The following is a 64,100-nucleotide window of genomic DNA, read 5'->3' as shown; positions in this document are numbered from 1 at the left end:
CACCACAACCCCACTTTTTCTTCTCTCCTCTTGCCTCCTCCTCCTCCTTATCGGCCCCAGTGTAAGCAGCATGTGGTTTCCTGCCAACTCCTGGGAGCTGTGAGCAGCCTCTCCAAACAGGAACACGCATGAAGACATTCCACCGCTGAAGGAAACAGTGTCCTCAACCGCCCTCCCCCTCTTTTACAATCCCCCATAGACACTTCCACACATCCCACACAGCTCCGCCAGGGCTTGACCACTGGACAATCACCACACATAAACATGCACAGACACACAAGAGCGGGCACAGACTGCAGAGAGAGAGAGAGAGTCCACAAAGAGGATTGGAAATGAATTCTGTAAAGAAATGTCATCAGCTTATCCCACGCTGTTTATCATTGTTCAAAATGCCGTTCAAAGTGTTGGTTTTGGGAGAGGGCGTCTGACTCTATATTGCGCCGATTCACCGCATTTGAGTTGCTTGAGTGAATCTTCTACTGTTCTTTTTTAAAAATTGGAAATCCATGGAAGCTTTAGCTGAAAAGCAAACATCATTGTGAGGAGAGAGTCGTTGGAGGGCTGTTATGTGCCTGTTAGAAGAGTACATTTGTTTAACATTGCAGAAGGGCACTTTGAAACCAGACAGCAGGTCTGGTTAAGAACAATGAATATACAAAAAAGAAGAAGGAGGCAAAACTGCTCTGCTTTGATAAATGTGGTGAGATACAGAAAGACAAAGCAAAACGGCAGACTCATATGGACATCATCTGCAGCTGAAAGGTCAAGTAAGTCTAAAGTTACATGTTCCTCATTTCCACTGCATGGTACGGCACGGCTCTCCTCAAATGGACTCACTCTTCTTTGGTTTGTGGACAGTACCTGGCACCTGCTACTTTTTTGGTACCACCTCAGTTGAGGTTTCAAGCAAGCTGAGACGGTACTAGAAGGTGGAGTTTAAACTGACTGGTTGTCGTCTAGAATCCTCAGTGGGGATGGGAATTGAGAACCGATTCAAGTTGAGATCTGGTAACAAATTGAAATCATATGCCTCTGAGTTTATCAATTCCTTTCATCAATGCTGGCATTTTTTATGACAGTTGCACATTGCAAAACAATGACATCAAACTCATAACTTGCCATTTATTTGACTCTGCACACGAGTGCCACTGCTTCCAAATCAAGCAGCACGTCTGTTAACAAGGATAAATTCGGTATACTGTTAATAACATTAGCGGCAAGCAGACAGGCTTAGAGGATGCTTTCTTTGTCTAAAAAAACCTAATGAAAATAAATGCTGCACATATATTCTTTCATTTTATCTACGCTGTCCTCATACTCAGATAATTAAACAGTTGACACTGAAAACCTGATCAGGAATCAATAAGGGAATCGATAAATAATCGGGACAATAAGCAGAATCAATACCCGCATTGGTATCAATAAAATCTTATCAATTTCTATCCCTACTTATCAATTACGCAACATAGGATATCCTGAACGGGAGTCAAGCTACCATCAATAGCGACCACAATTTTATTTTATTTAGGACAGGATTAGTATAGGATTCAGTGAGTGTCACATTGAGGAAGATGTCATGGCATTATCACACTGTGTTGCTATGGCGATCATCTGAAAAATCCCACTTACACTAAGGTAGCAGCAGCATACTTTCCACAGTGGAAAACAAAATAGAGAAAAGAACCTGGTACCAAAGTGAGCTGAGTCAAGTCGAGCCGAACCATGCAATGGAAATGATGCAATAATGGAGCTGGGACAGATGCAACAGCAGCCTCGTTGTCATAAAGACAACGCTGAAAAATAAATTGTCCTTTTAATGACAAAGGCAACATCACTGTGTGGAAAAAATAAACTGCGTAATTAGTAGGCATATGAGGAAAGAAACATAGGAGACTTTATTCTGAACGAGAGTCAAACAAAAATTGGGATTCAGACAGGCAAAAGAGGGCTTTAAGATAAATCATTCAAAATCATTTTCATAAGTGCAGTGTTTTCTCTCCTGGCATGCGAGGCGTATTGATCAGGGAATGTTATTGGGGGAATTCTGCGAGACATGATTAATCATAATAAGTCACTTTTTTCCTCTGTGCGTATGGATCAGTGCCAGAGAGAGAGAGAGAGAGAGGGAGAGAGAGTTCTCAATCTACTGTCCCGCTGCCTTTTTAGCAGCCAATTCTCCCACTTCTGCCATGCTCTCTCCATCTTATCTCCACTCCTCCGTTTCTAAATGTTTTTTGAGGAACAAGTAAATAGAGCGAAGTGGACTCAGAGATTTTGAGTGAACTGATTTCTTCCCTCCTTGACTGGGTGGTTGTGCTCACCAGGCAGATACGTGGCACAGCATCTTTTTGTATGCCCACATAAATGATTCAGTGGCATATTGAAATTACACAGTGGGCTTTTCTGGTGAAATTGCAGAGGAGGTTTGAGATTCGGGTCAAATGTTGGATGCTCATAAAAAACAGATTTGTTCTTCACAAAGTTTAATTGCAGTATACTCAAGTTTCTCATCTTTTACTGCTCAAGCTTTGAAAATTGTCCTTTTGGAAATGTCATTCGTTTTTGGGCTGCCAGTCTGAGAGTCAATTGGATCCTGCTTATGAACAGTTTAATCACTCAGGGGCTATTATCACTTCACAGAAAATAAATTAAAAAAAGAATAAATAAGTAAATATTTTGTTTTAATTTCTGATATCATATCATATTTCACAAGTAAAAGGAACTTGCCTTTTGTTTCAGTATTTGGAAAAGACTCTGTACAGCCTTTGATTGGCATGACAATCCAGATCAGTAGATACTTTAAAGCCTCAATTATCCTAAAATTACTAATGAGCCACATTTACTTTGATGCCAACAAAAAACTTTTAACATCCAATGCCACATTTTTAAATTCTGTTTTTCTACAAAATCTGCACAAGGCAACTACGGTATGGTTAAAGCTTCAACTGGAGTGTTTGCCGGATGGTTGCACAGCTTCAGATAGTTCCCTCCCCCACACCTTTCCTACATCAGAATTGTTAAGTAAGGGGGATTCAAATTTCTCTCCCAAGCACTCTTTTTTCATTTTTAACACCACTATTTAAATCACTTTTCATAGACTAGAAATGAGTGCAATGCCTTGAACGCCTTTGAGGAAAGACAGTCAAAAGAAGTATGTTATTATCCCTGTTATAACAAGATTCATCACGCATTGCATCATGCCCAAATGGTAACTGCTGGTCTGTGATGATGAGATGCAAACTCTGGTTTTCTGCATCAAAGTCTGACTTGCTATTTGTCCAGTCATACTTCAGCCCTCCACACCCTTGAACTGCCAGTACGCTTCATCAGAACTCAATGTGGGCAGCCCATAATTATGCAGAACTAATTTAAACTGGTGAGTTATATAAAATGTTTCCTTGTACAGTTGTCATTAATGGAGAAATTAGCTATAGAAAGCAAAACTTTTTTGTACCAAGCTGAAAACATGTTTATATCTGCTGTAAAGTTAAACATTTTAACGTGGGGGTTTGTGGGGATTGACTTGCTTTTGGAGCCAACTTCAAGTAGCTGCTAGAGGAACTGAAGCCTCTGGCACAGAAATGTACAGCGTTATTTACATAACCCAACATCTCTTCAACTACAACCTCACATATGGACATACTGTTCCTGCATTTTCATTCAGTGTTGGCACTGGACCTAAATTGGGATGTGCCTATATGGACGTAATTGTGATGAATGATGATGTTTGATGGACATATTGGCTGCTGCAGAGATTGCACCAGTGATTTCTCCAAACACAAGACATTACTCAGTTTTTACACATTCATGCCTAGAAGCAGTACAACCTCCATCTTCTACTGTCAAACACAAAGCAACCCTCTGGTGTTATTGGTATTCAAGGCTGCTGTGCTTCAAACAAAGTGCTGTTTAACACAGTAGATGCAGTCAGGTGCAGTGTGAACATTCTTGTATTGTTGGTAAACCAACAGTCTCACAGTGACTCCCCCTTTCTGTGAGTCTACTGGAATGAAATGTTGCTGTTTTGCACAAACATGATTAACATATTTGTTATCCTCTTTTGGATCACAAGAATTTTTTCTATATTTTCAGTGTATCTCACCTCTGATTTGTTTCACCATCCTAATGTCATGCTGTTCAAACTCAGCTACTCACCTCTCAAATAATAAAGGAGGGCTAACTGTTTATCTTGTGAAATCATCTGCAAGTAATGTAAGCGCCTTGCTCAAGGGTGTAGTTGATGAGGGTGGGAAGAATATGCTCCACAAGTGCATCTATCTCACCTTTAGGACAGTTGTTTGTTAATGCGTCATTTAATCTGTTCGTCCATGTTGTATCAGTCAATTGACTGCACAGATATTGTGGTGTGGGGAAGAACATGTAGCAGCAAGACATCATTTTACCTATGAATACAAATAAACTCCACTTGCTACACGCTATGCAAGTGCGTGCTGTATAACTTGCAAGCTAAAACAGAAAAACAGTTTTTCCCAGGAACTCATTACAGAACCAGCCAGGCAGAGTTTGATATTGTTTTGAGTGAATTGTAGTTATCAGTAGGCCTCTGTGATGAAGCTCAATTAGAGCAGCATGCTATATAAGCAGAACTAATCACTGGGTGGAGGTCAGACTTATGTGGAGGCAGGGATATTCACTCTGAACAGAAAATGCGAGGGATTCACAAGAGGACCTGGAGCCGTGGAGAGCAGCTAATGAGCCTACATGATTTGTTCTTGGTCTCCCCCACCACGAGCCTTGTCGTTGGCAGAGTGGAGTTGTGCATGCTCCAACACATTCCATGACGCAGCCTGTCAGAGCTAGGAGGGTATAAGGGGCATTTAAAAGTTTCTCTTGGAAGAATGAAGGTCCTCTATATCTGATTAGGGTCAGAAATAAATCAAGAGACTGTGGACATATTTATCTCAGTAAGCAATGTGCCAAGTAAGGCTATCTTTCCCATTTAATCTGATGTTCCAGAAAGCTCTTGAGAAAACAGGTGTAAACAGGTGATGCTTTTTTTTAACAACTCTGCAAAGACAAGAGATATTCTGTACATAAATACCTAATCATCCATGCAAGGAAATTACTTTGTAAAAACATCATACAATATAAATGCACATTAACTGTACATAACAAAACAACTTTCTTTTGTGGAGTTTAAGTGTGGAAGACATTGCCTAAATGATCTGCAACATTACTTCACGATAAAAGGAGGATGTCTCATCTCATCTCATCTTCATCCGCTTATCCAGGGTCGGGTCGTGGGGCCAGCAGCTTTAGCAGGGGACCCCAAACTTCCCTTTCCCGGGCCACATTAACCAGCTCTAACTGGGGGATCCTGAGGCGTTCCCAGGCCAGTGTGGAGATATAATCTCTCCACCTAGTCCTGGGTCTTCCCCGAGGCCTCCTCCCAGCTGGACGTGCCTGGAACACCTCCCTAGGGAGGCGCCCAGGGGGCATCCTTACTAGATGCCCGAACCACCTCAACTGGCTCCTTTCAACGCAAAGGAGCAGCGGCTCTACTCTGAGTTCCTCACGGATGGCTGAACTTCTCACCCTAAAAGGAGAATGTGTTTAAATCAAAGTCTAGGTGCTTTGTGTGGAGTTTGCATGCAAGGTTTATTCCAAGTATTCTGGCTTTCTCCCACAGTGAAAAAAACGTGCAGTCCTTGTGAATCCAAAACTCTAAATTGCCCATATCTGTGAAATTGCGTGCAAATGTCTGGTCATGTTTAAACTCTGTCCAGAGGTTTTGTCTGTCTATCATCGAGCGCATGCTGGGAGAGACTCAAGCAAAGTTCGATGCATCCTGTGATGCTGGTGTACAAGTGTAACTCTTGGCATCTTTTTTCTTTTTTTGGCAGTTTTCAAGCCTTTTTCATTCAATAGAACAGACAGGAAATTGGGTGAGAGAAAGGGGGAGACATGCAGCAAAGGGCTACAGGTCAGAGTCAAACCTACGGCCGCTTCCTCTTTATATGGGGTGACTGCTCTAACCACTCAGCCACCGGCCGCCCCAACTCATGGCTTTAATAGTCAGGGAGAGTTGGTCCATCATGGATCCATCTATAACACTATTATTAATAGTAACAGTATTATTATTACATGAAAATGGATGTTGCCTGGAGTAATCAGCAGATCCCCAGTGGAGTTAAACACAAATATGTTTTTCAGACAGGTGAACTCCACATATAAACATATAATATATATATATATATACCGTATATACGTGTGTGTATAATTCCCTATTAGTGGGCTTATTTTGACAAGCTTATAGTAATGAGTTTCTTTCCTTTTACTTTTCTGCGTTACCTTAATTCAGCTGCTTTTACTATTTGCTCTTGTATCCTCTCTCTTCTTCTTACTTGTAAAGCACATTGAATGTGTTTTAAAGGGTCTGCAGCCTAAATTCGTTTATTACAGGCGTTGAATCATATCAAAATAGTACGTAATCTACATGCATGTGTGTGGGTTGAGGTGAGGTCTGTCAAATTTCTCTAGTAGTTATTAAAATAACTACTAAAACGTTCACCCAGACTTTTAAACCAACTCGCGCTCTGATTGGCTGGACGGTGGTCACGTGGGGTAGTGCAGTCAGTCGCTGTGCCGTGCCTCGAGCCAGCGCTGAGTGGAGCCTGTCTGCCAGCAGCTTCAGCAGCGGCTCTATCTGGATCCCACTACACTCACTGACAATTAAAGAAGGCCCTTTTTTCTTCTTATTTCTGAGGACTACTCTTCACCATGGGCGACAAGAAGAGCCCTACCAGGTAAGGAGACAACCCGCTGATGATTTACACCCGTTTTGTGCGTTTTGGGCTCGATATTTGAATGCGTTTCTCTCCCACAGGGATCGTTTCTCCCTTTTTCAGTCGGTATGCCACGGCTAGCTAGAATAGTGCAGTCACTATGGCGGCTTCTCGCTCCCTACAACCCAGTCACTTAACAGACAAAGGGATTTTTTTCAGAGGATACGCCTGGTATTCCCTGAAACGCTCTTCCGTCTCGACGAAGCCTTTCGGAGGGTCAATGTCGAAATTGACATTGTTTGATATTGTTTTTTTTAGCCGACATGCTAAGCTTCGATGCCGAAAATTTTAGCAATGCTTCCCTGCCTGTTAGCCTAGCTGACGATACAATCGGACGGTGTGGAGCTTTGCCACTGTGTGGATTTAATAAGCAACGAGCTCTATTGGCCGAGACTCGAACCCAACATTAATGACAACACCATGATTTGTTCTGCACGTAATAACCTGTGTATTACACTGTGTGTTGTGTTTGTGACAATCTCATTTCTTGGTCAATTCCTGAAATATGTTGGTGGCATTTCAAACTAACTTGACCTTAACATTTGTCAGGCCAAAAAGACAAGCCAAACAGACCGCTGATGACGGCTACTGGGACTGTAGCGTGTGCACCTTCAGGAACACCGCCGAGGCTTTCAAATGCAGCATCTGCGATGTGAGGAAGGGCACATCCACAAGGTAACGTAGAGCTCTCTCTCTCTCCCTCTCCCTCTTTCTCTCTCTCGTCTGATCGTCTCGTTTTCCCCCTGCTTGGCTGGCTGCAGCAGCAGCAGCAGCAGCAGCAGCAATTTATGGGAATGACAACTTTGATCGACAGTCTGTTTGTCTGTTAGCGAATGCGGACTTGTTGATTGGTAATCTTGCAAACATCTCTTGCCCTTATCTGGATTATCAGTAGTTTCTCATTTTATGTGACTATCATTGCATTGCTTTTATGCATTTTCATGCACTTGTCTGGCTGCTTCACTTGGGGGGTGGGGTGGTGGTGGTGGGGTGGGTGGGGGGGGGGGGGGGTACCATACTTCATGATGGCTGTACAGCTACAGTGCATCAAAAGAGAAAGGGTTGTTTTTTCATTGAGTGAAACAAGGCGAATGTGTGTGTGTGCATTGCACCTACCTGTAGGATCGCAGAGGATCCTTAAATTAACGGTCTGTCAAGTCCGATTTATTGTGCGTGAATTGGATGAAAAGTAAGTAGGATTATGTTTCTTGATTTAAGAAATGTTAGTAATCGGGATTAGAGATAAATCCCAGATGTGCATTTTTTTGTGTTTCTTTGTCCATCGGACTTTCCCCTCTTGTTCCATGCATTTAAGACAAAGCCATTTCATGCCCAGCCTGGCAAGTGTTCATCTGTTTATTTGTTTTTCACATTTACAAAAATGTTTTTTTAAATGTCAGTCGACCCATTTGTCTCTGATTAATCATGTTCAAATCTCAATCTTCCACAGACCTGTTCTCAGAAATATTACTCATCAGCATTTCTAGCAACAGACTTTAATGTCGCAGACATTTCCCCTGATCTTCCCTCAGAATAAATTTTGTGACATCAGCACAAGACAGTGTTTTATGGGAAACTGAGAAGAAATCACTGTATAACTTAAATGTCATGATGGGATTCCCTTTCTGTTTTGTGTGTACTGACGCTTCCTCCCCCTGTTCTGGGGAATGTTTTTGATGAGACAGTACGTGTGCCATGGTGTGAGTTTGTTTACACGTGTCATCAGTTGCTTGAGGAGATGGAGAGATAGATGAGTCATTAGTGGGTTTGTTGACAAGTACCTTGCACTCTAACCTTTACAGCTGTGGTTTCACAATGAATGACTTGACCATCACCCCTGGCGCACCGCAAACGGGGATAACACACTGACACTGACACTGGTTTACTGAAAATCCAAAAGTTTGAGCTCAATCGTAATTGCCTGGCTCCCCTCCCCCTATGATCTTTTCCTGGCTGCGTGTAGCTTAAGACCACAGCTGATGATGCAGGCTGAGCCTGCTGCTCGAAAGCAGGAAGCGGAGACAAGCATGTCGTAGCCATGACATCACAGGAGTGGTTGTCACACTTTCCCTGTTTGATGTGAATAGTTAACCCTTGATTAATGCAATTGTATAGCTTAGGGGCTGCCTCTTATTCTAATGAGTACTAATTAGCTGTCTTTCCTTCAGTGTTTGATGTATTCAAGCAAAGCACAGGACAAAGTAACATGCTCTCAGCTAAATGATTCACACTTAAGGCTATGTGTGGATGTTTGTATTGCTTTTATCTGAGGCCCTACTTTCAATGTGCTTTTAAGCATAAGAAACATAAGTGCTCACTAATTAGGGATCCTCACTGCTGGTAAGAGACAAAACACTTATTTTCTCAAAGTTTGATTTGCATCATTAATTTGTTTTCCACAAGATAGGGGAAATTTGCTAGGTATTGATTTGTGCAGTCAGTGTGACATGATTGTATTTAAGCAGTGTTTGAAATTACTTGTTTTGAGTGGTGTGAATGTCTGGAAGCTACCTCTTTCCACACACTCCTTCCACAGTTCCCACATATAGCCTTCTTGTCCTATGTGCTGGGACAAAGGCCCCTCTTTATTGACTGTATTTGAATGTAGTAAGGAGAGGATAGATGCAGCTGAAGTATTAAACATTCCTCCATCCGTTTCTGAAAACCTGTTGGTACAACAGGTAGCAGTCAGCACAGCAGACATTAGTGCAGTGATGCGGTTGATAGCTGCAGGTTGAGTCATACATGGTCTACCTGCCTGTCCTACGTAAAATTCAAGATCAGATGAAGCTCTCCACCCCCTTGAGCTTGATACATCCACCCATCCCTCACAGTGTGCACTGAGTCATTGAAACACCAGCTGTTTCTACAGGTGTTGATGGAGAATACACGACTACAGTTACAGATAGTGGCTTACACTCCGACAAGGCTTGAACTGCACTTTGTCCCCTGCCAGCAGTAGTTAAGCTAGGTAACTGTGGGTCATGCTGCTCTGATTTGTTCAAATGGATGCAAGAATGTGTGTTAATGAGAGCAAAACTCTGGCTGTGGCATCAGCATGCAGGGAGAGGCCCCGTTCTCCCCAGCCCAGCGCAGCCCAACGAACCTGTTGACCCAGTCCAACTCAGTGATGTAACATGATACTGAAGCAGTCTAAATCTAGACTCTTTCACTCTGACTCTTAAACAAGAAAGCACTCTGCTTTTTGCACCTGACCTCGTCGCTAATTTACAAGTCCAAGTAGCCCAAGTGTTCAGCTTCTGCATTCAGCGGCTGCTTTTTTGGTAATTGGAGAAGGGCTCACATTAGCATCCCCTGTGAGGTGCATGCTATCATATTTAAATGTTTCTGGCATCTGAACCTGATCGCAGGGTGGACGTGACACCGTGTTGCTGTACATTAGTTTGCTTTGTGGTGGTGTTTGGTATGCACCTCTGTCAGCCCTGGGGCCCAGGGAGAAACCATTAGAAGTCCTCTAAAGTTGATTGATGATGGGGATCACAGGAAGTCTTGAGGTACCTCAGTCTTTGACTGCTGTGCTGTTGTCTATGCACTGTTACTCTGCTGTCAACCATTTCAAGTAGCTCCATCTGTGCTTTATATAAAACAGAACAAATGGGTGTCTCTGATTAGATTAAATAAACCAACAAATTTGTACCAAAGGGTCCCCAATTTATCTGAAGCTCAGACTTCTGAAAGGACACAGCATTTGAACTGCTGCAACTGTACTATGTATACAGCAGTGTGAGATACAGGGGTTTATTTATAGGTGTCAGATATAAGCACAACAGTAAATAGTCTTAAAAAAAGGTAAATGTAAATGTTGTCCCTCCTCCCTCTCCCCACGCGGCCCAGGCCCATTTGTACTCGCATTCCTTGAATTGATCTGGGCTGCAGCACCAATGCGTCTTGCTTATTCTTCATCACCCCTCAGAGATTTAGTTTTGTCAGACTGTTTTTGAACATTTCATCTGTCCAAATCTGCAGCAAACACTTCACTTCTGCATCAAACCACCGCAAACCGTTCGGTGGCATCTGTTTATCATGAGGAACAGGCGCATATAAACAGACATCAGGACCGCCGTCAATGCTCGTGCTCATGCTTGTACACATGCACATGCATGTGCCCATACATGTGTATCCGTGCTTTTCAAAAGCCCAACTCTCCCAACCGGGCCATGGTCGGCAAGCGTACCAGCCTAGGTCTGGTACGGTTGTACTCACACTAGTCAAACGAGCTAGACTTTAGCCGTGAAGTGTGCTTCATCCCCAAGGGCGCACTGACACTGTCCATTCGTAGCGTGCCCTGTGCTTTAGGGTACGGCATTGTTTTAAGGGCGCACTCACACTGTCCTTCCGCACCGCGCCCCGGGCTTTAGGGTACTTGTCTCCCCCGCGCCCCAGGCCCGTTTCTACTCACACTGCTTGGGCCTCGCGCAAATGCTTGTTGCTGTCCATACCTCATCACGCCGTAACACGTCACACGCATTGATTGACGTCATTGCGATGCGACTCTTTGTTTACAAATCTTTCTATAGACCTCAGAGTTTTTGTGTGTCTTTTCGACTGTTTTTGAATATTTTCATCCGACCAAATCTGCAGTAAACACTCCACCTCCGCATCACACCAACGTGAACCTTTCGCCGCCATTGTGTTGAAATTTGATGTAAATGTGTCACTCTTAAAAATGTAGCTAATTTGAGTAAAATTAAAATGACACCTGACTTTTTTTGACACCTGAAAGTTCTATTTTATCTGTAGGTTTAAACTTTTATTTTACCCATGTACAGTCACCTGTAAATTGTATAGATTGATGTCACAATAATGTCTTGTACAAATATTGTCAAAATTATTAAGGACGACAGTGAGATATTTGTCTGATCACAAACTTACACGACCAGTTACTGTAGCTGTCCATGACTGTAGATAATTACAGATGGTAATGTACTTAAGCAAATGTGTTTTGCACTTAGTCAGTGGATTTTTAATATTACCATATGGGAAACCCATATATCCACAGATTGTGAAAGTTAGAACCAGAATTGCCAAACAAATTCAGAATGGATAAAATCTAAAGGATACCCAAGTATATTATAGTAGGGGGGCTTAAATGGTAAAAGTGCATCTTGCTCTTCGTAAGTGTAGAAGCAGAATAGTAGAATGCACAATTTGTGTGTTTGTGTGTGTGTGTGTGTGTGTGTGTGTGTGTCTTTTACAATGATGGAATAGAGTCATTATAATCCGTAGATTCTACCACTGTCACATTAAGGCAAATTGTCTAGGATAATGGAATTACATAAGAGGGACATGCTGGCGCTAAATTTATATCTGCACTACCCCCTGCCCCCACAGCATGCACCCCCCCCCCCCCCCCCCCCCCCCCGCTCAGAGGAAAATGCTTTTGCTTATCCAGCATTATCAGCATCTGCACTAAAGCCCTTAGCACGAGCGGGTAGCCCTAATCTTTACATGTTAATTGCAGGATTTAAAAGTTCTTAATTACTTTATGGGATTTGGCAGAGTGTGAGTGATTAAATACAGTAGCTAATTTGGCAATCTGACAAAACAGAGAAATGTTGAGAGAGCTGTTGAATCGGGGCTCCTCCCCTCACAGAAAGATGATGCAAATGAGTGTGACGATGAGGAAGGATGGAGTGTGGGGGGAAAAACAGAAAGAGGCATATGAGGACAAGGATAGAGGGAGTGAGGGAGTTGGTAAGTGTCGAGTCACAGCTAGCTGAGGAGTAAAGTGAAGACGAGGGCAAAAGAGGACACAGGAAGAAGGAGCGATGAAGGGACAGAGAATATGGACATTTATGTGTGTGTTGGGGGTGGTGGTGGTGGTTGGGGGGTGTATATGGATCTGCATGGGGGATGTGCTCACTCAGCCAAGAGTCTCCAGGGGCTAAAGCACATCATTACCCGGGGAGGGAGAGAGCTAGACTTGACAACCTCTTCTGTTTCTACCAGCACCATCATCCATGCATGGGTAGAGATCAGTGTCATTTGACATGTCCCTCCCTACAGAGTGTGTAGGGAGTGTGACTGAGGGTGAATCCAGAATTGACCATTTTCTCTTGGTTAAGCCATGGAGTAATTGATAGATTCAAAGGGTTTGATCCTTGTCTGAGCATAAGTCAGTAACAGCTTTGTGTTTGACTTCTCAGGTTCCTCACCTGTGGTTTGTGTTTGCTTGCTTGATGTTGTTCACCTTGTGTAGAGCACGAGAGCCTGCTGTGAATGTGCGATGTCCCTGTTGGCAGTTCTGCACATTCAAAGGCTCTTTTTATACTAAAGCAAATGGGCAAGAAGAAAACAGGATTGCAGCAAGATGGGGTGACTGGATCTACTTGACAGATAACTCACGCACACTAGTGGCAAACAGCAGGATTGGGTGAAGAGAGGTGAACACGACCTACTTTAAGCCACCAGGATTTAGGCTGGGTGGTGGTAGTGTTGTGGATGGGTGACTAATGCACAGGGGAAAAGTAAAACGAGAGCAGGGAAAAAGACAGAGGGAATGATGGAGAGGAGGAAAACAAATAAGTGATACTGGGCAATGTGACACAGTGCTGCTGAAAGGAGCTCATACGTGCTTAGTGCCTTTGCAATGACTTGCTGTCAGTCTGCTCAATGCCAAGCAGTTCGTAGCCTGAAAGGTCAGTCAGGGAAATGAAAGAGTCGTCAGTGTGAAGATAGATTGTCTTTTACAGTTGAACTCCTTTAGCCTGTCAGGAGAAGCAGAAAACCAGACTCCCAGCAGGCAGCCACAGGGCTCCAGACTAACCTTTTTCACTAGGAGCACTGTGGCCCCCAAATGAAATTTTAGGGCGCACTCACACTGTCCTTCCGTACCGGGCCAAAACCGTTTTTTCAGCTAAAGCCTTGTACGTTTGAGCAGTGTGAGTGCACCCGCTCCGCGCATAACTGCTGACAGCGGGCCGTCCACGGCCCGCCTGAGAGAGGTGGGCTTTTGTAGAGCGTGCGCATGTGTACGAGCACGATGCACGATGACTTAATTTATGTGCGCCTGTTCAGACATAGAAATTAGAAGGACGGACCCTGGCGGACATTTAACAACAACAACAATGGCGGCGAAAGGTTCACGTTGGTGTGATGCGGAGGTGGAGTGTTTACTGAAGATTTGGTCGGATGAAAAAATTCAAAAACAGTCGACAAGACGCACAAATACTCCGAGATCTATGGAAAGATTTGTAAACAAAGAGACGCATGGCGATGACGTCAATCAATGCGTGTGACGTGTTACAGCGTGTTTACGTATGGACAGCAAGAAGCATTTGTGCGAGGCCCAGGCAGTGTGAGTACAAACGGGCCTGGGGCGCGGGGGGAGAGGGAGGGGGGACAAGTACCCTAAAGCCCGGGGCGCGGTGCGGAAGGACAGTGTGAGTGCGCCCTTAGGAGCGCAACCAGAAATTTTAGGGGCATACAAGGTAAATTGATAGATGCAGAAATTACAATGGGCTGTTTCAAATTCAGTGTCACATTTTTATTGTGCATTTTTGAAGAGCACCATCGCTGTCATGACAGTGCAATATTAAAAAAAACAACCATACATTTAGAATAAGGGGTGTGAGGAGACGATACATGATATTGAGTCCACGAGAACTGTCAGTATTTTCTATACTTGGGGGTTGATTTTAGCAGAGAGCTGTGGTGGTGATGCAGGTGTCTTGTGTTAGTGGTAAAGTAAATAGAAGTAAAGTATATCCCCCCTCCCCCAACCCGGGCCACTGCGGGGGGGCCTCACCATCTAAAATGCCCCCGAGCCGGACAACATACGGCACCGCTCCACAGAGAGTGAGATAAGAAGCGGTGTGACGACCGTCACTCGCTCATCTCATAGAACAGACACGGTGACATTTTATTAAGTTGATCGACTCACACCCGAGTTTTCTCCCGCTGTAGATGTGTTCTAAACATATGAACCATACCTACATTGACTGATCTGATCAGTCTGTGTATCATCTGCTGCCTCACTCGCTGAGCTGGGCCGAGAAATAAAGTCAATGAATCAGTTAAACATTGTTGATTTCTCCCTATAGAGCAGACATAAAAACTATTTTGGTTTGGTAATTTTTTTGCTGTCACTCAGGTCCCGACATTGTGGTCTGACAGTGTGACTAGCTGCGGGAGTTTACGTGTTTGTGTTACGGTGCTGACGGTACTATATTCTTACAGTGCTTACATATTGTTTATGTATTATCTGTCACTCTGTTGCTGTTTAGCCACTTACATATTGATATGGCGAGACATCTAGTTGCGCATGTGTGACTAGACGTAAAATTCAGTTGCACACTCAAATTTTGGTCGTGACCATTTACTCGCAGTCTGGGGCCCTGAGCCAGGTTTGCAGTTGTTCCAGAAGTTGAGAGATATCTTTGTGAGATTTCTTTGAATGTCTTCTTTTTCTGTCCAATATTGTCAATAATCAGTACCACGGCAAATAGATGACTGACTGTTTAGCTGTTTTGCTCTTTGAGGAAAAGGTGTTCCTCAAGAAGGTGTACCACAGAGCACCTGATGGAAATGTGGTAGGGGATCCACAAGAAATTCTCCCAGTGGTTTAGAACAAGTTGTAACAACACCTGTGTTACCGATTACACCGCAAATGCACCACAGCTGTGCTTGGCCTCTCCGATGGGGCTTTTGCTGTGCAGTCAATTTTTGCAGCCGCTGGGTTCAGATAGGAGGCAGAAGCACTCCGAGGCACTGCCCGCTTCCCCTTCAGCACCCATGTTAACCATCGACTCTAGATATTTTGTAACCAATTGGGCTGCTCAGACCATAGTTTTTGGTCTATTTCCTCCATCAGCCATGAGTGAATTAGGCAAGAAAATACTGATAATCAAATATAAAGGATGTAAATGTTTATGATCAATGATCTGATTCGGCACTTTTGCTGTTCACCACTATGTGCAAGCCGCAACTGTTCAGTGAGGTAGCTGTCATGTACAGGTAGAGGTAGGTGGTGTGGCAAGGGCCTAAGGTGGAGGGGCTAGAGGGGGGAAAGCGACAGTAACATTAAGCTCTCAAAGTCCTGACTAGAGGGGGCTCGTGAAGGGATGAATGCTTAATGCCTCTGGTGGGCAGTGGGAATTAATCGAGAAGCGCTATAGCCCCAGGCTGCTCTTCAGGTGCTGTTCTCATTCAACCTCCGCAACACACTCACTCACACAGATTACTTTACCCATGGATGGCTGGAGGGGACAACACAGTTTCTCGCAGGAAACACAAGTCCCACAGTACAGTGGTATTTGTATTTGTTATTTTCTATCTACCATCCCAATGAGTAAATCAATAGGTTTATCCATGGCCACTGATGTGGGTACATCTACTCTGTTTAAGACTGATGGCTCAATTGTTTGACTCTCATTTAGGGCGCACTCACATTGTCGTTCTGTACCGGGCCAAAACCGTTTTTTCAGCTAAAGCCTAGTACCCATAATTAGTGGTTTGGACTGTTGGTCGGAAAAAACAATTAAAACATATCCACTTGGGCTTGGCATTATCAAAATGATCTGTTAATTATTTTCTCGGTTAACTTATTAGTCCAGAAACAGGAAAACAATGTCAATGAAAATATTGAAAATGTCAATCAAGTTACCAGAGCCACATGTTTTTCCAACCAAGACTGCCAGTCTGAGACAACAATTGGTCTGAAGCCACATAACCATACTCAACCCACTTGGGTCACTGGCTGATATGTGTGGATGTATAAGATTGGTTGTTTTCCAATTATATACATCCACTTTGATTGCTTTCATATTTTTTACCCGCTTGAAAGAGGTGGGCTTTAGCAGAGCCGTTTGCACATGTACGAGCACGAACATGCGCACGTGTACAAGCACGAGCCCTGCGGCAATAGCGGTATGTGCGCCTGTTCGGACATAGAAAATGAACGACGGACCATGCGCGGACATTTAACAACAACAACAATGGCGGTGAAAGGTTCATGTTGGTGTGATGCGGAGGTGGAGTGTTCACTGCAGATTTGGTCGGATGAAAAGATTCATAAACAGTCGACAAGACGCACAAAAACTCCAAGGCCACACAGTGTTACGGCGTGATGTCGTATGGACAGCAAGAAGTATTGGCCGAGGCTCAGGCAGTGTGAGCACAAACGGGGCTGGGGCGCGGGGGGAGAGGGAGGGGGGACAAGTACCCCAAAGCCCGGGGCGCGGTGCGGAAGGACAGTGTGAGTGCGCCCTTAGGAGGCACTCACACTGTCCTTCCGTACTCACACTGCCTGGGCCTCGCACAAATGCTTCTTGCTGTCTTTCCATAGACCTCAGTTTTTGTGTGTCTTGTCGACTGTTTTTGAGTATTTTCATCCGACCAAAATCTGCAGTAAACACTCCACCTCCGCATCACACCAATGTGAACCTTTCGCCACCATTGTTGTTGTTGTTAAATGTCCGCGCATGGTCCGTCCTTCTATTTTCTATGTCCGAACAGGCGCACATAAGTGACGTCAGAACTGCCGTAGGCGTCATGCTCATGCTCGTACACGTGCGCACGCTCGTGCTCGTACATGTGCAAACGCGTTCTACAAAAGCCCACCTCTCTCAGGCGGGCCGTGGACGGCCCGCTGGCCGCAGTTATAGAAGGAGCGGGTGCAATCACACTGCTCAAACACACTAGGTTTGACCCGAAAAAAAACGGTTTTGGCGCGGTGCAGAAGGACGGTGTGAGTGCGCCCTTAGAGATAAACTCCCTATAGAAGTCTGCACCTTGAGATGAGAGTCAGAATCAGTTAATTTCCAAGAATACAGTTTAGTATATGCTGGTTCAAACTTCTTAAATGAAAAGATTTGCTGTTTTATCTTTAAGTAGGTTGAATATCTTTGGACTCTAGGTTGGAAGAGGTCAGAACTCCAGCAACACTTGTGTGTATACCAACTTTATTACAAGACCAACACGTTTCTGCTTGTGGCCTTTATCAGGGTCATATTGAAACACATTACAAACATTGTTTAAATAGGGTTGGTATGAAACAGAAAAAAATACAAAGGGTAAAAAATATGAAAGCAATCCAAGTGGATGTATAATATTGGAAAACAACCAATCTTAGACATCCACACATATCAGCCAGTGACCCAAAACAGTGGGTTGAGTATGGTTATGTGGCTTCAGACCAATTGTTGTCCCAGACTGGCAGTCTTGGTTGGAAAAACATGTGGCTCTGGTAACTTGATTGACATTTTCAATATTTTCATTGACATTGTTTTCCTGTTTCTGGACTAATAAGTTAACCGAGAAAATAATTAACAGATCATTTTGATAATGCCAAGCCCAAGTGGATATGTTTTAATTGTTTTTTCCGACCAACAGTCCAAACCACTAATTATTATAGGAAACCAGGAAAGCCAGCAAATATTCACATTTGTGAAACCAGAAGAATTTTTGGCACTTTCATTTAAACAATGACTTAAATGATTAATAGATTATCAGAAAAGCTGCTGATTAAATGTCTATCAATTGAGTCATTGAATCAGTTTTAGTAATTTTTAAACATTAATAGTAAAGTTACTATAAATAATGCATAACAATCCATGACAACTAGTTTTGTCCCATATCATCAAGTTGTTTGTTTTGCACTGTTTCTGAAAAGATTGTCCAACATTCAACAACAGTTGCGCACACACACACACACACACATATATATACGTATATATATACCTACCGACTGGTTTACAGATTTGACTAAGCACAGGCAGCTTTGTGCTAAAGTTGTCAAAAAAAAATCAATGCTCGGAAAATCATTGATACTTAAAAGTACTAACTAACTAATAGATACTAAATTGCAAAAGTATTGATACTTTTACCGTCAACAGTGCAGCCCCCACCTCGTCCAGTTGACCCGTAACGTCACCCAACAGTGCTGCAGACAAAACAAGAATTATTAGTATTTCTCATTTATATCCACCCTACCTTTTTTTTCTCATTGTCACTACATGAGACAACTTTTTAAAAGCGTGTGTTAATGATGTTTGTATTGTTCTAATCTTTATCTTAGAAATTCTGCCCTAATTTTTTGTACTTTTCTCCCCGTGGTATTAAAAATGGTATCAAGCATCGGATATTTTCCTGGTATGAGCTTTGAAATTCTAGCACTATGAAAACCCTACTCTGTTCTCTGCTCCATCACTTTCCACACTGGTAGGGAGAAGGGGAAAGCGTCACGTGTTTCTACATAATGATCAATGCGTACAGCAAGTGTTGACACAAACGGCTGCATGTAGATCATCATTACATGGTTGCCAGCATGTCATAGGGAGGTGCTGTGATCAAGCTAATGCCCTGTGGCATTGTCACATGTTGGATCTGAGCGAAGTGCTCCAGGCTGAGGCTGTGATGGACTATATGAGGGGAAACCAGGTCACGGCTGAATGCATATGAATGGAGGATTTATTTTTGTGAACAACTTTGTACATTGTTGAGGACAAGGAGCCCACATGTGCACCGTGTATATGCAGTTATTTACAAAGTCTGACTGAGTGAGTGGGTGATGTTAAATAGTCTGAGCTCTTCAGTGGGCTGTCCATGGTGGATACTGTCTCTCTCTCTCTCTCTCTCTCTCTCTCTCTCTCTCTCTCTCTCTCTCTCTCTCTCTCTCTCTCTCTCTCTCTCTCTCTCTCTCTCTCTCTCTCTCGTCTTCGCTCAGCTGTCTGCCATTGCATTCACTCAGCCTGGCAGGAAATAATTGCTTGTCCTCCACACAGCACTTCAAATAAAAGAGCTGTGTTAATGAGGGCTTTCCTGCGCCTCTCTTTCTCTCTATCACACTCTCGATCGTCCACTCGCTCTATTCATTACTCGGCCTTTCATGAAGTGCTCCTGCTCATTGTTTTTTAGTTTCTCTAGAAAGACTTCCCGCTGAAACAGAGGCTTCAGTTTTTGCCTTTGGCTTGCAGTGTTCCTGGCCAGCGAGAGCACAGGCTGGTGGAGGTGTGTCTGTCTCTGGGATGGTTCAAACCGAGTGGAGCAGTCTGACTATGGGTGTCAGTCTAACTGAATTAGGCACTTTTAGGCATGATGATAGTTATTTCAGGGCATCTCGTGGAGGGAGTCTCCACACTCCTACCTCCCCCAGATGGTGGAATTTAGGCCCAAGCATAGGAGGAGCTGTCAATCATGTCCTATTGTTGTGCGAGGGGGAGGTAATAAGCTGTAAGCCCTCACAGTGGGGAATGATTCGACAGCAGGCTTTACACACTTGACACTCACACACTTACACCGAATGCCCAGGAATATATTGGCAGCAATGGGAGGTTGGAGCAATCTCTACAGTTGGACCCTGGAGCTCACTCCTGGTCCTGCTTCCAGGATCATTTCCAGTACCTGTTGTGAAACATATTTGATTTGTATGTTTTCAAAATAATATGGTTCAGTTGTAGAATCATTTTCATCAATGTTGTGGTTTAATTAGTACATTATATTCTCAAAACCTTGGACAGATTATGTCAATATGAAGTGTTATTAAATATGAAAAATGAATCAGATTTTAGTTTAGAAGTTTATTTAAGTTTATTTTAAGCAGAGGGAGACTTTTTCCAGCTGTTCAGGGCCAACACTATTTAAAACGTGCAGAATCTCCATGTTAATGGAACAGAACACATTGCTGTGCAAAGCCATGATGTGAGGGCGCACTCACACTGTCCATCCGTACCATGCCCCAGGACGTTTCACGGGTAAAGTCTAGTTCGTTGGACCAGTGTGAGTGCTGGTACGGTTGCCGTCCACGTCCCGTTTCGGAGATGTGGGCTTTTGTAAAGCACGTTTGCACATGTACGAGCATGAGCGTGCGCACGTGTACGAGCGCGAGGCCTACGGCGATTCTGACGTCATTTTATGGGCGGCTGTTCGGACATAGAAAAAAAGAAAGACGGACCATCCGCGGACATTTAAAACAAAGGCGGCGAAAGGTTCACGTTGGTGTGATGCGGTGGTGGAGTGTTTACTGCAGATTTGGTCAGATGAAAATATTCAAAAACAGTCGAGAAGACGCACAAAAACTCAGTTGTCTATGGAAAGATTTTTAAACAAAGCGACGCATGGCGATGACGTCAATCAATGCGTGTGACGTGTTACGGCCTGATGACGTATAGACAGGAAAGAAGCATTCCACCGAGGCCCAGGCAGTGTGAGTACAAACAGCCTGGCCTGCGGGGGGAGAGGGAGGGGGGGACAAGTTCCCTAAAGCACAGGGCACGGTACGGGCGGACAGTGTGAGTGTGCCCTCAGTAAATAAATAATGGGGCTAAGAGAGCAATGACTCTATCATGCCAGCAGCAACTCATGGTTGACTTACAGCTAGCACTGAATCACTACTTAACTACCGGGCCTGCTTCTGCCACCACTGCTTCTGCTGACACAAATCTCAGGCCCTGACCAGGGTTTAGACTCTGCAACAAGCTCAAGAGGCGTGGAGCTTATCGGTCAATCAATCACACATTCACCACCTCCTTGGCTTCCAGCTCTCACTGCCAAACAAAATTGTTTCTGGTGTTGTTGGAAGCTGTCCGTTTTCACTGTTTACTCATGGCTGAGGGTTAGAGGGACAAATATTTCTTTGTGAGCCGTATATGTCTGTGATAGGGCTGCACAATTATGGCCAACAATTATAATCACAATTATATGGATCAACATGGGCATCACAATTATTTATCAGAATGTTTCATTTATTTTTCAGACAAAATACTTTTTATTGCATCTTCACATTAAAAGAAACAGAGCTCTGCTTTCACTTCCAAGTTGTGCTACATTCCTGCTAATGTACACATGCATCAAAATAAGTAGAGATGCACCAATCCGATACCTGGATCGGATATCTGCTCCGATATTAAATAATCATTCCGGTCATTTTATTTTTTATTAATATCATACACAACAAGTTAAGTAAGCCGTTGTTTGTTGGGTTTCAGGCAGCTGCTATATTTTGTATTACATTTTAAAACACCTGTTTGCAGTGCAGTTTACATGGAAGTGTTATTTATTTATTTTTGCTGCTAATGTACACTTTGTTATTTGTAAATAAATAATATTAAGTATATCTGGGTTAATTTGTTACCTTTTTTTAACAAGGCTAAATGTTTATGTCAAGCCTGATGCCTTCACTCACAGGGCAAGTTATACAGTTCATTCATTTAACAGTAGTATCGGATCGGTATCGGGAATCTGCCAATATGCTCAGCCTAGGTATTGGTATCAGATTGGATCAGAAAATGCGGGATCGGTGCATCTCTAAAAATAAGTAGAACGGGGTCTGAATATTTGACTCTTAAAATATTTGTTTTTTGTTAAGGTATTTAGTTCTGAATTTGGATTCAGATACTCTTTTTTTTCCAATAGTGTCTAATAACAGAATCCTTTAAAATTATGCCTTTAAATTAACCGAAAGACACGGTACAGCACAGCATTTACATTTCAGACATACACACAAATTTGCCCAGTGCGGTTGGCAGTCTTCTAACTTGTTGCTCTCACTGCCAATATGAGCTGCTTCTTTTCAACAATTTTGGGCTGAAAAAAACATATGCATGCAGGCTGAAATTGTGGTGTTTTATATGGATTAAGCTATGAGGAGTGGACATCCGCTAGGTTAATTTATACAGTGTAAACACTGAAAAACACTCACAGAGATGTCTGGATTTACAAATTAGTCACTCGAGTTACATTATAACTGAGAAGTCTGCATGGTTATACGACAGCAGCCTGGTGTTTTCAGGAAATTTAATAAAGGTAAACACAGTGAACAGCTGTGCAGAATGCCACTGCCTGCATGGCACTGGCTGGTTGAGTCCTTCCAGAGTCATGCTATAAGGGCGCACTCACACTGTCCTACGCACCGCGCCCCGGGCTTTAGGGTACTTGTCCCCCCTCCCTTTCCCCCCTGCGCCCCAGGCCCGTTTGTACTCACACTGCCTGGGCCTCGCGCAAATGCTTCTTGCTGTCCATACGACATCACGCCGTAACACGTCACACGCATTGATTGACGTCATCGCGATGCGGTGCTTTGTTAACAAATCTTTCCATAGACCTCAGAGTTTTTGTGCGTCTTGTCAGACCGTTTTTGAATATGTTCATCGACCAAATCTGCAGTAAACACTCCACCTCCACATCACACCAACGTGAACCTTTCGCCGCCATTGTTGTTGTTGTTAAATGTCCACGCAGGGTCGCTTCTATTTTCTATGTCCGAACAGGCGCACATAAATGACGTCAGAACCGCCGTAGGCCTCGTGCTTGTGCTCGTGCTTGTGCTCGTACACGTGCGCACGCTCGTGTTCGTACATGTGCAAACGCGCTCTACAAAAGCTCACCTCTCATGCGGGCCGTGGATTGCACTGGTCAAACGCATTAGGCTTGATCCAAAAAAACGGTTTTGGCGTGGTGCGGAAGGACAGTGTGAGTGCGCCCTTAGTTTAGAAAGTGCTTGATTTGGTCTTCTTTTTTATTTTCTCCCTTTTAAACATCAGCATCGCAGCCAATCATGTTCATTGAACTGTGACACGCAAAAAAATGTGATTGTGATTAATATTTGATTTATTGTGCAGCACATTTTATTATTGTAGCTTCGCTCACTACATTTTTCTCAGGTAGCAAAAGCTGCCTCCTCAACCTAAATTCCTTGTTACACTTTCTCATGTTTAACCCTGGAATCTGGAGGTATTTGAATAACCCACAAGATTCCCATGGGTTAGAAATGAGACGGGAAACTAAGGCTCAGAAGTGTACAGGAATTTATAATTGCAAACTGGTGTTGTGTCAGCACAGACGATCAGGTCAATGTTGTAAACTCAGAATTGTCACTTCCTAACTAATTAATTATCAGCTTAATCACATTGCTGAGAAGTAACTTATTTTGTATTTCTTAATTAGGAGCGCTAATACAAAACACAAAAGTCAGGCTTTTCCCTGGACTATTTTGAAACAACGGTGGCAAAGGCATGGAATAGACAGTGTGTACAAATCTTAAGAGTGGCTGCTTAATAAACTGAACATGATGTGTGTTGTGCAGATATGTTTTATGCAGCGTCTGTCATGGTCAAAGCCACTTTCTCTGTGCTTCTTGTGCTGGCCGTTAAATATGCAAAAGTACAAAAACTGAATTAAGTTCATTTACATTTATTAGGCTATTCCTCTATATTTCAGCAACTTGTATAATTTCTCACCCTGATCTGGTTTGAATCTCAGACTGACTCTCACTTTCCCCCTTAACCTTCTCATCTGGCATTTACATTGATTTTGAATGGCAGCTTGACGCTTTCATCGCCTCCATCGCTTTCTGTGTGATGGCACGGTTAGATCATAGGAGACAGTGACATTATGTTAAACTTCCCCTAACTGAGTTACTTTCCTAGGACCTCATCACAGAAAAATATCCTCAATGCTTTTCTGATCTTAAGTTTAAGATAGGAAAAACCCAATCTTCCCTATTTGATGGAAACTTGACAGTTTTGGCAATTTTGAAGCTAGAATGGGATGGGAAGGAAATTTCACCCCCCCTTAATTCTCACCCACTGGAGGCCACCAAAGGGTGCCTCACACAAGAGCAGCAGATAGAAAGAGCTCCAGGCTTCAGAGAACCAAGCTAATGGATACTGGATCAACGGCCCAGGGCTCCTCAGCATTCACCACATCTGGTGTATTGATGGAGTGTAATACGAACATAACAACATGATGCTCTATTATCAGCAGGTTGGTACAAACAACATCCCATCAGATGTGTTCATGAGTCTGTCATGGTCAAAGCCACTTTCTCTGTGCTTCTTGTGCTGGCCGTTAAATATGCAAAAGTACAAAAACTGAATTAAGTTCATTTACATTTATTAGGCTATTCCTCTATATTTCAGCAACTTGTATAATTTCTCACCCTGATCTGGTTTGAATCTCAGACTGACTCTCACTTTCCCCCTTAACCTTCTCATCTGGCTGGATGCTTTATTTAATGCGCCTCAGAGGAAGTTTGTGGCTCTTAAAAGAGCTGTTGTGTTGTAGTGAGATCAGGCCGTCAGTGATTTAACCTCCGTAGCCGCACAGGTGCTGCCCGATCTCTGGTAGATCAGACCAGGATACGCTTCACTCTTCACTGACGGCTTTCTTCTTCTTCTGGATTTCCGGCAGACTAGATGCCTAAAGGCACGTTGCTGGCAGTTCATAGTTATATCCATTATATTATATCCATAGGAACAGTATGATTTCCCCCAAGCAACAATGGCGGCTTTGGTGAGCCCGGTGAGCCCCTGGATGTTTCACGGAAAACTTTGCGTCATGATGATCCTCTTATCCCCAAATTGATTGCCTTCTGATCTGCTGCCCTACCCCCACCTCAAGGAAATGCCCTGTTTGTCTGTAATAGGCTTCAGCAGGAGGATATTAAATGAGCTTGATGGAGCAGTAGAGAAAAAAAAGTTTGGCTTGTTAGACTTCAAAAGTTCTTGGCTACTTAGAAGGTGTGAGTGCAGTGTTGATTGTGAAAGACATGCAAGGGTGGAAGTGCAAAACAAGAGTAACTGGACTGACAATATGATGTTGCCAAATTGAAACACTGAGGCTAACCACTTAAGCAGCTGTCTGAAAACCACTCTCCACAGCAAGCCTCTGAAATCAGTATCATCAGTCTTACACACTATTGAGCTTCTTTTGTTTTTGCCACATGTATTTGCTTTTAGGCAATTCCCAAAGCCAAAAACATTTGTTTTCACTGGGAGCGCCTCATTTTCCAGCAGTAACACTTGTTTATCTGGCTTGATACTTAGACTGACAGAGCTTATACAACTTTCAAGACTCCCTACTTGACCACAGTTCTCCTAAAGCAGTCCTGAGGATCAAGGGACCTCCTCTCCACTGCTGGGATATCACAACAACACTTCCTGCCAAGACTAGAATTGGGTTTGGAAGGGTTGGGTAAACACAGCTAGCTAGTATAACGTGTTGTGTTCCTGTTGAAAGGCCTCCCGAGCAGCCATCGGGCTGTGTCAGGCTGTTTGTTTGCTAAGCTTTTCAACTGTGTGTTTGTGTGTGTGTGTGTGTGTGTGTGTGTGTGTGTGAGCGTACTTGTGGTTTACTCCTCACCATGCTTGCCCAGTACCGGCCTGTGATTATCCATTTTCTGGCTGCAGTTTGGTCTCGGCTGAGTCGAAGTCTCTGGAGAGCTGCAGTCCTTCCCTCTCTCCCCAGATGCTGCCAGCTTGTGTCCAATATGCTGCAGGTGTTTGTGTTGGCTCAACCAATCTGACTTTGTGTTAGCATTTTGCCTCACAATTTCAGGTGCTGTTTATCTGCACAGGTGATGGAGCAAGATGCTGCTCTTGTTGCATGCATGTTTGTAACAGTTCTGTGGTGATACACCACAGTGGAAAAAATGTTTTCAGAAAAGAATGGTTTTATGTGATGTGGTGCTGGGTGGTATGACCAAAAATTTGTATCGCAGCATTTCTTTAGGATTCTGGTGGTTTCACTGTGTATCACAGTATTTTTTTATTTTATTGGTTTTGCATGACTGGCACTTATTATAGAGTGGATTATTATGCTCTGAGGAGTACATAGAATATAAATACATGCCGTCCGGCAGTAAAGTTTTGTAAATGTGCAATGGATATGTGTTAGTGTTACAAATTGTATATGTGTCACAAATTGTTGTGTACCATGTTGCCCTGTTAAAGATAGTGAGTTGTGTAAAAAGATATACTGTCAGTAAGCAGATCATACAGTTAATGGGAGGCCATCTCAATAGACTAACAGCTTGCCCTGACTGTAGCACTCTTTACGGTGATCAATATTATATATTTTGCTGCCTATTGAGGAGTTACAGCAACTATTTCAGCTATTTACTGGTATGGTTCTATTATGAAAAATTCATATCATACAGAAAATTAAAATCTCTATACTAATTCACACAGTATACTGTCCATCGCAAATGCGACCCTCCTTTTTTAGGTCATCAGTGGGATTCTTTGAAGATTGGACGTGATATTTATCTTCCTTGCTTTTACTTTTTTTGGATAAGAAAAATAATAATCAAACAAGAAGAAATGGTTACGGTTCGTCTGAGTGTAAGAGGTAGCAGCTGCTATATGGTTGCTGGTGAGCTCAGTGAGCAGAGCAGCTACACCATGTCCAACTGAATCTCAGTCTGTGACAAATGGGGCCAACCCTGCAGTAATCAGATTAGAGAACCTAAGTGACGTGCTGCAAATGTCCCACCTTGTGATCCTGTGCATTCATTTTATTACAGCCGTGAGCTAATGAGATTAGCCCTTAAAACAGAGCTGCTCCAGGATTCAGCTGCGTAAACCTACCTCTGCAGCAGCCCCTTTCCCTTACCGGCCTGTAGCTTCACTCACCTCTCTTTGTCAGCCGTAGTGTTACTCGGTTGGTGCGTAGCCAGAGTCGGCTCACAGCTCCACTATGAGGCTAATCCATCTTTGTGCCTTGGATCTCCTCCACAGGAAACCCAGAATCAACTCCCAGCTGGTTGCCCAGCAGGTGGCTCAGCAGTACCCAATGCCACCCCCACCCAAGAAGGAGCGGAGGGAGAGGAGCGAGCGCACGGACAAGGAGCGTCCAGATGGCGAAGGGGAGCGTGCCAACGGAGAGGGACGCCCAGAGGTTGAGCGTCCAGAGCTAGTGAGGCCAGAGGGAGATCCTCCCGAGAAGGAAAAGAGCGATAATGATCAGCAGCCAATCAAAGACAAACCCGACAGAGAAAAGGAGATCAGCCCAGCGGTCACAAAGAAGCCCAGCAGCAAAAAGACCAGGTCAGTGTACTACATGTCGAGTCTTCACTTGCATATCTGGATGTTGTCTGTGCTGGTGTTATACTCACAGGTCTGTATCTTTTTTCCTCCAGACCCAAAACAGACAACCATCAGAGCCCACCCAGTGAAAAACACAGCATTCAGTCTGGCAAATCAACAACCAAGACCAACAAGAACTCTCACATTTCCAGGTGTGTAGCACGCTTGTGTATGCTGCATCTCTTTCTTTCGCTCTCTCTTTCACATCCCTGACTATACAGCACTTCTATTTAGAGAAAGTCATGCAGCACAAGGCTAGTGGGAAACCACAAATGATTCACAAATGATCTTTTACTCTAAACACCCACTCTCACTTTATATACACTTGTTCTGACGGTTCATGTGTCACTCGATGAATTGAGCAATTTAGTGTAACCACCCCCACAGTGCTGGCAGCCTCCCCCTTGTTGTGCTGAGACACACATATTGTGGTTTCCATTTCTGGTTATTAACGTTTTTGTTTTTTCTCTGTCTGTGCCGCTAAGGCCCAAACTGAAGAACATCGACCGGAGCACCGCCCAGCAGTTGGCTATCACCGTAGGGAATGTGACAGTGATCATAACAGACTTTAAGGAGAAGACCCGCTCCTCCTCCACGTCCTCATCCACCATCACATCCAGCGCGGGCTCCGAACAACAGCACCAGAGCTCCGGCTCCGAGAGCATGGACAAGGGCTCCTCGCGGGCCTCCACACCTAAAGGAGATCTATCTGTGGGGCATGATGAGTCATTCTAAGGTTCCCGTCCCTTTCCTCCGGTCCTTACCCGCTCTGCCCCTGACCGCCCCATTTTCCCCACGTTTCTGAACACTATGGATTTCACCTTTCCTATTGCTGCCCTGCCTCCATTACATGGCCACCCCTAGATGCTAAGAGGAGCTGGATGGCTGAGAGGAACAGTGTGGTGCACCTGCCAGGGAAACAAACGCCCTGCGTAGGGGAACTCCCCTCGTGATTATACCCATGGCACAGGCAAGGAGAGCTGGGCTACAGGGAATAACGCCCCCATCCCCCGAACCTCCCCTGCTGTAGCATCCAGACACTTGTAGGTATTGTTTTATATTTGTATGTGGATGTGAGGCCAAGTTGACATTTTTTTTTGTTTTTGTAAAGAAGAATTCTCCGCTGGGCACAATAACCACCATCATTTCAATAATTTTAAACTATTATTACCCTTATTTATTACCTGTTGCACCTGTATACTTTGATATTCTCCTTTTTATGTTGAAGCTTTGCTGTGTAGCCCTGCCAATCGATCATTCCTTCCTTCAGTGTTTTTATTACAGTTTGAAGATGAAAGGACAAGACTCAAGTCACACAGACAGTCACACACACGGTCACACACACGGTCACACACACGGTCACACACACGGTCACACACGGTCACACACACAAACACACACACATACAAACACACACACACAAAGGTGCTAGATACACTGTGAAGCAGTTTTGCAGATCCGGGATTGCCGGAGTGCTGATGAATCAAATTCTTCTTCACTTTTCTCAATAACACTGTCTCTCTCTGAACACTGTCAGGACCTCCATCAGGTCCATCTTGTTTTGTACAAGTCAATGTGCATCAGAAGAAGGTCACCTGAGGTTCAGACACCTGACTTTTTCAACTAGATTGTCTATGATTTAGTATGCTATAGCAGATCTCTTATACAGTATCTTATGTCCTTAACTGTACAGTGTAGGCTGTTGTGTAAAACACTAAAAGCTGTTGATATATTTCTGCATTCCGTACTTGGATATTGAGTTTTCTGGCTGAAGGTAGAGCTATCCTCTCAGCTCTCAAGCCAGAGTTTGTTCTGTGGTGACTGAAGGATGGTTACATGCAGTTCCACTTGGTAAAACCATATTGAACTGTAAAATAGACCTGTGTCAAGCTGTTGTGAATCGGTTTCATTTTTCTCTTTGTTGTGGTCCTGAAGACAGCTTTGAATCTTCATTTATATCTCAACCTGATATCCCAGAAAACAAGTGCAAAGAACGTGAGCAATTTTCAAAGATGTGACAATTCAAGTTGACTTTGTATTTTTTTAATTAATTTAAGACTCCTTTAATTGAAGGCAAAACATATTGCAGCAGTTAATACAACACAATTGCTCTTGTAATTTTTAGAACAGCAAGGCTTATTTAAGGGTTTTAATTTCATTTAAGCTGATACTAGACCAACATAATTTCCTTCTAACTGTATGAAATTGTATAAAGAATAAATGTGTATATGATATCTTAGTTTTATTTATTGAAGGACCAAAGGAATTTCATAATGACATGATACATAGACAGATAAATAACAATTTGAAATGCAATTATCTAATGTGTGCGATGAATAACAGTTTAAATAAAGACTAATATAATCCATGTAAATGGTGTTCTTATTGTCCACTTGTCTCTGTGCACGACTAAATTGGGGCAGAGAACTGTCGATACTGTGAGCTGAGTCCAGGAACACTTCCAGCTCCACACCCAGTGGTTGTTCTTGCCTCATTATGCAGGTGATGAGAAGTGGACTGGGTGTGGGTTTGTAGCTGAGAAGAGCTCTGGGTCGAGGCATTAGGTCTTAGAAAGCCCCCTCCTAACGCTGTTGGACTACCACAGTACATGTAGCTCCCCTAGCAGAGGCCCCTACTCACCAATTGAGCCGCTCCCAGAGCAACTGAAGCAGGTTAGGTGAGGTTAATAAGTCCCAGAAAACTCAGTACATGCGACTAGGATCTGAGGGGCAGTGTTTGATGCTTGTTGACTAAAAGCTTTGCAGCTTCACACGTAGGGATGTTAATCGTGTGTCTTAAGCAAGTCCAAGAGATATGTGTTCATGAGGTCTTTCTGCTCTCAAGTTATGGTGTAATTATGTACTTTATTGCATACAAATATGGAATCGGTGTTTAAAGTGAGAAAAAACAATGTGAATAGAACTAAAAAGTGGGACTGTTGGGTGGGGGGGCAGGGCGCTTTGGGGTCCAATTTTTACTGAGAAAAAAACCCCCGCTTTGTAATGCAATCTATTAGAAATGGGCCTAAAAAGCCATCTTTTCACCTGCCTTATCTGCAACCACATTCACTTGACTGAGAACTCCAACAGAAAGGATTCATTGTTAAATTATTGACGAATGGCCATTTGCTGAGTATATGAATTATTGCTTGTATGTAGAATTTTAAAAAGGTGCAAAAGCAAACACTATGAATGATGGCATTGGAGCTGAAGTCTTTTGTTTCCAGTTTCCTTTCCGCGCAAGCATTTCTGTTCTTGTGTGCAACCAGTAACCTTAATTTACTGTGTAAAGATGGTTACATATTTTAGCTTTGTTTGTCAGAGACCCAAATATAGAAGGCTTGTTTTCTGACTGTATAACCTTATCCGTGAATTTCCAATTAAGTGTATTATACAAAATAATTTCTTCCTATAACAATGTCTTGTACAATGCTTTTAAAGTTATTGCTCGGTTTTAAAAAAGAAAAAAAGGAAAAAAGTTTTAGGGTCAGTACAATAATCCATTCTTTGTTTAATCCAGTTTTTGTTTTTTTATGTATGTTTGTTTTTTTTAACTTATAGCTGATGTGTCATTGTTTCCCCTTGTGAAATGGTCACATTATGTTCCTGGTGTGAAAATGTATGCAGCATTTTCAGCAGATCCCGGCTCCTTGTCTAGCTTATAATGTTAAAATAATACATGTTTCTGGCATGTGCACGACTTTGCGCTTATAGGCTAACCTGATAATTTTCCTCCGCTTCAAATAGAAACGTCTATTTATGAATTTTGCTTGTAGTTTTTCACAAATAAAATTGTTAAAGTTATCTATTATCTGACTGCTTTTTGTCCTTTTTGAGCTATCCATCCACATCTGCACACATATTTACAGACTCATGTAAATTCAGATCTCTACACACTGTCAGATAACAGGAAGTCTGTATGGATCTGAGACGGCAGACTATTGATTGAGATTTCCTGGGGAGTGCGTGTTCATAGTAGAGGAAATCACCACAGGGCAGTGACACATGACATGAGGGAGCCCTCTTATTGACAACTGTTTTCAATCATGTCTCCCTCCAGAGGCTAGTTAGCAGCCCGCTAATGCGCCATGTAAAAGCTGCAACCAATGACTGCATTCCTCTGTCGCCACTGATAATCTACACAGATATGCAATTCCACGGAGGAGATTTGTTTTAAAAGCAGTTTCCTTTTGTTGATGAGGTTATTCATTGAAGGAGAGTGGCTTGTCAATTTCTCTCTGGCTCATTTATTAATACACTTTGTCCAAACATCGCTTTAGCTCTTCTGGTATAAAAACATTTCCTATTCCCCAACTTTATGTATTAAGTTTGGATTTTGTCCCTCTTTATTTTCATTTTCAGTATTTCAAATTAATATTTTTTTCATGTAAATGAATCTGATGTTCTCTTTAAAGAAATAATAAATCAACTAATACATCAATAAATAGATAACAATGATGATAGGAAAGTGTGGGATCTATAAGTCAGGACATTTCAACCTCTGCTGTATTTACTTAGGGTGAGAAGTTCGGCCATCCGTGAGTAACTCGGAGTAGAGCCGCTGCTCCTTTGCGTTGAAAGAAGCCAGTTGAGGTGGTTCGGGCATCTAGTAAGGATGCCCCCTGGGCGCCTCCCTAGGGAGGTGTTCCAGGCACGTCCAGCTGGGAGGAGACCTCGGGAAAGACCCAGGACCAGGTGGAGAGATTAGATCTCCACACTGAACTGGGAACGCCTCAGTATCCCCCAGTTAGAGCTGGTTAATGTGGCCAGGTAAAGGGAAGTTTGGGGTCCTCTGCTGAAGCTGCTGCCCCCGAGACCCGACCCCGTATAAGCGGATGAAGATGAGATGAGATGTATTTACTGATTGACCATTCATTTTTTAAACTTGGACTCCTAACATGACACACTGAATTCCAGCAGGAAATAGCAGCCAGTAGCAGTAATAACACTACACAAAGTTAGTTGAAACAGACACTGTTTCGCCTTAGAAACCTGAGGAAATGCCAGGTATCCCTTCAAATATTGAGGGATTTCTACTCCTGCTTTAACAAGAGAACATCCTGATGGGGAACATCACTGTCGGGAACGGAAACATGCAAGGCCCTGCAAAGACAGGTTTGTATGGATGAACATACAATAGCATAAGAAAATCATTAAAGATCCAAACCACCCAGATAACCTAGCATGTATGAAATTCCTGCTTTTACCTGCACAGGTAAAGATCCCAGCTTCATTTAGAATACATAATACACGTTTTACTCTCTTACCTTAAAATGGGTGATTCTTTCCTACCAGTTTCTGTGTAAAACTATTCACCACCTTACTAAAATCCAGAGCTATGACTAGGCAATAATTATTAACTGTGAGCTAACACAGCAACTGGGGAACAATTCTACAAATATGAAATCATTACCAGTGAAGGAGCAAAGATGGATGTACTAGTTGTTACTGTTAAAGCACTTCATGTACAATTGTGCCCTATTTGCATCACAAGATAAAGATCATGTTGAGAATTTTCTGTTCTGTCCATTCTTAATAACTTACTTTCGTTTTTACATAATTAACATTTTTACTTAACCTGATTTGATGACAGTAAAATATCATCAAAGTAGCAGTTCCTCAGTCCAAGCAGGATATTTTTGGTATTCTTCCCATCTCTGGCGTCATGTCCCCAGGTACCCTTGAGCCCTGATACTTGTAGACTCTACCTGATCCGGGGCCACTGAAGACGAAGCACAGATAATCCCCCCCTTGAGGATTAAATGAAGTATATCATAAAAAGAAAATTGCTTTCAGGTCACTACCCAACTAGCAAGGGCAAAAACCTACCATGAGAGGTGGCTTTTGAAGCCGTAAAATGGAATTGCCATGACAAAATGGAACAAGTTGGCCTTTGCTTTGAAGGTGCCACGATGGTGTTTGTTCGAGACTGTCTTCCTTGAGATGACTATCCAACAGGTTGTTTGTAAAAGCATTTTTTTATGACCGATAGTTATGCTTGTAGTGGCAGCAACCTCTAGTGGCCACAGTGATAATGACGATAGCAAAGGAAGAAGTCGGGTGACGTAGTATATGAGTAGAGACTTTCACCCAGGAGATCATTGTTCTTGTCCCGTGTGAAACCAAAAGTACACGTTGAATTGTTTTAACTTAAGTACGTAAGTTAACTTCAGTTAAGTTATGTAACAAAAATACTTATTTTAACCCACAGCACCATTTTTTCCTAAACTTAACCAGTAGTTTTATTTATGGTTTATACTGAAAGTGAGTCCTTGATGCAGCAGCCCAGGTTCAATTTTGACCTGCTGCCCTTTGCTGCATGCCAACCTCTCTCTCTCCCCCCCATTTCCTGTCAGTCTTTAGCTGTACCAAAAAATAAAGGTTTAGGTATGATAAAATGTTATTCTGCTGCCATCTGTAGGAGCGCTAATTCAGGTAATGCTCCTGTTGGTCGTATTAGAGGAACTGACATACTATGTGGTTGTATGGGTTGGAGGACTTGTTGGTTGGTTCATAAGGTTTCTCAAAGTCTGCCCTCACATACTGTGAAAGTGTATTCAAACACATCAGGCAGGATGTTACTAATCCATTAGTGCAGTCTTTGAAATGCTATGAAATAATTATGAGGAAGAGGGGGAAATGCAGGCCTTAATGTTGGTGTCTGTCGTTCATCAAACAGCAAAACTGAACTTGACTTCCTTTCTTTCTCTGCCTCGATTCAAAGAGAGCAGCAGACAAAAGCTTCTCTGGGATCATTTCCACTGGTCAAAACCAGATGGGTGTCTTCCGCTACAGTCGAGCCCTCTGCCAGCCCAAATTGCCATACCATGACCAGATCCATATGTTGAGGAAAGGTTGAACATCTGCAGATAAGAAACCGCTACTTTTATGTGAAAAGGAAATCAAGAGGCTCGATACAGAACACTGGCAATGTGTGAAGCAGGAGGTGAAGTCAGTATTTCCTTTCAAACCACAATTTCTGTGATGTTTAGTATTGGGGAAGATAGGCGATATAAATAGCTGTGTGTCATCATTACCAACTTCAGCTCACTGGTGTTTATTTTTCACCACTAAACTGTAGTCATCAGGCAAATTGAAGTGAGTCAATATATCCAGTTCTTATTGACTACACTCCTCCATCGGTACAGTATCAAATTGATCTATTAGAAAAATGGGTGAAACTTAAACCACAAATCACACACTTACAACTAAACGTAATTTCCTGGAGCATGATGAATCTGTATTCATTGTACATTAAGGCACTTTGTCTAAGGAAGCTTTTGTTTGTACAGGCTGATGCCAAGTCAAGCAACAATGAGAGAAAGTTCTTTGTCATTTCTGAACCAAACTTCAACCAAAACTTAAGAAACAAACACTTTTCTATTATATTTAAGTTAAAATAGGAGAACTGCACATCAAGCACACATGCAATATTTGTGAGTAAATATGTAAATAGGAGGGTAAGTTGAAAAAGTTCCACTTACTCTCTTATTCCCGAGCTTTTGGCTCTATCATGTAAAATTAATTAGCCGATGGAGTTCAGTTGTCGTGGAGCTGTAGCCTACATGTGGAAACTTGATTATTTTCAACACCTCTTGGACTTCTTGGCTATGCTGGTTTAACGGTCAGTTATCTGTGTGAGTGCTGAACAAAAATGTTCATACGCAGCACACTGGCTCTGAAAATGGGAAACAAACAAAGCATCTCGGACTGAGCCAGAAGATACTATTCTGTGTTTTCCGTGTGTAAAGAGAAAGGCAGTGGGAGCGAGAGAGACCGTAAATCTGGCACATGCTAACATTCTGAAGGAGCACTGATGGGAGGGGTGGGTGTTGAGTTCAAATAACAACGGGCCTCATGCAAGAACCCCTTGTATGACCACATTCGCTATTCAGTGGCATGTACAAGTGATTTAGGAGAACTTGCTGCACTCACCAATTTTATCATATTTTTGATTTTCCCTTAGGTATGAACACAATTTCCAAGTAGTCCAGACCTGTTGTAGGTGTTAGGTGCAGTTAGTGTTATCCAAACCAATCCAAAGTTTTTCACTAATGGATTGTATTTTCATTACCTTTATAAATAACACTTCATAATTATGTTGACATTATCCTTTTTGACTCTGCAATTTGAATTATTTTCTCACAATATCATCATTATTTAAAATTGTCCATTGATGCTGTTGTATATACTGTATAATATCAATATAAACATTTCAAACTGCAAAACGGCTTAAATGATTTGGCCCCCCTCCCGTTACAGTCATCAATCATCCCATTCCTTGGCTTGAGCACATCCGATAAGACTATATATATGAAGTAGGACCCGCAGCTTTAAAGGGTATGGGCCGTCACTTATGCTAATTTAATAATCTCGTGAACGGGCGCCCATTTAGGCACAAGTGGCATCCATCATGTTTACATGGGTCATTTACACAGTTATCTGAAGTAGGGAGTGTTTGCTGAATCTGACGTGGCACACAAGTTCATGCCCAACGTACAAAAACAGTATGAGAAAATGAAAATAAGAATATGAAAATGTTCTTGCACGAGGCCTTATCTGTCTCCAGAATCAAGCCACATTTCCACCAAGTAGTCCAGTTTAATTCAGTACAGTTCAGTTCATTAAACATTGTGGTTATTTTTGCATTTCCACTGTCAAAAGTTGTGGATGGACCCGAAAGAACCGCTCCATTCCCTTCTATTTTTTGTCACCTCTCTGTTGAGGTACCTAGCACACTGATCTGATAATAAAAGGACGAAGGAGTACGAAACACTGCAGTCCGTGACTGGTGCAGACATTCCCCTGCATCATCTGTGAAGAGGAAATAAGCAAGAGCTGGATGGAGTAGTGAGGAATGAAAAGGTTTCTCGGGTTGTTTTTCAGTGCATGGCTTTCCATGGCTTTGATCGCATATCGGAGCACTGCAGGAGAAAACGTAAAAGGCAAAACAACATTCTGCTTACGTGGTTGACTTCTTACCTTCCGGTAACAACAGGTTGTTCCCAAACCACCATTTTGTCACAGTTCTCGGCTGTTGGCACCGACCCACTAGGTTGCCTTGTGCATCGGTGCCGATCACACGGCTTTTAACAGTAAACCCATCCGCGGTGATTATAAATGCTCAGAGCAAGTGATTACTCTGCATAAGGATGTAGGTTGGAGAGGTAGATGGGTCAAAAAAACAACAGACTTTCAAGAGACCGGGGTTCATGTCCTATTCATGTCCCATTCATTCCATGTGTCATGGTAGTTACTTTACAAACCACTTATTTTAACCCCACTCACAATCTTTCCCTAACCATAACAAAGTGGTATTGTTGCCTTAATTCAACCACATAGTTTAATGTGAGTTTACAACGTAAAAAAACATGTTCTCTGTGTTTAAAACAGCTACCAAAAGCGTGATACATTTGATGCACAGGGCTACCAGGGCATTGACAAGTGATGCCAAAGGGTCCCCTCAAAATGGCAGAATGTGACGAGTTGGGATGAAAATGTATTGGTAACAACGCTACATATATTTAGCAGCACTGTCTGTGGAGGAAATTCAAAACATGTAGTGTTTAGGTACTTGTCAGTACGGGTCATGTACAGGGCTAAAGGAAATACGTGTTTCCATCAAACAGGTTTGATGGAAACATGGCTTTAAAGTCCACTTGGTGTATTGGTACAATGTGACATTTATAGAAACAGAAACCTTGGCAACAAGCAATGGTAAAAAAAGAAAAAAAATCTATTTCACAAGTGCACAGGTCTTTGGGCCCATCAGTATGGATCTACACAGTACAATCAGAATCTGCCCATCCAACCGCGCAGGGGGTGCCCTAGCGAAAGGGCATCACTTTTTAAAGTGACTCGACATGACGTCATCCCAAGACTCAAGGCTCTGCCCTGATTCCCTGATTGCTGCCACCAGCCTTTAAAAACCTACCAGATATTTTTTCTGAAGCTGAAGGGGGCATCTTAGTTCCTCAATCCACCTCCTTGTCAGAGGACTGCCTCTTGGTCTGTTCCTGCTGTTGTTGGAATGGATTTATTTTGGTTTATGTTTGGGATCTCTTGTCTTCACTAGTCCTAGACTGTTTTAACATGTGTCAAAAACAGAAACTCTGTTACTTTAAAGGATCCAGTTGAAGGCTGCATGAAATTAAATGTTTACGCTAATTCCACTTCTGAATGTGTGTGTGTGCCTGTGGTGCTAATTAATAGAACAAGTTATGATTTTAAAAAGAGTGAGCTTGCTTGTGTATTGTAGCTAAATGAATTACGAAGTTTGTAGATAAAATCCTGCCTGCCAGTTTCACAGTAAATAAAGGGAAATTAATGGAGAAAGATGATTGAGTTGGTAGGATTCACACAATTAGTCCTGGTCATTTAACACATCAATCAAAATCCCAGACACGCCACTAACCACCCTGTCCTTCACACATATGTATAAAACAGCAGAGGATATAATTTTTTTGTATAGTCTTGTTACTCTCAGCGGTTGACTTGCTGGTACATTTCCTGCTAAATATTTCTTTTTTTGGGGGGAAGTGACTGATAGGGTGGCTCAAACTATTGCTGCTGAACAGTGAACTCACTATATGAGGGGACATTGTATTGCATACCTTCTAATGATGACTAGCAGAAACCTGCAGCTTGTTAGGCAACCTTTGTACTGTGCATCCTGGTAATATCCTGTGTTTCCGCCTTGGAAATCTGATTGTTATTTTGGTACAAAGCTTCTACGGACTACACACCATCACTAGAAAACAACTATCCAAGTTCACATCTTGAAAGTCAATATGGGCCAGCAGTGATCTAATCAGCCAGTGTGTCACAAAGATGAAGCCCTGTTGTATTCTGTTCAATAGATCCATCCTTCAACACACATTATAACAGAAACAAGGCTGTAGATGGACAGTTTTTGACATTCATCAGCTTAAAATGTTGAAATAATGGAGTTTTTCATACTAAAACTAAATGTTCTGTTATCAGGCTCATGAGAGCAGGGAACAGTTCATATAAAAAGCATACTGTGAAACATACACCCCAGCAGTCCACATTTAACCTTTAAAGCTGTAAAGAAAGGAGAGAACCACTGTTTTGGTGCCTATCAATAAATATGACATTGACCTTCACTCTGAGGGAATACATTTCTCTTTGCCAACGGTGCTGGGTAATTGTGGCTAGGCCATGATAATAGCTCCTTTCAGAGTTGTGTATTTATAGCCAGACATTTGACTAAAAGAGCTCTGCCATATCTCTATTGACGTGATTTTGATAACGCAGATGAAGATGTCTCAGACAGACTCCGTGTCACACCACAATCCACTGGAGCTCATGTACAAGCCCTGAAGAGGGAGTTTGCAAGTCTACGGGGAAGCTTCACACTGACTCACCACATGAGTGAGCGTTATCACACCAACATGATCAGTGTAGGTTTCTGCAGTAAAGACTGTTTTTGTAACGCTGCCCTCCATCATCTGCTGAGATCAGATCTCCCAATAAAAGCACAATGATAAAGGATGTATTGAGCAGCAGTCTCAGTGCTCATAAAGTGGAACAGTAAATCTCTGTTGAAGAACTCTACCCCTTTTTTTCCAGACGGTCTGTGGGAGGACTTTTTCCCTTCATTTACAGCTGCTGCATATTTTCTTCCTATGTTGTGCCAAGAGCTATAGAGTGCAGCAAGGACGATGTATTTTTGTAGGCCGACCCGGAAGTTAGGATCCCCCTAGTTCCTTCAACAAAAAAAAAACGCCTGAGCTTCGGGGTTTGACGCATGCACAGTTGAACTGGAGCTGTGCTGTTGGAGGGCTCCAGCAGATAGCGTTAGAATTAAAGTTAAGGTTTCTCTCAGGTGCTGTTTGGATGCGTTGGGCCGTTTCTTTATTAATAACACAAATAAAGTTTACTACAGTAAACAATACAAATCAAGTGTGATTGCTTTCCAGAACAGCTACTGAGCATCTCGGCATTTGAAGACCAGCTTTTACTAATGACTCAAAGAGCTTTGCCGTATTTCTATTGACGTGATTATGATAACGCAGATGAAGATGTCTCAGATAGACTCTGTGTCACACCACAATCCACTGGAGCTTATTTACAAGCCCTAAAGAGGGCCTAGAGAGTTCGCAAGTCTTCGGGGAAGCTCAACAACATAGTCAGATCTCTCAAACTAAATCTGTTTGAGAGAAGATCACTATCAGATAAACATGTTGTCAAACAACTTGGACGGCATCAGCGCGATGTCACTGACAACCACTGAGAGAGGAAAAGAATATGATTGATCGCTTAACAAGTGAACTATTCGGCTTTCCTTTCCATCTTTACCAAATAAAGAACAGATCAAGTCTGGAAAAATACCGGTGCAAATGTCCTAAAGCACCTTTTTGAAAAGCAGCAAAAACATGAAAAAAGGTGATCCCTCATTGAAAATTCAGTAAAATTTGCATAATTAGATAAGGAGACTTCTGAAAGAAAATAAAGTATGTTTAGTTGTGTTCAGTTCAGCAAGAAATATGTGTCAAGCATGAGGTTATTGATAGGAAACAAATATGAACTGTGTCTGTGTAAATAATATTGACACAGGACAGGACAGGTTATATTTAGAGAGAAAGCCTGCTTTATTTTTTGACAAAGCCCCCCCTGACGTTTGTATTGTTATTTAGCCACTTGTAAGCAACCGCCTTTTAAAAGACTCATACAAGCTTCAACTACTGACCCATTTTATGTCATAGAACAAAACATTAAAATCTCTTAGGCTTGTGTTAACTACAGAACTTATTTAAGGCATCTAACAAAAAACAAACCTATTGACTTAATAGGTTATATGTTAAGAATAAAACATTTTAACTAATTTACGGGCTTTAGGACTTTCCCATTACTCTATAGCTGTGTACATACAGGAAAAGCAGCCCTCCTTTCAGACGATCCATTGCTTGTAATATTTGACTTTAAATATCTTTCAGTGGGCCACATAAAGAGGTGAAGTCTATCCCCTTCCAGTGCTCCCCATGGGACCTTTCTTTGGGGGAAAAAAATGTATGGTAGTCAGTGGTTAAGAATTTGATCCCAATTGAATTGTTTCATGAGTTGCACATGATGCTTATCAATTCAAAAGATGCTATTTGTTATAGGTTTTTCATATCATTTAGTTTTGTGGGAAACTACTCAGTGAACTAAATCTCTTGTCTCGCATGATATATGCTACCTTGCTTGGTAGCTAGCTAGGTAACAAAGCTACTGTATATGTTCCAAGCACAAATGTTTAACCTTACCTGATGTGTTTAATCCAGCAACTCCTGGTCTTTTTTTTATCAGCCTGAAAACTGTAATGTTGGACACAGGCTTCAGTGAGATGTCTCGTATGTGACTTTAGGGTGTATAGTCTTTCTAATTATGCATTTTCACAGTCTTATACTTGAATAATTTTATGACAAATTGCGACTTTCTTGACTTCAAAATTCTGTTTTAAATTTACAATTGTGTAACTCATGGCGCAATTCAAATCCAACATTTCAAAAAATGATTTGTCTCTTATCGTTGACTAACATAGGCTTCATGTTTTTTTCAAAATAAGGTCCACTGCAAGAGGAAGGACTTGGCCTCTCTATTGCGATCTGCAGCTAGTCAAGATGATACAAGATAACGAGGATCGTTTTATTACCTCAATCCACAATCTGTGTGTGTGGAGGAGGGAATGAACCAACAATGTCTGAGTCTATCCATACATGTTGAATGCGTGTTTGCGCTTCAGCGGTACATAATGAGCATGCTTAAGGATAGTGTTAACTTGACTGCTGGTGCAGTAAATTATTGATGTATCTCAGAGTCTTGAGGGGCTCGTAAAGCAGCTTCACCTGGAGGTCAGAAACTCAGCCTCTGATATATGTCAAATCTCGCCCTCAAGGTCCGCTTGCTGCTTTCTGACACCATTTAAACATCATACTTACATAATAAATACATTAAACATGACTGCCGCAGGTTTTTTTTGGCTTAGGGTGTAGTTTCTTTATCAGATCAGAAGACACATGATTCAGTGTTGTTTTTTTTTCAGCCTCAAGAGATGTCGCCCTCGCGTGAGTAAATCCTCGATCTGCTCTGTTGTTGTAGTTTTGGTCTCTTCCTCAATGCGCTGTCTCTCTCTCCCTTAATGGGGATGCATTACTTTATCATTTAGGCTAATTACCGCTGAACAAATGGTTTCTCACTGCCTGTCAGCCTGCAGTGTGTAATCATTCTTGACCTACTCACTGAACTCCATGTTTTAAGCATGTGAACAGTATAATATTCTCCCTGCTTAATTATTAAAAGGACCAAACTGCGTTGGATGCACTATCCATTTAATCTGTGCTCCTAATAACTGCAGTTGCACAGACCAGTGAAGTCAGGGGAGAGGGAGGAGGAGAGAAAGATGAAGTGGAGCTGGGATGAAGGAATGAGAACCAGAATAAGACTTTTTATTTCATTTTTATTATTCTGAAACAGTTTTTTAATCTTTTAGCATTTAATTTATGTCAGTTAATCTTGGTTACCTTTGCAAATAAAAATGTATGATAAAACCAAATGGAGACATATTTGAAAAAAAGTACAAAAGTTTAATGTTCGTCTAATATCACAGTACCTGCATATGTCATCAACTCTTATCCAGGGATGTAGCGCTATATTTTTTACTACCAGAGTTCACCTATGTGCATGTACATTATTAAAATGGTAACCTACTGTGACAAGTCTGCATAGACCTAATATGAGTCAACTCTATAAAGGCCTTTACACACCATGGGAGTCTTCATTGTGCGATTAATTTGCACTTTAATAAATTTATATCTGTTGTTTTTCTCATGAGTACTTTCACACAGAACATAGTTGGTTCCTGGTTAGTGGGTTAGTGGGGTAAGTTGCGCTCAAAGCCTTGGTCAGCTGTGATGCACTCTCTTTTAGTGTCGCTGTATTACTATGGTAACTTATGCTTTCAACCAATCCTGGTTGTTGGGAGAGGGTTTTCAGCTAAGACTCAGGGCAAAGGGGGTACTATTTTATAGTCCTTGTTGGACCTTATGTTGGCAATGTTACAAACAGAAGCGAGAATAGTGCTGCTGTCATACAGGCTTTTACCACTCTTTGACAGCAATCGGAAATTTTAAGGTGGAGTGTTTTCTTTCATGTTATTTGGTGCTAGGTTGAGGTCTTGAATCGGTCCAGCCACCTTAAATATCAAAATTATGACAAAGTTTTTGTTGTGCCTGAATGTCAACCGGATTATACTATTCTTCTCACTTGGAGAAAAAACTGCTGGAGCGCCGCTCTGGGGCGTTCCAGCAGGACTTGTGTCCTGTCAACATCTCGGTCGTTTTGTGCAGCTGTGCTTTGCGACCCCGCACACGTTGAAGAGGTACTGTGAAAAACTCAACTGTAATGGAAAATGACGTGCCTGAGTTGAGTCAAGTCGGGTCGATTAGAGTTATACTGTGTGACGGAAAAGAGCCATAATTCCTCAGTATTGAGGGGATACCTAAAGTTTAGCGTTACAATGATTGTGATAGGTTTATTGAAAAAAACACAGAGCCCAGGGCATTATTTCTGTAACACGGTAGACCTGTATCAGTCTAGTTTGTGCACTGTGAAAATTTGGGTTTGGTGTGTGTGTGTGCAGTCATTAGCAAAGCTTATGGGTGTGGTTAATTGCATGTTGACAGGCTGATGGTACACAGGTGTGCTTGGGTGTGTCGTCTTATCTGCAGTACTTAACCAGCCACACAATCACTAGGCTCAGCCATTTCGCTTGGATGACAAGTCTTCTTGAGACAGCTGGGTCCATTTCTGGGATGCAGCTTGCGAAGTATTGGACCGACCAGCCCTGAACCGATGACCAGCAACACCAGTCCTTGCCATGACCATTTGGCGCCACACGCACAGAAGGAGTAGCACGCCCCGCTGCAATTAGCCCATTCCCCCTTGTACTAATTGACTCTTGGCGCTTGATTTCATAACCCCCAGCTCAGCCTGTTTTAGTTTAATTTTAATATTTAATAATGTTCAATAAAAACATATTTTTACACAACATCGACTGTGTTTTTTGCCCAGCTCTGATCACACTGGTTGGTTAATCCTTAACCTTGGCCTTTACATTTCCCTTATGGCCTTTACATTTCCCCTTCACCAGAATGTCATCATCCTACCTCTCCACAAGGACATGTTGATAAGGGAGGCGTAGTTCCTTCCCTTTTTCATCCTAAAGTCCACTATCATCTCCTTACTCTTGCTGATCTTCGGGATTAGTCATACAATTACCAACAGATGTTTATCAAAGTATGGTGCGAAGTAAAAAAAATGTGTGGAAATCCCAGGATGAGTACCACACACAGGCACTGCTTGTCAGCAGGCAAGGCAGGCAACTGCTTGGGGTTCAAGGTCAGTAAGGGGGCCCCCGATTGCTGACAAACCTTAAACTACAGCATTGACAATGCCCAAAGTTTGCAATGACAGCAGGAGACCTGAACTCCCTAAGGGGGCCCCACCTGACTGCACCCACTCACGTTGCAAGTTTTTTAAACTTTTTTACTCTGTTGCAAGTGATGTGCGAGATTCAATTAAAAAAAACTTACAATGGTGAGTAATGCAGGTTCGAGACTCTAGAATCGACTCTGACTACACACATTTACCTCAAAACAGTCATTTAAATGGTTTCTAGGAATTTACTTTATTTCTAAATATAACATATACATAATTCTAGAAAATACCAATTATAAGCTATCATGTTATTGTGGCAAGGACTTTAATAACCCTCTGCTACGCATGCATCCTCATTTGTAAACAGGAAATCTAGATGTTGACAGCAGGAAGATGGATATTTAACAAAATATCTTAAAACACTCATGTTCAGCTGTTGTTTTGTGTCAAATTAGAATGAGTGTATGAGAAGGAACAAGCTTCTATGAGTGATTAGTGCTTTACTCATTTGGACACAAAGTTTGTTCCACTGACAGGCGCTTGGACCAATTTATCCAGGGAGCCAGCAATCATTCACCCTGCAAATCATGCATGAGGTTGACAGCTTGGCATGGCTCCAAATGTGTGTTTCCATTTGGGAGCCATCCAAACAAAACCTTGAGTGCTCAGCCAAGCTCTAATGAACAATCCAGGGAGCTGGAGGTGGGCTAACGTGAACTCATTCACTTGGACGGCCCTGGGCTTTTAGAGAATTGTTTCCCCTGGATTTCAAATATCAAATACGAAAAGGAATCCACCCTGAGGTCGAAACAGCTCCTCGGAAATGTACTCTGTCACATCAACAGGATTACTTAGCACTAAAGAACACAGTTTGACAGCTTTGCAGTTCAGTGTTTGTGGTAGAGATGAGATAATGACATGCTGAAAGCATTGCTTTCATTTTTTTTACCAACTGGGGAACTTGTGCTAATGTACATTTGCAACTACACTTCTGTTGCTGCTGCTGTTAAACCTGTCAAATTAAACACTTACAATTGACAATTTTAAGTGTTGAAGTTGAATTTGACATTGGGGGCCCAGACGGGGGAATATCAACTTCTGGGTTCGCCATTCAATGCTGTTGGGCTTGACTTCCCATTGATGTCTGTCAATCAGTGGATACATTATTTTGAGCATCAGAATTTGATCCATTTGGTCCGATAAGATTTGAAGAGTTTAGAAGGGTTGCACTATAAATCCTTTTTTTCATTCGCTTTAAATAATTCAAGTAAGCAGAATGCTAAACCTGATGAAGCTGGAAGTCTCTGGTGTGCTTGCTCAATGGGCCCGGCAGTGTGGAAGTAGTGCCAATCATGCAGCAGTTGAACTTTTTTGGCTTCATGTGTCACTGAGCAACTTTCTTAGGAATGAACAGGTGTCCACTTCGAGCACTGTATTCAGTTTCCTTTATACATCTATGGTCTCCACAAGCATCTTGAGTGACCACTTGATATAGAATCTCATTTTACCGCTCTATATGCACAAAAACACATACATCTTTTCTCCAAATGACACATCACCCAAGCCACATGTTAATGCCGGGTGTGAACAGGGCCAGTGTCACTTTTTGCCGTCACAATCAGGGCATTAACGCGGACTCGCTGACACATATGTGGTGATCTCCTTTTTATTGTGAAAAGGTGAATAATGCAGGAGACTGTATAGTTCATGCACCAACTGCTGAGACAGAGACTGTTTGAAGGAGCCGCATTCACAGACTGACACACAAGACCATTTCAGAAAACACAGGAGGAGTGTGCAACATTATCACCTCACAGATAACATAATCTCGGCTTTGCAGGTATTTCACCTGTCAGTGCCTGTGAAGTTACTCATAACGCCCTGATGTTTATCTGTGGACAGGCTCTAGACTGATTTGGAGGCTTCTGATCTTCACAAAGGCAACGATGAAAACATTCCACAGCTGCTCTGCTCTGCTCTGCTCTGCTCTGCTCTGCTGCAGCTGCAGCGCTCCCAACAGTAACAGATAATGAACACGATGCAGGAGAAAAAGAAGAGGAGTGTGTGACTGTGTGGTGGGGGGATTGAAATCTGAGGGGAGGCAAAATAAAGGTGCTTCTGCTGTGACATTTAATTCACAAGTGACTGGTTGTTATGCACTGGTGTGATTGAAAAGTGCCATAGCTGCCATCTGATTATTTTCTGAGGTGTATATGAAGCAGTGAAAAGCCCTATTCTCTGCAGCAGAGATCATAATGAGACGTAGAAAGGAGGTAGGTATGTATGAGCCCGTCTTATTTCAGGCTCCAGTGAGGATGCTTTTCTGGATTCAGCAGTGGGGGTGGAAGATTGGGGGCATAAGGGATGTTACAATTCTGTTGAAGATGTCAGTACCTACAAGAGCTGTGAGCTGTGCCAACCGACGGCAGCGCCCTGCTGCCAACTGGCACGACCGGCGCTGCATATTGAGCATCTCTCCTGCAGCGCCCACAGAGCGCAGTGGGCCCCTTGGAGTCAGTGAGCCAGTGAATCATTTATGTTCTCGCTCCAACAAGCTCCAACAATGCTTGTATGACACACTTCTTGTGATGTACTATAAGGAGATTTAGGGGTGAGACAAATATATCTGCAGAATGAAAATGCCTTATAGCTCAGCTTTGTTTGCAGCCGTCATGAATTGCAGTATTTAGTATTTTACAACACCAGCCAAACAGCCTCCCTCTCTCTTCACTCTCAGCCTCAGTCAGGCTGCTGTTTTCACAGTCTGATTGAGATGCAGGGAACTGCGGGCAGAAAAAACTGTCGGCCCACTCTCTACATCACCTCACTGCACCTTACCACACCACACCACCCCAACCAGCCAAGACAGAATGAAGTGGAGGGGGTGTCTGTTGGCTTAAAGATAGAAATTGCTTCTGCTCCACTCATATATTTCATCAGCATTGGAACTCACCTCCATTCTTGGAATTAATGGCTAGGATTTCTATGAATGTGAAAGCAGGCGGCTGTGCTGTTATGCACCTCTGCTGCTTCGTGCTGCCGTGGAAACAGAGAGGCAGCCTGCTACAGAAGACAGAGCCTTAACCGAAAATATGCTCTTAATCAGTCTAGAGTTTATAATGGTTTTTATGTTTTTTACATTTGCAGTTGCTCTAGTTCCAGTGAAGGCTTAGCAAGATTATTTCCCTATCTTCATGCTCTACTCATAAAAACACAAGGTTAACCAAACCAATGATTCGTTACACATGGTGACAGTTCACCTTGATCAACAGGTTGCTGGCAAAGTCATTCAATTTCACTGTCAGTGGGTCGTGTCCAGCCAGCCAGTGATACAAGATTTAAAATAATAAGGATTATAGATTTTGTCTGAAACTGTCTAAATTCCACATTGCATCGCATTTTTTTAATCTGTACACAAACAGAATTTGCTGGTCGTCTCTGTGATGTTGCCAGGCAACCAACAGTCTCAAGGAGGTCACTGCTCCTGGACAAGAAATCCAGCATGTAACAATTTTAGGTGTTTAAACATTGTATTGTAAATGGATTAAACAAAGACTATACAGCATGTCAATTAGTGAAAGGGGCTGCTAGATGATTCTTTGAATTCTGGACTGAACCAGGCTAGCTTTCCTCCCCTGTTTAAAGTCTTTATGCTAAACTAAGCTAAAAGTAAACTAAAACTTAAAGTAACATTGAGTAACAATTTTACCTTAAAATAACAGCTTTGAATCACTGACTTGTAATGGAGAGAATGGTGTCTCTGTCAGTCCCACTCTGCTCCCCGATCACCTGTTGTGAGATGTAACTTGGCAAGGGAGTACGATCTTGCGGCAGAAATGCGCAATGCTTTACATCACTCTCACTAATTTTGGTGAAACTGGATCATATTTTATGGAGAAAATATTTTCCCTCTGATGTCCGCTCTCTGCTCTGCCTCAATGCACTGTGATTTATGGAGTTTCTTGACGCACAGAGAGCTTTATTTATTGCTGTTTTTGCTGAGGACCGTTGGTGCTTACATGGCTAGTACAGGAGCTTTGGACCTACGGAGAGAGAGAAGAGGACATCTCACACAAGCTTTTTTTTGTCATTGGTGTGAGCTTTCTGTAATAAAAGACTACAAGACAGATGAATAATATAATCATATCAAATATTTGTGTACAGCCGTCCATGTTTACAACAGTGGTGTATATGTGAATTGCACTCTGAACCTGGCCTTCAGGGAGATGTAGTCCCTTCAGTAGTTCCTGGGACGCCTCTATGGAGGAGCAACAGTTTGACACAGATCCTTGTGTATCTCTTTCTAACACTTCTACTGGATGTGAGCCTCCCTGCTCTCATTCTTTCAAACAGTAACTACCTAGAGCTGAGGAGGTCAAGGTGCTCATAGGTAAATTAAAACATTTTGCTCAATGGGTTTTATTTTATCAATATGGATCTGGAAAAATATCACTGCTCCTAACAATCCTAATAATCCCTTGTACCATTTAACACATTCCCACTCCATACTCATCGTGACCCCTTGGTGTCATTTTTTAACACTCTTTGGTGTCATTTTTCAATGTGCAGGGTATAGTTTAGGCAACATCACTAATTAGTTATGGGAAAAGGTAGTGCTTTGGATTAAAATAAGTATATTTGTTACATGGCTCACGCCAAGACGTAAGTTAAGTGTCTTACATACACTTGACAAAAGTAGGTTATGTGTGTAACGTAAGTTAAAATAAGTCAAAGTTGGGGTTTCTGGTAGCTCTGCGGTTAGAGCAGAGACCCCTGGGTTTGATTCTGAACTTGGACCCTTTGCTGCATGTTGCCCCCTCTCTCTCTCCCTTCCCCTCCTGTCAACCTCCAGCTGTCCTATCAAAATAAAGGCACGAAAAGGCCAAAAAACTATCTTTAAAAAAAGAAATCAACATTGACATTTGGTTTTACACAGGAGACAAACAGTGGTCTCCTGGGTGAAAGTCCTGTGTTTGACCCAACCATTCACCCCAACCTTCTTCCTAGACAGACTTTGTCACTTTTTATTATTATCCTCCCTAAGCAGGAATTGTAGCTCTTTAAACTACGTCATCTCAATGCACCGCGTTTGAGCAGTTGAAAGCCCAGTGTTACTCATCCAGACTCTGGTGGCCAAGCTGGCGTATTTGACGAGTTGGAAAGGAGAACAAGTTGTACCATTATGTGTTAATATGACTTAATTCATTCCCTTTAGCTTACTGCTCTCTTACCTGATTGGGATACTTGCATATTGGTCTCCATCCAAGCACTTTGGCATAGGCTTTCCCAAGGAGACTAAGCATTTTAACTGAATCCCTGGAAGAGCCAAACAACCCTGAAAACAAAAGTGTCCGTTAATGCTCTTCCACAGATAAAGAGGCACTGTAACTCTGTATATATGTCTTTCGACATTCATATAAATGAATGATGTCTTAACCTCATTAGAAACTTGACTGGATAACTAGAAGAGACAAACACATTTTACAAAGTGGATTTGTAGATGTTCAGTTTTGTGTGTGCCTTTATGTCTGTGTTTTTGCCATTATTAAAGATGTAAACATATGCATGCCCAGATAGAATACCTGACAGATGGGGAGTTTTCCTTAAACACGACTTGTTGGCATAATTTTGCCCACTGAACTCCTAAGGAAGATGCAGACAGACACAGGGAAAGCTTGATCAGTCAAATACCTTGTTTCTGTTTCACCGCCAACCAGTGGAAATCCAGACTCTCTCGCCCGCACAGCAGGAGAGCTGGAAACACATTCGCCTGGGCTAAGTCTGCAACCAGAGCCAGATTCTTCATGCGTCAACGGCCACGAGCAGGACACAATAAATAGTATTATTTAAAGAGGATACACACAAAATAGACCTAATGAACATTTTTACAAAATAATTAACAGTACTGCAACACTGGGTCTCTCCACCTTTGATAAAAATCAGATCCAGGGAGTTTTACTGAACCGGCTGTGGGGCTATTATCTGCGTGTGTCTCTTGGTGTGTGTGTGTGTGTGTGTGTGTGTGTCGGTGTGTGTGAGTGAGTGTGTATGTGTGTGTGTGAGTGAGTATGTATGTGTGTGTGTTTGCGCTTGGCCGGTCTCCAGCAGTGTGGACTGAGTATGTAATCTTAGAGGGCAATTTTTTACTGAAAATTCCAGTATTCCCATCTCTCTTGTTTGGGCAGCCAGTGGTTTTCATGAACTGAATCACTGGTGTCAGGTGAAAATCTTGTGTCTCCAAGATGTTGACTTATCAGGATCCATGTTGTTCTGGGTGAAGCAGCAGTTTGGACTTCATAAAACATTTTGAGAGGTTTTTTTGTTAGCCTTAGGGGCAATACACCGGTGTAAATCAATGCAAAAAGGTAATCGGAAAGTGTGAATCTGGTTGAAATTATAGATGGAAATTGACTTCTGGAGATTTTGATCATATTGCACAATCTTCATGAACAGGTGGAGTTGCCCAGTTGTCATATAGACATTCAAATTACATTATTTCAGTACTTTGAGGATCAAGGATGAACTGGAAATAAAAAGTTTCCATATAGACTTTTTGCTCTAATAATGTATTTCAAACCATATATTTCATATAGAGTACTTTAGCCTTTAAATTCAACAAGAGCTAAAGGGAAATTACTTCTCTGGTGTTGTTTTGGCAGACCAGCAGAAATATAATCTCAGTGAATTTTAACAAGACACTCTGGTGCGAGATGCTTCTCCACAAAGAGAGAAGAAAACCTTCTCAGCTGCTTTTCTTCAGGCATGATGTCGACATAAAGGGATATTGATTTAAGTCTACGGGCTTTAAAATAATCACCACCCTACACAGATTGATGAAGAACAATAAAAACTTTATGATGTGATATAAAACAAAGGCAGAAAACACCCAGCAGGAAAAGAAAGAGCAGCCTTTTACTTTTATAGTCTAACTCTGCCATCTTGTGGTTAAACTAGCAGTAAAAAGAAGAGTTTCCCCTGAACTCCAGCCTTGCTTCTGAGCTATAAACCTTTTTCTTAATCCCAGAATAAATCAAAACGGCAGTCTGGCCCTTCCCTGAGCACTGGAACCTGTTGTGACAGCAGCCCTGGTCCTAGTCAATTAGGCCATTGATTGAGTTGTCAGGGGTGGAGGGGAGTGATGATATGATGTGATCAGCGGTGACACCCAGTGGTAATGTGTTGCTCCTGGTGCTTGCTGCTCCATCCAGCTCATTTGGCCACTGCATCTCAATCCACCTTATCAGATATGACAAGCTCCCCAGGCCCCCACTTACAAAACAATCACAGGCAACTGGCTGAACTGTCGCACCCGAGTCGCTCGTCCTGTTGAACGCCAGCCATTAAGGGGGATGCTGTGTGCCCTCTTTGCTCATTTGAGCTCTCCTCTTAATTGTAAACAAATTATTTTCAAGACAGCCTTGGAAACACAGCAGATGTCTAATTGGCATGTTAATTATCATTATGCACCACTTATGAGTCTGGCGACAGCACTCTTGCACAAACAAGGGCTGCTGTCAGATGGCACAGAGTTTTCTCAGCGCCATCTTTGAGGCTCCCCAAACTCACTGATTAGATCCATGTCTCATCCTTAAACCATTATATCAAACACGCTGTGAATATTTGAGCAACTCCAGGAAAAAAATAAAAACTCTGTTAGAGTGCCACTGGTTATAAAAATGATTCCTCAAGTATGTCTCTGTGTGACAGAGTTATGAGTAGCCATATCTCCGGTTCAGCAGCAGCTGACCGACAGGCACTTTATTATGCAAGGCAGGGATTTGTCTTCAGCTAAGGGTGGAGCATCAGACACTACTGTCTGTAGGAGATTATTCAGAACCCTGTTATCCTGTCCTTCTTTTTCTCACCAGCAGAGGAAGTGTCATTTCACCTTCTGTCTGTCTCCTTTTGCCTGCTAGTGTTGCTGTAAATATCAGAAAAACAGTTGGCCTCAAACAAACTGTCCAAAAAGCTGAAAATAGGCTTGCAGGGATTTTAAATTGTAAATTGTGTTTAATTGTCCTACATGACGTAACTTCAAGATGTAATTCTACAGAGATATCTCTAATGTTGTCGGACTGCATGCTGATATATACATTCAACACAAAACAACAACACTTTCACAAGAGTTCATAATCAAATTAATGATGGCTGTTCAGCTGCTTTGATTTCAGGGTCCTGGTATTGTGCATGTTGGTTTACTGTCACTCTCACTGGGACTCTTGAATACCACAGAGCCATTGTTAGTATTATCCGTAACACCTGTGCTTCTCATACAAATGTCTGCTGTGAGAAAGGTCTGACAAAAGAAAGGAAAACCCTACAGAGAGTGTATATTCCCTCATTTAGTGTTTGGGTGATGGTGGTAGAGAGTATTGTGTTCAGAAGGTGTTTTCAGACCAAACACAAATAAGCGCAATTACACACAAGATCAGTGGGGTGTACTACGAACCTCAATTAGTGGGTTAGTATGCTCTTCAGATTGTAAAACCTTTCTAAGGCAAAATTTGTGATATTGGGTTATATAGATAACATTTGACTTATAAACTTATTAAATTTACTTTTGTATCTCATCAGTAGTATTTAGGCCTTAGACTTCATAACTTAAATGTATTTAATTTCAAATGTGGGCTTTCGAAAGGCCATATGTCCTGAAACAGATTAAAAACTGTAATTTGTCCTCTAAATTCTAAGTTTAGCGCACAAAGCTTTCTAAAGCTGTTCCGATGGTATCTCCTCCTTTTAACAAACTGATATTTATAAGAGAGCCATCTGAATAATTGATCTGGAAGTTGAAGTAGCCAGCCACTGCGTCACAAGGGCACAAAGAAAAGCCTGATAGCTGTGCTGGATGGAGTTACTGGAGCAGAAGTTCATGACAAAGACGGAGCAGTGAGTGCAGCACTCTGCTCCGCTCTCCACTGCTGAGCTGACAGCTATTTGGAGCTTGTAGCCTCCTTAAGTTATTCTCCCCTGTGTGTGCTAAAGATCACACTCACTGTTCTGGAGTGTAATTTCATTTAACCACATTAGTACAAATGTTTGCACACATTTATTTGTTTTTTGAAACAGGATTTTCCCATTCCCATCCCCTCTTCCATTTCATATACTGCATTGACGTTTCGTAAAATCCTCACATAAAGAGTGTTCAGCTTGGAAACAAGGCAAAACATTTGATAACAATCGTAAAGTTCAGTGGTAGCAGCTCACTAGCCGTTCACAATTTTCAACATTTCCATGGCAACAGAGAGCTCCACCAATCAGACACGTCACTGTTACACAGGATTGTGGGCAGTGAAGTACATCTCCATGGCATTGCCAGTAAAATGTGTTTTCTTTTAAAATAAATGTTAATATGTTCAAGACTCATAGCTTCTACAGGAGCACAGAACATCATTTCAACATCATTTCAGAATCCCATAGCTTGTGGTAAGTTGTTAATTAAAACATTATGACCAATAATTAAAGAGAAAGTGATGGATTTTTCACTTCTGGAACCTCACTGTTGAGATAGAGATGGTACCCACAACAGACAAAAATCAAAACAGTGGCCTTCTGGTGTTTTATCACTGCTCAATGCAACCGCCTTTATATTAACTCAACTCTGGTGGCCCATTTCATTTTGCACTAATAAGATCCCCTTCATCTTTAATGAACATAAGCACCAAGGTAATTGGTGAACATAGCAGCATCGTTGTGTGCAGCAAGAAATTGAAAAATCATAAACATCTCACATGAATATTCATATGAGATGGACAGCAGCTCTTCTTTTACATCTTCATTCTTCCACATCATCCTAATTATGGAATTATGGGGATATGTTAATTGGCCATCTGTTGTATGGAGTCAAATTTCTCTCTCTCTCTCTCTCTCTCTATCTCTCTCTCTCCCTCCCTCTCTCCCTCTGCCTCTCTCCCTGCGCTCATCCCTGCTTTCTACCTCTCTGACTGGCTGAACTGCCTCTGAGGTCAGCAAGATACACACACGCAAATGCCACATATGGAGGTGGTGGCAATCTCTGTCACTTGTAAGTGGTTGAAAGCTTCAGCTGGAGCTGCAAGACAAGCTGTGAAAACCAAGTCAATTAAGGAGACATGAAATTTTCATGGAGTAAATATGCAATACACCGGCTGCTGTTTCTCTCTTCAATGTGGATGCAACAAAACACACTGCCATTTGGCGGTTGCTTTTATTCAGAGTGCCCCGCAGTTCTGTGAGACCTTGAATTGCGTGGCAGTGAATCAAATATTTAATTCTGGCTAGCAGTGTTGTTGCCAGGCAGGAAATTGCACTGTCTAGTAAAGGCTAGTGTACCAGAGGTTGCTTGAGGATCAGTGTTGGAGGGTAATGTCAGATGAAATTTAACTGAGGAAGGGAATTCTTGAGTGTCCCTTTCTGGTAAATGTTTGAAAGGTTCTTCAGTTTCCTGTCCTGCTGTCATGTCTCAGGCTGGGGCGATGGGATCCAGGTGTGTATGGCAGCAACAGAGGAGTTGCTTCATCTCCTCCCATGAAGCCCACTGTGACAGAAAGCATTCAAACACAACCTCAGGTCTCAGGTATAAGTTCCTGTCATTATTTGGTAGACTTTCTGTCTTTCCCTGCCCACCCTCCATATTCCATCACATCTGACATGCATTAACTAATATCAGTTACTAGAATGAGTTTTTAACTGGGTATGAAACAGTCTTGATTTAATACAGATGCCTCTATATGACCTACATAAGCAAACGAGAACATCAGTGAGAAGATTGACTATTTCTGTGTAGCCAATCTTAATGTCTGCCAACGGGTTTCAGCAAAATCAGATGATACAATTTACAGATGGTGAGATGGACAACTGCTCTAAATGTATTGCTGGGCCCGCTGGAGGGAAGGGAAGCATGGGAGAACCAGAACCAGGACTGAGTGGGGCAGGCTGTCAGAACCTGCTGCTGTAAAATGAAAGGTTTTCTAAAGGCAGTCTGGCAGCTGCAGATCTTTGCAACACAATGAGGTGAAAAGATTTGGAATCACTTGATACTGTATTTCAGTTTAGGTTCAGTCATCTCAGACTGTTGAGGACTAAGATGAATCAGTGTTTCTTAAGGGTGACACATATTTTCAGAGTTTGTTTTGACAGTGAGACAGGTTATTTCTGACCACTATGTAGCTGGAAATCTTGTGTGCCGGAAAATACACAGGGTTTAATACAGTATTTTCAATGTTTATTTCTAAATTATTTCATTTGAATACATATTAAATTGCATTGAAAAGACATTGGTCATTATTTAATTATTTTGCTTTTTCTTTACACTGAGTGCCATTGTTTTTAAAATCCTTGCGTTCTACAATAACTTGTGTGTATTTATGTTTAAGGTTAGAAAAAGATTGTGATTATCGTTGAGGTTGGCAAATTAAAATATAATAGATTTGAGGTACGGTTGGGGTTAGCCACAAAAACACTTAGGGAAAGCTAGTGGTTACAGGTGATAACAACATGAACATTGATTAAAGGACTCTCACAGGTAGAGAAACTGGTGTCAAGGGTTTGATGTGCTACACCTCCTGTGTGTTCAAAGTGACACCTCACAGACACTGTGTATATTAATTATAAATTACAATCACATCCAAGCATTGAATAGTTCTTTACCACTTTACCTAAGTAGCTCTGCCCCTGTAGGCTGCACAGGATTCAATTGTGGCTGGAGGTTTGTTGTTAGAGGTCTCGGACAAAACATCCTCCGCTCAATTAGCCGTGCTGACGTCAACTCCTCCCCAAAGATACCTTGGAGGCAGACAACTTAAAGCAGCACAGGATTCTCGGAAGTCAGAGAACTATTTTAAGTGACTCACAGCTTAGGCTCGTTGCCAACTAAAAGTTGTGTTTGCGGTGTGTGTATGTGTTTGTGTGTGTGTGTTGTGTGTGTGTGTGTGTGTGTGTGTGTGTGTGTGTGTGTGTGTGTGTGTGTGTGTGTGTGTGTGTGTGTGTGTGTGTGTGTGGAGATGGAGAGTGAGGGGAGGGCAAGGCCCACTTGTGCGACTGCTTTTCCAGGTGAGAAAGTGAGTCCTTGAGAAATCTTGACACATTGTCCTCTGAGATTTGCTGTAACACCAAGAATCTCAAATCCCCATTCTCTTGTAGGCTTGATGTCTTTAAATGTAATAAAATGTTGTGTCACACGCATACTTTATTAAAAGAGAAGACGACAGAATTAGCCAGCCAGGTTTTTATCTGTAGCCCCTGAGCAAGATATAAAAGTAATAATCTGGAAACCATACATACACTTCAATATATGTCTTGCTGCTCTTCTCTTCTACTCACACAAGAGCAATCAACCCAGAGTCAGTTCATAAAACATTTTACAGTGGCTATCCTGAACACAGGGAAATCTTAGGGAAATCTAAATATTCACATTACCATAACTGTAGAAATGCAAGAACTGTTGTTTGCAAGAGCAGCATGACTTAATAAAAGAAGCATCCTATAGAATTGTCATAAACAGAAAAAACACAGGAAAAATGAACACTGTCAGCGTTACTCACACAGGTATGTTTGCAGAGTGCTTGCAAAACCATCCCTAGCAACGAGCATTTAGCACCAAAGATGACAATAGAAAATAATGATTGGATAACTCAGCAAAGTACTTTAAACTGCATTCAAATTGAGCTAAAAGTGTAAAAAATGTACATTTCTTTTATTCCTTAGAGAAAATTTAATAAGAGTACAAACAAATTGATAACAAAGTATGTCATAGCAATTTCTAGAAACCACTTAATTGAAGTGGTTTGTCAGCAAAACACTCAGCACTCCAGTTCACTTTACATAGCATCGAGCTGTCCCCTCGTTTCAGTCCACCCATTTTAACATGTTTTGTCACAAGTTGGCTTTCCATCAGTTGCCATACGACACGAACATAAACACCTGCAATCATCATTTTGTCTTTAGTGCTCCTTTTTAAAAAAAATAAATAATTATGGATTTTTTTGCATGCGTGCTCTTACGCGGAGCTGCCTTGTGTTCTTTTCTTTAGCATATTCTGATTGCTGTATGATGGTATTTATCCTTAAATGTATAACGTTAACCACATTCATCATCTTAGTTTAGCACGTTACCATGCTATCCTTTGCTAATTAGCACTAAGCAAAAAGCATCAATGGAAGCCAGAAATTGTTCATCTACACACACTGCCATGATACAGACCTGGATTTAAATCAGAAAAGTATCCCTTTAAGTACATGACATAGATAAAGTATGTCACATAAACATGTCAATGTAGAATTTTGGTTTCACACAGGACGAGCCTGTGAACGTTCTCATTTGTCCAGGTCATCGTTATCCTAAAAGCAATTTCAGTCAAAAGCAACTGGACTTGGTTCTTTGTCTAGGAAGACGTTTCACCTCTCATCCAAGAGGCTTCATCAGTTCATGTACGCATCTGACCAGGCTGGGACTGGTCCAACTATCTGGTGTGAGATCCAGGTTTCACACAGGGTTGATAGTCCTGTTTTTGTTTGACCCATCCATCCAACCTTCTCCATGCGCAGACTTTGATCAGAAACATTTATGAGATACATAGAAGACAAACATAACTTGCAACAAAATACATTTGACTCAAAACTTAATTAAGAATGCGGTTCCGTTGTATGGGAGTGTAAATTTTAGGAGCCAATGTGAGTCAGAACAGAAAAACTGAGCACATCAGGTTTCACGCTGAGAATTTCTTTTATCTTGTACTGCATTCTCCACACAAACCCCCAGAGGACACAGGGAATTCTGCTCCATACAGTATCATCATTTTCCCCTCTCGCAGTGAAATGTGCAGCCAAGATGCCTAATATCACAGAGGGCCAGTTGTTGGCACAACACCAGACAGAGAAGTGCTGTGCAAGGGATTGTAGTCATGCCTTCTGGTCATTCCTCTGAATGTACACCACTTTACAGCCCAGGAGATGGGAATCAGCCAAGAACAATGTAATCGCACACTCAAGGCAAGAGCAGGAGGTTGATCCAATAGAGAGACATTCTTGCTCCAAGAATAAGTAAAACAATTCCCACAGTATTTGGGAAGATATGGTATAACTTGAATAAAAATGACATTGGTTATTAGAGTGGAAAAAAGTCCTACTTACATCCACTTTCTTTCAGTTAATTACTAGAGTGAAACCTCACTGATTATAAAATCTCCTCTTAATTCAAGGATTGCAGAGGTGCCTGCCATGCTTTCAATCAGCTGGAAGGTTAGCGGTCTACACCACATGGCTGTTATTAATGACATTATTGCAAGGGTATTTTTTAGATGATTGTCTAAAATAAGTGAATTGGCTGCATTGTGTCACATTATTGCATCACAGAGATGTTTTTTTTTATTCATCCTATTTCTTCAAAGTGAAACCTTTGAGACTGAGGTCTATTTTACAAGTGAGCTCCATCTATGAATAAATCACTAAAACAAGTACAAAGGTAATAAAGGAATGATTGTCCAAACAACAAAGAGAGAACAAAGATTATTTGCAGAACACTAACACAGTCACACTATAGTGTGGCATAACAAAGAAGCAGTTGATGTGTTGGAAGTGAACAGGAGGAAGAATAATGGACAGCCAAAACTTAAAAACGTAATTACAGGTAGCGTGAGGAGTGTAAGGGAACAACCCGGGCATCATTCCTGTCTTACGAGATCCGAACAAAACATTTAAAGTCTGTAGGAAAGAATCTGGCATTTCACACAAAGGGGAGATAGATGTCACACTGTTACATACAACACAGTCAATGTGTTTGTTTTTCCAAATGGCAAGTGATGTCCAAATGAAGCTTCATGAATCAAGACAGATGGCCGTCCTCCACAGAGCTGGGTCTGTCTGACGTTCCTGTCTGTTATAGGGAAGGTTTTCGTTGCCACCGTACTCTACGGGGGAGTTGTTGGGTCTATGTAAATCATAAATAAGTCATAGAGTGTGGTCTTTACCTACTCTGTAAAGTGTCCTGAGATAACTTTTGTTATGATTCGACACTATAAATAAAATTGAATTGAATTGAATTGAATCATTAGTTGTATTTGCTGACCCACCTAGATGGCGGTCTTGGTTTAGAGAAAAACTCTCAAGGAATGGCAATTCAGTATGCTTCAACCCTTTGTTGAAAAGAGAGCGCCGTCTGGTTGACTCAGTAATTATAGAAATTAAGTCATGAAGCTTCATGAAGCCCACCACTTAAGTATTCTTTTTTAGGCATCGGGAGTGAGAGTGCACTAGTCTAGTAGGTTCTGTATCTATAATGATGACGCATAAAGTCTAACCCCTCCCAGCAGAAATCAACAGTGATTATCAAGTTAGCTGCAGTGAGGAGCCTAGCTCTGCATGAAATGGCCATTTAGAAGTCATTTGATTCGTATTTTTTCAGAGAGGCAAAAATATAATTCCTTTCTTGTGCTCGTGCTAGCCAGTGGCTTTGTACAATCTCATTTTTGGCAGGTAATTGAAAATTCAAAATGGGTTGGACCTGCAAACTGTGGGCCGCTCAGCAGGGCGCCTCCATCATTTTGAATTCAGCCTATATTAAGGACAAGTAGGGGTTTTAAAAACCGCTTTGTTGACAGTTTTATTTTCCCCCCACATTTTTTGAAAAAGTGTTTCTCTGTGTAGGCTACTGTTTACATCATCCCCCTTCTGCAGCTTTAGAAGATTCTCTCCTTTCGCCTCCTTTTCAGTGAAAGCCCTCTTTTTTCCCTGCTGCGTGGCACATCCCCTAAAGCTCTCAGCTGTGTGCCCTATTTTTAGAGGAGCACTTGGGCAATTTAGCTGAACAATGTGCTGGAGTTGCATCTTTGCTTCCACGTGACATGATGGGATGTTGACTACAGGCATCACATTTGTATTATGTGTGTGTGTGTGTGTAGCCTATATTTCCAGACCTAAAAGGCTCTCTTAGGTATTGATACATACAGTTACATCTTGTAGAAAAAGGTAGGATCTGTAACATTATTTGAAAAAAAAAGTACAAACTGGAGGATAAATAATTGAAAGTTAGGACATTCTGTGTACGGAAAGAGGAATGTTTTTCCACACACTACTCTGCAGACTTCAAGGAACACAAACATATTCCCTAGTGTCCTGTATAAGGTCCATCATTATTGAACTGCTTAACTACATTAAAAGCCAGGCTGGGTTAATTAAATGGAAGTACTGTCGTGTCCTATAATTCAATGGAAGCAAGGTCAATTAACTGCCTAATTAGAAGCAGAGCTTGCATGAAACATGTGAATTCACCTTGTGTCTAATCCAATTTATTGATCGTTGCCCTCTGAAAGAATTTAAGTTGCACAAAATGCAATAGGCCAACAGCAACACAAGGAGGATATGCATTAATCATAAAATAATTATTAAATAATGTTGTTATGGCTTATCTCAGCCCTTGGTTTTTATTTGCCTCGTAAACACTTTTGCTGATGAGAATCAATATCTTTAGGTCAGTGTGCTCAGCTGTCCTTGGCTTCCTGCTCCAAAAACATGTGTGCAGTGCTGAGATGAATATGAAATAAATAAATAAAATAAACTTTTCTCCTGCAGAACATGAATGAACAGGGTCTTTTCCAGGAGACGATGTTTGACAATTTGGCAGGGAGAAGGTAGAGGTGGACTGAGGAAGGGAGTCTGAGACACGATCCATTAAAGTGACATTGACAAAAAGGCAGGAAGTCCGATTATCATCTGGAGAAAAGAAAGCGTATTAGAAGTGATAACCTTGCCCTGGAGAAATGTAGAGATCTGGGAGGAGTTAACTGCAGGCTGGGTCTTTAATCATTGGGCTGCCTCTGTGTGAGCTTAGAGTTCAGAGTCAATGGAGTCAATACCTTATATTTTAATCTACACTTTCACCAGCTACATGCATGCATATTGTTTTTCCTATATATTATGTCCACATTTGAGCACATACAGTTTCTTTCTTTTTTTATTTGGTGATATTTTTTTTGTTGTCAACAAATCCTGTGAAAAATTGCAAAACCAACAGTGAATGTATCATACAAGTACTGTGTGTCTACAATCTTTTGTGCCACAGAGATTTTGCTTCATTGTTGTTCAAAAACTCTCACTGTTACATCAGTGCGGTGCAGTTTCCCTGGGTATGTGACATGTTCCCTCATTATTAACACTCCACATACTGCAGTTTATTTTGACTCAATTACACATGTACCGTCAGAAGTAAACCACACAACGAGATCATTCAAAGTGCGATAAACAAAACAACAATAACGTAAATAACAATAATGTTGATGTTTAGCGGGTATAATGTTAACATTCAACCGTTCAACATCTTAGATTAGCGCTTCACCATGCTATCTTACCATGTGCACATGTGTAACTGAGTCCCAACAATTTAGGTTTAATTGTGACCAATTTTACATCTTTAGCAACAAATGTATGGAGCCCAAGAGGTTCAAATATTAAAGAAATAAATGAGAAGCTGAATAAATATGTCTAAAATATGTGAATTACATAATACATTGTGAAATTATTTTTAAAAATAAAAAACAACTTATGTTATATAATGTATATATATTGTATGTATATTATATATACATTATATACATTATTACATTATCATTACATTATTTTTTTTAAACTATTAAACACTCATGTTTTCAAATTCCCAAAGTTTTTCATTAAAAGGTAAAGAAAAACATTTTTTGAATGCACTTACAATAACAATCTGACTTTCAGTGGCAAAAACCCAGACTTTTAGTGGACTTACATTGATAGTTTGTAATTACTACTTATTAGTTAGAAATTACAGTTTTGTTTCACAGCCGCTGGCTGCAGAGCTCTCGCTCGATACTGGAACTTTGAGAAATGAGAAATAGGGTCAAGGTATGTAAGTAAGTATGCAAAACTGGCCTTCAATGAGCATACAATGATTCCCATTGACCAACAGGAAAACTATAAAGAGAGCACAAGAGGATTCATGTACAGCCTGATGATCCTCTCTGCACCATTTTAAAGACATACAGTATCTCTACCGCCTACTCTAGGACACACACAGTGGCGGCTGGTGGTCTTTCAAGGAGGGGAAGCTCATTTTCCCGGCCTACGTCATAAATGTGTTTATTTATTTATATGTATATATTACCCTTTATTCCTTTTCAAGAAAATGATCTGTGACCTTGACAATCTAGTACATGCAGCTATTCAGAAACTGTCTGATACGGGCCTTCACACAAGAGAGATTATGGTCGTAAGTGGCTACAAGTGCGAAACCTCTCTCCAGAGCAATTGGCGATTGAAACTTGGTGAACAGAGAATGTGGAGCAACATCCTTGCCACGACAAGTGACACACCAACCCGTCCTTATCCTACTTCATCATATATTGTTGTTTTGTCAGGACCCTTTGGAATCACTTGTAAATGCTCTGAGTAGCCCTGCACGTCACACACGTGACGCTTGATGACAATCATTTTAAACATGGGGAACATATTGTAAATGTTGCAAATTCTAACAAAGCTACATAGTTAGGTTTAGGCAACAAAACTGTCAGAATCAGAATCAGAAATAGCGAAAAAGCGAAGAAGATCACACTGGCCGCAACATCGTTCGGCAGATGTTAAAGGACCTCAGCATCCTCCGGAAAGGAGTCGACTTTCACTCCTCTACAGTGTCCACAGGGACCCCCTTGATGGAGGGATCACAGGTGTTTTCACCCTCCTCTGATCCACTACGAGCTCCTTTGTTTTAATTACGTTGAGCTGCAGATAATTCAGCTCACTCCAAGTGACAAAGTTGCCCACAACAGTCCTGTATTCACTTTCATCCCCCATTTCAAATGCAGCCAACTATTGCTGAGTCATCGGAAAACTTCTGAAGGTTGCAGGACTCAGTGCAATAGTATAATAATAGAAGAGGAGAAGAGGGTGAAGTAAAGGGAGTCCCCTGTGGGGCCCCAATGTTGCTGACCACCCTGTCAGACACACAGTTCCGTAAGCTTACATACTGTGGTCTGCCCATCAGGTAATCCACAATCCAGGACACAATGGAGGCCTCCACTTGCATCGCAGCCATCTTCTCACCCAATAGAGCTGGATGGATGGTGTTGAATGCACTGGAGAAGACAAAGACCAGGACTCTCACAGTGCTCGCAGGCTTGTCCAGATGATTGTAGTCCGGTCTGTAGTCCTGAGGGCCACTGGGACGTGTCATCTTTGGCACAGGCACAAGGCAGGATTTCTTCCACAGCATGGGGACCCTCTGGAGGTGCACGCTCAGCGTGATGGGGAGGGTCTGTAAGGAAGAGGAGTAGGGGGAGGCAAAGTGGCAGTAGTTGAAGGGCAGCCAGCCGCAGAGTCATGTGGGGGATGGGCCGCAGTATCAAACCTATTGAAAAATATGGTCAGTTCATTGACCTGGTCCACACCTGCTACCAGTCATCTGGAACCCTGTGATGGTTCACATGCCACTCCACACGTCCTTCATGACGTGAAAAAGCAATAGCTCACTTCAAGCAGTTATATGTTTTGATTATATCACAGCTAAGGGGCGTTGTTCATCCCGACGCAACACAAGCCCCTTAGCTGTAATATAATCACAACACCTCGCAGCCTGAATGAGCTTTTGTTTAAAAATGACACAGAGTTTGCAATGACACCAACATAGCCTCAAGTGTGTTAAAAAAATATTAATTTACCAATACTTTCCATAAATACCACAAATGTAGATGGTTTTAACACTACAGGCACAGCTGTTTATATTTAGGATTGCCAAAAAAAAACAAACTCTGAAGCATTTTTTCATGTTTTAAGCACAGTGACAGTGAAAGCTTTGGTTTGAAATGTTCCTAAGTGTCACATCACCTTAGCAGCAGAGAGGAGTGCGTGTGTGTGTGTGTGTGTGTGTGATGTCCTGCCACCTCAGATCCAGGGACGTCTGTCAGAAAAGATATAGTGCTATTCTGATTCATCCCAGTTTAAGCCTAAAAGCATGAAATGTAATTCAACCTCAAAGCACAGACACAAAAATATAAATAACTGTCATAACTTCCCTTTCGTAAAACTTCTTCTGTCTGTATT

The 64,100-nt window shown here is 42.0% G+C and overlaps 1 protein-coding gene across 1 annotated transcript; it reads left to right on the top strand.

The window, feature by feature from the left end:
- Positions 1-6,638: 6,638 nt before the first annotated feature.
- Positions 6,639-30,471, top strand: rybpb (RING1 and YY1 binding protein b). The gene is made up of 5 exons (XM_083939769.1): positions 6,639-6,767; positions 7,356-7,481; positions 27,281-27,589; positions 27,682-27,780; positions 28,114-30,471. The coding sequence occupies exons 1-5, from the start codon at positions 6,742-6,744 to the stop codon at positions 28,361-28,363; spliced, it is 810 nt and encodes a 269-aa protein (XP_083795895.1). The 5' UTR covers positions 6,639-6,741; the 3' UTR covers positions 28,364-30,471.
- Positions 30,472-64,100: the final 33,629 nt, after the last annotated feature.

Source organism: Echiichthys vipera, assembly GCF_963691815.1.
Source record: "Echiichthys vipera genome assembly, chromosome: X".
NCBI lineage: Eukaryota > Metazoa > Chordata > Actinopteri > Perciformes > Trachinidae > Echiichthys > Echiichthys vipera.
Note: the sequence above shows the minus strand (reverse complement) of the source record. Positions and strands in the feature narration are given on the sequence as shown.

What these genes read in the sequence shown, in the direction of transcription:
- rybpb (XM_083939769.1), top strand. Translation starts at nt 6,742, where the DNA reads ATGGGCGACAAGAAGAGCCCTACCAG. An exon ending in GACAAGAAGAGCCCTACCAG is followed by an intron (nt 6,768 to 7,355) that starts GTAAGGAGACAA and finishes AACATTTGTCAG; the next exon opens with GCCAAAAAGACAAGCCAAAC. An exon ending in CCCAGCAGCAAAAAGACCAG is followed by an intron (nt 27,590 to 27,681) that starts GTCAGTGTACTA and finishes TTTTTCCTCCAG; the next exon opens with ACCCAAAACAGACAACCATC.